Raw genomic sequence first — 72,089 nt, 5'->3', positions numbered from 1 at the left:
AAAACCACTTTAGGAATAAGTGTGAATTAAATATATTCAATTCAATTGAAATGTGAATTGAACATGTGTGTGTGTGTGTGTGTGTGTGTGTGTGTGTGTGTGTGTGTGTGTGTGTGTGTGTGTGTGTGTGTGTGTGTGTGTGTGTGATTTTAAAGTCTAAAATTTGATGTATTTATTTAAATGTAGAATTGTAAAATGTTTTTATTAGTAGTATTAGTATTATTATGGTGAGAGTTTTTTTTATATATGGGTGAATATCTTGTAAAAAACAAGAAACAATTAAAGGATGAATCATTTAAAAAGCGACAGTGCAGTTGAGTCTCTTTAGGATTTTGTTTATGAGTCTGCTGACATCTGGTGTAAAATATATGTATAACAGTCTCTGTTAAATAGTTTTAAATATTTAAAATCCTGTCATGAAAATAACATGACTGATGAAATACACACACACACACACACACACACACACACACACACACACACACACACACACACACACACACACACACACACACACACGTTGGGGTTTTGTGTGTCTGTGTGTGTGTAGGGTCCGCTTCATCGGAATTATCTGCACACACACACGGCACAGGTTTTATGAAAAAAGGTTAAAAAAATTATATATATATATATGAATTAATAACACACACACACACACACAATTTTATATATATATATAGTGAATTTTAACAACTCAAATGTGACATAACTATTAAGTTTAGTACATTTATTTAAAGTTGCTTATTATAATTATTGTTATTATTATAAGAAAAAAAAAAGCTTTAAGAAAATCATTAAAGCCTTGTAATAGTATTTAATTGCATTTGCTTTTTTTCATCTTAAACATTTTTAAGATTAATTTTATTTGTTTGTGCATCTAAGTGTTTATTCAGGATTGTAATGTTGCCTTTCTATCACTAGATGTCAGGATTGCAGAAGTTTACAAAAATTAGTTTTGACCAAAAATGAAAGAACAAAAACTTTTGAATCCACATCAGTAGGGGTCAGTATAAAATACAATTAGTTTCATCCCTGTTTTTCTTTATTCTTATCCAGCTCAATGTTTATAATGTTAATTAGTTCTGTCATTTCTGACATGATGTTTTAGTGGATTGTTTTACAAAGTCTAGTTTCTCACACAATGTCAGCGCGAAGGCTTTAACTCGACTGGAAAAAAATGGGTGTGAAAGAATGTCAATGCAAAAAAAAAAAAAGGATTTAGAGAAGAAAACAAACTAGCGAGTTCCTGCCATTCTGACAGTCCCCCAAGAGGAAGGAAAGGGCTCAGGAAGGAGTATGTGGGTCTTACAGAGGAACTGGTTTATTGTGGCCGAACAATTCAAAGCCTGCTTCACATTCAAATGGGCCTCAAAGAAGAGAGCAGCTTCCTTAGTTAAACCTAACATGCTGCCTACCTAGACAGCATTTAAAGGGATCATAGGTATGCCCGACATGAAGTATGTTGCAAAAAGATATCAACAATATTATGTTGCTTTCTAAGTTCCCTCGTTTTGGTAGAAAAACACAATCCCAGAATGTATTGCAATGAGTTTAGTGAGGGGGGAAAAGTCCAAAATGGCAGATTCAAAAAGTTGAGAGAAACTACCCAATATTTGTGCGCGGTATTATGTTTTGAGTTCCACATTAGCTTAGCAACATGCTAACATGCGTTATTGAATAACTGTAGCAGGCTTTAAACTCGCAAAGGATATGGACTATATACATTCAGTATGATTTTGTACATTTTAAAACGGACACTTCTAGATGCTAACTGATCATAGAAAAGCTTGTAGCCTAACTGTTAGCAGCACCTGTTGAAACTAACTATTAACTTTATTTTAAATGTCCATGGTGACATTTTCTAGCAGAATTAGCTTAATAAAATAATGTTTTAAATAATGAAAATGAATTCCTTGATATTAGAAACTGTTATTAAAGCCGTAAGGTACTAATACGCGTGATAATACGGTATCTAACACCACATTTTACACAATATACTGTAGCACAGCCTCTCACACCTTAAAAATGGCATGGCACAGTATTTCACAGGTATTTATCATCCGCTCCTACAGGAAGTGCAGTAATGAGGCAATGTTTTAAGCCAGAGGACGCTGGGACTCTAACTGCCTGAGGTTGCACCTTGTTATAAATGAGCTCAAACAGGTCCTTGCTCTTTAGTCCTTCCTGTCCACTTCGACAGCTGCTCCGGTGGGAGGACAGAGAACAGGAGAATAGGACATTTTGTCTGTCTGTCTGTCTGTCTATCCATCTATCCATCCATTAGGGCTGCCAACTCTCACTCTATTCAGTGTGAGACTTGTGCATTTGACACTGTTCTCTCACGCCACTCATTCATATTCTCACGCAGTGAGAAAAACATAGCGATGACAAGAAGAGAACACTAACAATGCGCAGACAGACAAGACAGAGCAGCTTCCTTTTGATATGAAACCTCAGCTTTCAAATTTTGTTTTATTAAGTTTTATTATGAAATTCAAACAATAAATACCGGTTTGGCTCAGAACATGGAGTGATGTATCGCTGTAGCCTCAGTTCAAGAAGCATGAGCGCACGTGAACGATAATCTCTCCCTCTTTACTACTAGTTACAGTACAAAATAAATGCATGAACATCAGAGGGTATGTTGAAAGAACTAGTACAACTTATTGAAATGTATAATGTCTCATGTAATCGCTCAAACTGTGTTTCAACAGCGAATACTGCTTGTTAATAATGTCACATAACGTTTACCTCAGAAAAGCCATTCGGTGTCCATAAACTAGTTAGCGAGAAAAATGTACCCCAGAGAGGAGCAAAAAAAGCACTATATTACATACCATTAAAAGTTAATATAACTTTATTATTATAAAAAAAGTCTTTAAATGCAATTGTATACAAATCAGTTGTTAATTCACCTTTAATAATAATGTACCAGCTGACAGGGGTCCCTGTATAGTTTACAACATTAGTTGAGAGATTTACATACTATATATCCATGTATCTATCATGTCTAACGTACACTGTAAAAAAAAAATTATATGATCAATAAGTTGACAACATGGTTTTTATATCGCTTTAACCCATCAAAATACGGTAAGTTAAGCAATTTGAAACTTTTTTATAAGTTATACAAGATTCTACTCTTTATTTTGTAGCAGTTTAATATAATTTAAGTTGCTATATATGACTTAAACATCCAAGCTGATTGTACCTAATTTAAAGGGATAGTTCACCCAAAAATGAAAATTACCCCATGATTTACTCACCCTCAAACCATCCTAGGTTTATATGACATTCTTCTTTCAGACGACCGGAGTTATATTAAAACATGTCCTGGCTCTTCCAAGCTTTATAATGGCAGTGAATGGCCGTTTATGTTTTGAAGTCCATCAAAGTGCATCCATCCATGATAAAAGTGCTTGACAGCTCTGCGGGGGTTAATAAAGGCCTTCTGAAGCGAAGCGATGCATTCGTGTAAGAAAAATATCCATATTTAAAACTTTATCGACTAAAATAACAAGCTTCCGGCTGACGGACGTACGCATCGATTTACAGCGAAAGAGTGGGAACCTTTACCATGACGTATGACACATTGGCGAACGCGGAAGCGCAGAGGATAGAGCAAAACAAAACACCAGTCACGAATTAGAAGTCTAAAATGAGAATTGTTAAAGTGAAATGTATAAAAAAATGAGCGGTTGAACGAACTTAAGTAAGGAAAACTTTTCCACGAAAATGAATTACATTTTTCCAACAAAATCTAATTTGTTTGAAATGATTTGTTGTAATCTTGTTGTATGAACTTAAATTCATTTAGTCATTCCTGCTAGATAAAGTTTTGTCAGACTGACTACATTTAATTTTTGCCCTGCCTAAAATCGGCAACATTATAATTTTAGTTAATTTGACTCTACAGTTATTTCCAATGATAGGAGCTACTAGTGTTAAGTTTAATTAAAACCACTTTTTACAGAGTAATACTGAATATTACTTATGCAGGTCTGCGAAAGAGGTTTAATGCATGTATAGAGTATACTGAGGCCCACAGCCCTAAACTAAACACAGTCGCCACTCTTCTGCATAATGGTAACCACAAAATTAAAAAACATTACAGAACGTCCTCTCAGTTTCTAACATTAGTGAATATTAAACACTAACATTAACTAACAACATCTTTCCATTTACAGAAAAACACATAAAATAACACTTTAATCCCTAAATTTACCCTCCTAATGCAGTCCCTTGCAAAGCATGCTGGGAACTACAGATCCACTGCCCAGTTAGTTGTCAACAAAAATGATTCATGTAGTTTTCACACAAATTGATTAAGTAAACTTCAGCTTTAAATATATTAGGTTGATTGAACACAATTAAATTAAGTTGTGACAAAATATTAAACAATTGTGTTACTTTTGCTTATTTTAATTAATTAAATTTAACGTTTAGTGTTGAGTTTGTTGCCCAGCCCTGTTTGTTTGAACCGAGAGAGGCGTCAAAGCTAACGCTACTCCTACATCCTACGTCATACATCGTCAAGTGTTACTCTTTTGGAGTAAGTAACTCTTTTGTGGACTTTCAGACAAGTTTTAATCAAACCAGTTGGTCTTTACCTTTTTTCCTTCTAGTTTTATTTGATGTGCAAATATGTAGAGTCTTCTGAATTGTTATTAAATTGGATTGTTTAAATGTACTAATTACATTTAATAAGACCTCTCTATTTACCAATTTAATTTAAACTTTTTTTTAATCATTATTATTAAGGGTTTTAAATGTAAAAAAAAAAAAAAAAAAAAGGATGTTATTACATGCAACATGCATTCGAATCCCAAAACTTTACCTCTGTGAACTTCATTAGCCCTATATTTCACATTTTTTCCCTCAGAATAAAGCAAACTTTTGCATATAGTGGAGGATTTTGGTTCTTACAAACATTTCAAGCAGAATATCTGAGATCTTTTCAGATGCCAAGGGGACGTAATCCTCAGGGTTAATCTAACTCCAGCTGCTCCAGAACATCTAGCGTTCTTTGTTCGCTATGGAGACCAGGACCTCCTCGGGGAGTTCCTTTGAGGTTCCTCCGAAAAACAGCGAGCAAACAGACCTACTATTTCATATTTAACTCCCTTACGACACCCTCTCACTCTCTCGAATGCTAAGCGGCCTCTTACATTAATGTGTTTTGGCGTACAAATTCGCTGTCAGCATAATCTTCTCATCTCCTTTCTGTTTTACCCACAAGAGCTCTTGCGTGAGGAACAGGTAGATGATGAGCCTCATTAACATGCAGAGAGGGTGCGTAACCGAGCAACAGGCCTGAATGGGATGTGCTGCTAATTGGTTTCTTTTCCCGTGAGGCTCATCGGTTTTGTATTCAATGATGCTGTAAGATCAACCAAGACACGATCAGCGTTCTTATACCAGATCAGGGTGATCATCTCTCTGGAACCACTGGCATATCAAATTCGATCTTTTTTTGCATCTCAATTGTTTCTACTAGCGATGTTAGTGAAGATATTTATATGTTAACCCTATAAAATAGCTGTATGTATTTGATACAGTCTTTTAGTCTCTTCTGTCCCCTATATAGTGGATTATGTCCCCTATAGTGGTTCTTCACAAAGTTAAATAAGTGTATTATTTCCAAAATCCCTGCCTACGTGTCACAATCTAAAGTAATTATAGCTACTGAATACATCTTCAAAAGTTGAATTAGATTACTGTATTAATTACACTCTCTAAAAAGCATTGCATTACTTATTAGTAATTACTTTCTAAATCCCATATCAGCCTAGGAAAGCTGAACAATATGAAATTGCTCTTTTAATTGTTTCAAAAAGACACTATATAATTGCATAAATTATTCTTGAACTGACCGAAGTATTTAAAGGGAGAAGGTTACATTACATTTTAAAATTAGACGTAAAATTTTGATGTTCAATTGGTTAATATAGAATTGTTCTATAGTCTATATGGTATTTAACGCAATTAAATCAGAAATAACTGAAATTAAATTACATGCATGTAAAAGTAATCCCTTACTTTACTTTTTTAAACTTACTTCGTAATGCATTACACCCAACACTGGTCACGATGCACGTCTTTTTACTGGGATATCTTTGCTGATTTTCATAAAGTAAAGGCAAGAATATACTTTATATTGTCACTGATGTCAAAACGAATGTCAAACGCAACTTCTGCTTACTTGCTACTACATACTAATGTTCTTGCAACCACATTTTTTTAATGACTAATTCTGTTAATGTATATTTATGATGTTAATATGATGTTAATATGAATACAAATGTAATATGTATTTATACATTTATATTTTATTTATAATATTTATTTATAACCTTATTTTCATCCTTAGTTGGAATTGAAATTAGTTTCACATCCACAAAGCAAAAATATTTGGTGAATTTCTTTATGAATAAAATCATTTCTTCAAACATTATAAACATGATGAAATACATTTTTGTTTTGATCCATAAATGACCATTAAAGCCTGATGTATCAAAGCTGGAAATATATTGTGAAACATTTTTTTTCTTCCGCATATTTTGTTTAAATGTAAAGCTGGAACTCTCCCAGAATTATTTGAGTTATGCGAAAAACTTTCATTTTAAAACTATTGACTTATTTTTTCCTATTTTAGGGATTTATAGGATCAACATCTTAGACAAAGTTGCTATGAAGTGAAACAAACGACACTACATCCGCTTGTCTTGTTTACAATCCTTTTTTCCCTCCCAGCATCTCCCAAACCATGATAATCTCGTTCTCTATCTTTCTGCATTCGCTAAGGTGAAATACAGTCCACCTGTTTTCCACAAAGCTCAGCCAAGCAGGAAACTCATGTTTTTCACAACAGATGCAAGCGCACACCAGAGACACCGTCTACCCCTCATCGCTCTGAAACTCATTATTCTGCCTTTGAAACAGATGGAATCAAGTTTGTTTGTGACATGCTGAAAGTTATAAAGCACGCCTGTACACGTTTTTATGCAATAAGGCCTTTGAAACCGTTCTGTTTAGCGAATAGAGATAAAGAGCTTTGAAATACATCATATGGAAAAGAAAGGTAAAGATGTTATTTAACATGCCCATAATTCTGTATTGACTAATCAACATTCATGATCAAAAGCTGGAACTGATTTAAATCACTCTGGTGTCTTAGCTTGCTAATTTTCCATGATTAACTTCATAATTAATTTTCTGCATGCGCAGCGCTCATTGTCTTGGCACACACCTTTAAGTCGAAACTGAATAAGAGTTTGGTTTATCATGTTTAATTGCCGATGCCAAATTGTAATGAATCAAGCCAAAAACTGCAATGAGACCCTCAGCACTAATCCGAGGCAGGGCGATTCTCAGGAAACAATGCCATTTTGTGTCCATGGACCCTATCTTACACCCGGCGCAATGCAGCGCCAAGCACGACGCGAGTGTTTTTTGCTAGTTTCAGTCCGACGCAGTTATCATTTTCACGTCCTGCGCCACGTTGTTTAAATAGCAAATGCATTTGCGTCCTGTGCGCCCATGGGCGTGCTGGTCTGAAAACGAGGTGTGATCTGGCGCGTTGCTATTTTGATGCAACAGAAATAGACTGATATTTATTTTTTTGTTATTTAAAGAGCACGTTAGTAATGTGCGCCTATAGATGGGTCCACAACGCGCGTACACTCTGCTTATTAAACACACAGGAACGCACAGCAGCACACAAACATGCCAAATATTTAAAATAAAAGGATTACAATGTAAAAGAGTATTATTGTGTACATAAAGATATGGTGGAATCCGGCTTGTCCCGTAGATGGTCTGCTTGCGCACTTTAACCTCGCGCACGAGCAGATCAGTAGACGGCTTCGGTCTTTCCACTATCAAATTCCGTCATGTAAATAGCGAATCTGCCATGGCGCGAGCGCAACTGCCATTTAAAGGGAATGGGAGATGAGACTCTGTTTGGTTTAACACACGTAAATCCCAAAACACACCCATTACTCATTAAGAGAATAGGGACAACCCTTTTAGACCCGACCATTTTTCCCATCGTTTAACTATAGCAAAAGTGGATTCGGACACGCCCTAAGTGAACTTGCCCCGTGCGCTTTAGACCATGCGCTTAGATCGTTAAAATAGGGCCCCATGTGTGCCCAAAAAAATGTATACTTATGGAAATAATATATTTGAAAATACTTAAGTGTTAAATGAATGTAATGTTCATTGCAATTAAATGAAAATTTACGGATTTACTAACAGCTTGCGCCAGCGCCCTCTTTTGGCATTAAAAAATTACGGTCAGGATTTACTAAAGACACGCAAGTCGTGGACAGTTACCCTGGTAATCCAGAGTTCTCGCGAGAGCACAAGTTGAATTTGCTCAACGAGTTACTCTGGTGTCGAATAATGATGCTCATTAAATGTGCCCCTCGATCTGAGCTGCACCAATCACATCGGGTTATCTGATATAGGCGGGCCAGAGGCGAGCTAAACAGATGACGACAGCGCTGTGACGTCGAAGTCATTAGTAAACATTGCAAGATGGCTATGGATGAACAACAGCAGTTGTTTGAAACGGCTTTGGCCGCTACAATGAACGAGTTAGACTTGGCTTTTTATCTAAAACAGGAACAGAAGACGCCGCTCGAATCGTTCCTTTGCAAGAAGAACGTTTTTGCTGTTTCTCGCGACCGGATACGGTAGAGTATAATCAGAGAATGTCTAATAAGGTTAGCTTCACTGGTAGCTGGGGTTTATTGTTGTGATTGGTCGTAGTGTTATCCAATTGCGTGCAGCGAGATTTTCAAATGCACGCTCGGTGCCGCCCCTCGAGCTGGGCGATTTTCATTAGTCGACGCCAGACCATTAATCTTTTAGATTTATGCTCCCACGCTAGTTTGCCCTGTTTAGTAAATCTGGCCCTAAATGTAATATCAAATGACACAAGAGTTAATTATAATCAAGTCGCCTATACTTTAACATACAGTATGCTTTAGTATGTTAGTCAACACATTGAAGTAAGTGTCCTTTAAAGCACAACCAAAGATTATAAAAGAAATGTAAAGTAAAACTTTTATTTTGACATTAAAAGGTGCACTTGATCATGAAGTCCACGAGGCCATACACTTATATTGTTTATAATGAATTGATTGAGGAACACTAAGGAGGTTGATGTGTAACTTTAAAAAATGAATGAGGAGGATGGTAGTGAGTGACGTCCCGGGTCACTAAAGACCCGAGGTATGGGTTTAAGGGTTAATAACGTTGCATTTTTCAAGGTTAGTATTGATAAATAGCTTGCTTTGCAAACTGTGACTACATAAAAAGTTTAGAGATGGGGTTAATTTAAGTGAATTCTTAGGTACATTTTTTGTTCAGAATCTATTTCCATGTGATCAAAGATCAAATATCACAATCTCTGTTTGAGGCACACAGGCTTCAGATCTTTGTGAAATATCATCTCTACACACAAAGTCACAAACTCTGAAGGACAGGACACTACTGTGCCATATCTCCCAACAGCATCTGACAAATCAAAGCATGTCACATCAGTCCAAAACCCATCGGGAACAAAACCCAGCATGGAATACATATTTAATCAGCTGATCTGTGAGTGGCCTAAAGGGTTGTCCCAGTGACAAACTGCAGGCACAAGAGAGCTCATTTATTTCACACAGATCGAAGGAATTGAAAGAAATATTGTTAAGTCCTTCACAGATAATTTTTTACATCATTCGGCCTGCCTTATGACCTGACCATGGGGAGTGTTTCTTTAATTAAAGCCAATGAAATGAGACTGAATTCTTTGTTGCTGCAATAGAGCGTATCAGTGACCACTCACCTTTTCAGCGACCTTGGTTCGGGATTTTCTCCATGGTTTTACACAAATTTCAATAAAGAGTTTTAAGCATTGAACTAACCAACAAGTCCTGAGACATTTGATTTGGAGCAAAAAGAACTAAAACATAAAAAAAATGAAAATAGACTGTGTTCTTGTTTTTATTTTTAATGGGAAATGAACTAATGATGTAAAAATGATGTAATCATATCAAAAAAATTGAAAGACTAAGAGTCATTGATTTTAAGTATAAAAATAAAATGTATTTTATTAAGTCAAAAGTACATATTATAGAATTTTTTTTAATAATTATAAAATATTTAAAATGCAATATTAACATTTTTGTCAAATGTATTGACAGTCAATGATTATAAGTATAAAACAATATTTTCTAAATATTTCAATTTATCAAAAAATACAAATTTATTTTTTGACAGTCAGTAAAATTATAATTATAAAAACAAACAATATATTTTATTTGTTATATTTATTTATAAAATGAATTTTGTCAAATTTATTCACTTAAATTAATTGAAAATAAGTATAAAACAATATATCATATAATTAAAAAAATGTATATTCTACATTTTATTTTATCATTAGGCTATGTATTGCCCTTAAAGCCATGACTGCAAAATACTCAGATATCACTGTAAAAAAAAAATATATATATATATAGCTGCCTTACATTTTTAAGTACAATCAACTTAAAATAAAATAAAATTGACTTAAAGAAAATTAGTTGAATCTTGTATAACATAAAAAAGTTGAAAATTGCTTAACTTATTTTGATGAGTTAAAGCAATGTAATGTTATGTTTGTCATAACTCATTGATCATATAATTTTTTGCAGAGTAGTTTGAAAGTCTGAGAAGACCAAATCAATTCAAAATGCTTCCCTGATTGGTGGATATTTCGTCACTATTACGACTGATGTAGTTTGTGCATTTAGAAATGAAACAATATTCTTTAAACTGTTAATGCTTCACAATAAGGTTCTTTTAAATGAACATGGTGACATTATGTATTTCAAGAAAAATAAAAAGATCTAAATGTCTTGTTTGTGAGATGTTTTGTAGCTGAAATGGATATTTAGATTTCTCTGCTGGCCTCAACTTGATTGCATTATTCTGAGGGGGTAAAGATAGTCTTTCTCCATCTCAAAGGGTTGTTTTCCCATGGATGAACTGATGCAGGAATCGAGGTGCATTTATTTTCATACCATTGTCACCGAGCTGTTGCATTTACGGTGTAATTATGGAAATGAGCTCTGTCGGGCCAACTCAGCGAGCACGATCTGGACACCTTGTGAAATTGGAAATGAGTTAGTGTCGCTTGCCTGCCATAGATTTAGGAGATAGGAGATAGGAGTTCAGTTACAAAAGGATGCCAAAAGGCAAGGGGAGATGCTTACGGGTTTTGTTGCACTGAAATACACTGCCCGACCAAAAAGAAAGAAAGAAAAAAACACAACAATACCATGGTGCTTGTCTAGTGATAGGCCTATTTTATTCTGTAAATAAATAAATAAATAGCAATGATGTCAGTCGAAAAAGAAAAGCATGGTTATACCATGCATCTATTGCCAAATAAGCATGGTGTATGTCCAAAAAAATTGCATTACCTACTTTTTATTAGTGTACCTTTCAGTCTAAACAAATCTTAATGGATAAAAATGAAGTTTGCACCTTTCATTATTTAGTACAACTGAATTTTCTTTTTAACTTGTAAATACGAGTTCTATCAATAATCATTTTGCAGAAGTTACTTTTTGTTTTGAACGTTGTTTAATGTTATTAAGGACTTCCACTTAAGTGACCGGTTTGATTTTCATTAAAGGGATAGTCTCTAGCTGTTCCAAACCTCTATGAGTTTCTTTGTTCTTCTGAACACAAAAGAAGATATGAGAATATGGGTATCCAAACAGTTCTGGGGCACCATTGACTTTAATAGTATTTTTCCCCCCACAATATGGAAGTCAATGGTGCCCCAGAACTGTTTGGATACCCATATTCTTCAAGCTATCTTCTTTTGTGTTCAGCAGAACAAAGAAATTCATTTTTGGGAAAACTATCCCTTTAAGTCGTAGGCTATTGTTAATGTTTGCACATTTTACTGAGGCTGGATTCATCCATTGCAAAGTTAAGCTGAAGGAGATATTGATTTATTCTTCTAACTATTATCCATCCACTGCACTCAGCAGGATGGGGAGATATTAATTAAAGGGCTTTACTTCAAGAGCAAAGTCAGTTCGAGCTCTCTCACTTTCTTTCCTATTAACTTTCCATTCCAAAACCGTTTCTTCCACCTGTCCTGCACATCATTCACCTTCACAGGTCTGTACCGTCGGAATAGGAATATGAATTAGATAGGCCTAGCTGCTCCCTCAGGAGACGTTTCTGCCGTTTTACTGCTAGATTAGCTACTAAACGAGGCTGTTTACTCACCTTTCATTGCTGCTACGAGACAAACGGGTGTTAATGACTCACAGGATGCTGGCTATTCAATTCAGAGAAAGGAGATTTAAATTCAGGCTTTGTGTGTAATGTATTTGTGTTCGCGCGCGCACGCGCGCTTTGTCCTCTAGTCTACATTATAGCCTACTGCTGACAGCTGTGTGTAGTGGTTGTTGTCATAGAGACAGCGCATTAGAAAAAGTTCAGAAAGCGATTATTGCAGCATGTAATCCCCGCAATTATCGCTTTCTGCAGCTCCTGAATTCCTATGTTTCAAATTATGAGGCAAACACACCATTTAAAGGTCGAAAAGTGCAAGTTTACCATATTAAAACAACATGCTAGACTTACTCTAAAACATGCACATTCCGTCATTTTCTTCCCAGTTAAAAAGTTTTATAAAGATACATTAAAACATAAAAATGTTTCTTTTGAAAAACATATAAAAAGGCCTTTTCTTTTTCTTTTTTTTCTTTTTTAAGTAGCGATTCATTTTGAGGAAAATGCGATTATTTTGTGAAAAGTATCGAGTGTACGGTTTGAATTAATAATTTGTAGAAATCTGCCAGAACAATTTGTACGGAGGCATCTGATGACCAAACTACATTTGGATTCGCGAACAAAAAAATCAAGTGAGCCCAGAGCGGTTTGTGTTCAGATTGAGTGTTTTTAACGAACCGTAGGCTACCATGAGATGAAATCCAACCGCACTGACCACCCCCCGAGATGGTTTCCGTTGGGTTCGCTTTAAAGGGGTCTGAGATCGTTTGGATTGTTCAATATGGGCCAAAAATCACGCGAACCACGCTCAGACCCCTGAAAAGGACCAAAAGTGTGAAAACACACCCTAATAAAAGCGGATTTATTTTACATGGAGTGGATTGCTTCATGGAGGCTGCCATTTTGAAATCACATGATCAATCAGTCCAGTAGTCAAAGGAGATTTCCAGTGCAAAATATTGCAAAAGAAAAAAAAACTAAAATGAATAAATGTAATATTTTTAATATTATTATTCATATAATATTATTAATAATAATGCAATAATATAAAATCTATATTTCAAATGATTTTGGTGCAATAAACCTTAACTAACAGGGGAGAACAATAAAATAGTTGCAAAACTGGTCCCTTTAGGTATTGCACAGCATTTAAACCAAAAAATCTAATCAGGTCCACATTATTTTGACATTCACTGAGTATTAGATTCAGCTTCTTCACAAGGCAATGAACTCTTCCCCTTTAGCCAATCAGCCTGAATCATTCCCTCATTTCCTGGCAACCATCTGGAATGTTTCCCTGCATCTCCCGCTGTGTGGCCTTGCCTCATCACAAAAAAGCTCTCAGTGTTGGCTGCCCATTGTGATGCGTAATGCATTGCTGGAACGTTTAATTAACCTAATTTTGCAATGGATGCCTGTGACAGGCAATTATGTCATCAGAATCATACATTCATTTGATCATTGGCAGCAATGCAAGCTTAATAAAAGGAGCGAATAAAAAGTGTTACGAGCCTTTTACAAACAAAACCATCATGATGGGGCTTTTGTTTTTCTTGTGTGAAAGAAAACAAGAATTTTGGTTTGTTTAGTTGAGGTTTTTCTCTTTTTTTCATTTTTGCCACTTGTTTTGCATCTGTGCTTGAATTTCAGTCTCGATCTGATGTCGATGAGAAGCGAAGGGTGTGAAATAACCTGAAAAGTGGAAGTGCTTTGGAGGTTCATCCTTTTTTGCTTCTCGAGAAGTTTTACTCCTCAGAGAGTCCTCACGCTTTGAATCCACCAACATGAAAAGACTCCATTAGATTATGAAGAAAACGGATCAAACGCCTTTTTAAAAACTTAAAGCCTAATATTTCAGTAGAAGACACCTTTAAGTCACTCCTCAATTCATTTATTCATTAAAGAAGAGCCAATTTATTCTTTCTCATAGAAGTTCAGCTTTGAGTAAATCTCACAAAAATGCCACATCACATTTAATTTCCTTGGCAATTATGACATTTTATACCTCAAATAAAAAAAATTGTAAGGTGTCCTGATGTTTTAATTGAATTGTTTTTACGTTTTTATTGTTGGAAATTATTATAATAGGCTAATTTGCATTTACAAAGAATTTGTAGGGAAATTGTCATGAAAATTGCAAAAGAAAGAAAATGGGTCTCAAAATAAGTTTTTCTTTTTAAAGAATATTTAATAATTTTTATTTACATTTTTTTAGATTTCAGATGAAAACATGGCCTGGACATGTTCTTGAGAGGTTTTGTGAGATTCACCTAAATTTTAGAACAGGAAAAACATAATAAGCCAAAGTATCTTTCAACTTGAGACAACACTTGATGTCTAACTTCAAAGAACTTGTGATGAAGATGAATGAAAGACCCATGGGAATATTTATCAATATCCTCGGTTTCTAGCCATAACAAATCTTGTCAGTGACACTTGACATGATACCTGCAGACATCGCAAAATTCGCCCCTTTCACACAGCGCTTCTGCCAGAGTGCCTTCTGTGTGAACGCAAACTCGACCCGGGATTGGTGCCAGGATCGATGCCGGGTTGGGGACCTAGTATCATTGCCGTGTTCAGTCCCGGAACGCGCGCTGTGTGAACAAAAGCCGTAAGAATGCCGTGTCGTAGTGATGACGCTGAAGCCGGGATCGTTCGCCAGCTACTGAAACGGTACGTAATGCGCAAGTTTATGATCGAATCAGAGAAAAAAATCAACCCGGTCACACTAAATGCGTCTCTATAGCTGCACGCATTGTGTTTATCGTGCAATTTATACGCCAAAATGAGTTTGTACGTGCATATGATACGCATGGGTAGGATTAGTCGTGTGGGGTGCAATAAAGTGCGTATCAAATGCACGCGAAAACTGCGAATCATATGCACGTAAAAACCCATTTTCGCGTATACATTGCACGATAAACACAGAGAAATCGCAGCTCATAAGCAAACTCAAGACGCTGCTGAGACATTACAAGTCACATCGATGTCACGTGTCTTTACGGGATTTTTACGGGTTGTGTGAAACGCACTCTCTCGCAGTGGATTCCGGATAATCACTGGCAGTGTGAAAGAACCAAAATCAAACGAACCCGGGTCAAATCCCGGGTCACTTTATCCGTGTATTTTCCGGAATCTCTGTGTGAAAGGGGCTAATGAAATCAAACACGTGAAAAGACGTAACTATTTGCTACAGGGTTGTTCTCTTAATTTGTTTCCCTTTTAGGAATTTAAAACACTGAGTAAAACATTGAGTACGTAATTGCCTGTATTTGATGGTTATTTATAAAACTGTAGTACAAAATAAAAATATTACGGGCTCATATGTTCTTTAAAATATTAAGCAAATTAACTGCCATACTTCAACTAGAAGATATTGCACCTGACATTTACACTATTCTTATAGCAATTTTTCAACCAAAAATACAATAATCTACTCACACTTTTGTTCTTCCAGTGCTATTTTCTTTTTTCCGTGGAGCACAAAAGGAGCTATTTTGACGATTTATTCTAGTCAATCTTTTATAAAAATGGGACAGAGTACTTCAAGCTTCAAAAGTGACAAAAGAACACGACAAAATATCATAAACTTACTTAATGTGACTCATGCATTATTTAAATAAATAAAAATCTCCAGAAGCCGAACAATAACTTTGTGTAAGAAACAGATTGAAATTTGAACAGGTGTTTTTGTGTCATAGCTGTTATTACATTGTTTAATTTAGCACAGCTGCAATGCTGTATCGACCACTCCGCATCCAGGACTGGATCTACCCATTTCTTCATAAAGGATACAGCATTTGCTGCTGTGATTTGATGTGTTTGCTCTGCATTTATGTCTTTATTATTCTAGTCATTGTGCTTTGCCCCCGTTAATTATGACCGTAATAAAACAATCTTGATTTTATAGTGCCCATTCAACTTTCTGCAAGCTTGTAATTAATTTAGCAATTTAAATATAGTGTTAATTGATTTTTCACAGTCAGCTCTATTGAAGTGCTTAGGGATGCAGAAAGCTGCTCGCAGACTGGGCAGAGGTCAGATACAATAACCGCAACACACACACACACTCTAAAGGGCATATTACTCTTTAAATGCATTAAAACCACAATCCTAATTATAGTGGTTGTAATATCTTAGGGGTGGATGAGATTGGATCTGTATATCACTATGTAAGCCTGTTTCTGCCTCAGAGTAAAAAAAGTTTAAATATTTAAAATAAAAATAAAAATTACAAGGTGACAGTCACAATTGTGAGAAATAAAATCGGTTGCAGTAACAAGAAATAACTTCTCAATAGTTGCAAGAACAAAATCATTTTGCAATTGTGATATATAGTCAATAACAGGAAATGAAGTCACAATTGTGTTAGTCACAATTATGAGAACAAAGTCACAATAACAGAAAATGAAGTTACAATTTTGAGATATACTACTGTCGCAATTATGAGAAATAGTCACACTAACAAAATTTTGTCGCAATTGTCAAGTCAAGTCAAGTATATTTGTATAGCGCTTTTCACAATACAGATTGAATCAAAGCAGCTTCACAGTATTAAATTAAAATAATACAACAAGGTTTGTTTCTAGTGGAATTTATTGATTGATAAAATTAAATATCCCCAAAATATTCCCAACTGAGCAAGCCAAAGGCAACAGTGGCAAGGAACCGAAAAAAATCCATCAAGTGATCTAATGGTGACCTAAAACTCCATCAGGTGACCTAATGGAGAAAAAAAAAAACCTTGGGAGAACCCAGGCTCAGTCGGGGGCCAGTTCTCCTCTGGCGTTTATGAACTAGAGACAGGATTTAACTGTAAGATTAAAAATATTATATGAATGCCTGGCTGAAGAGATGCGACTTTAATCTAGTTTTAAACTGGGAGAGCGAGTCTGAGCAACGAACAGTATCAGGAAGGCTATTCCAGAGTTTTGGAGCTAAATGTGAAAATGCTCTCCCTCCTTTGGTGGTTCTGGATATCCTAGGTATGACCAAAAGCCTTGAATTAAGTGATCTTAAAGAGCGCGATGGATTATAGGGCGATAGAAGATCCGTTAAATAGACTGGAGCTTGGCCGTTTAGGGCTTTATAAGTCAGTAGCAATACCTTGTAATTAATACGGAACTGTATAGGTAACCAATGTAGTGATTTTAAAATCGGTGTTATATGATCATATTTTCTTGATCTAGTAAGAACTCTAGCGGCGGCATTTTGGACTAACTGTAGCTTGTTTATTGAGGATGCAGGACAACCGGCTAATAAACAGGGGTGCAAACACATGTATGGTCAAAAAAGAGAGAGGTAATCGAAGCCCTCGTCCCGCGGCAAATATCCAGATACTACATTGCCACCATCCCCAACCCACCCCTATAGGCACATATAAATGAAATTTAGAAAAACTATCTTGCACTTCTTCTTCTTGCTTTACTGCTACTTCCTGAAAACAATTTCACCTGATGATTTGAATAGCTCTTTTTGTAAAGAATTAATAATTCTAGGATGATTGGGGTAATTGTGTAGGGTAGGCCTAGTGCATCTGCATAGAAACTAATAAACAAAATACAAATATAAATACAATAAAACACAAATACACGAGAAATAAAGCAGTACTTTATGTTTTTCAGGTAAATTAACTGTATTAAGTATTAATACAGTTTATCTTTAGACAAAACGTGATTAAGCTCTTTCTCTTTTGTTGTTTGATTAACTTTGGTGACACAAACAGCTGCAGGTGTATTGGGTGCTGTCCCTTTAAGACGAATGCACGTATCTAATACCGGTAATGACACGCATCCGTTTTATTTTGACTGCGTTTACGGGGAAACTCGTTGAGACGGACACTGGCTTATTTTTTCGTGCACATGTTTGTTCAAACACAAATAGATAAGAAAGAAAAGGGAATTCGGTGTTCACGAACTTCACGTGCTGTCTGCGACTGAGTGGCTCTGTGCGCCGACAGACCATCTACATTTGGATGTTAAACATAATATATATAGCCTGATACAGCAAAGACAACGTCGGCAGTATTGACGGCAAAATAGGCTACAGAATATTTCGTTCTGTAGGCCTATTGACAGGGGCAATATTTGAAAATCGATAATTAGGCCTATTTTTTAAATTGCAATTATATATGCATTTGTCAAAACCGAGAGACTTTCAAGCATCAAAATGTAATTTATTAATATGTATTTGCGCCTTCTATTTTGTCTGAAAACTTCCAACACTCTTGCGTGTCGCGTGAAAAATAGGCGTCGGTTACGGTTCTATTTCTAGCATGCGGTTTCGGCGCGGCTCGAGAAGTGTGTGTGTCACGCAGGCATTGTGCTCTAACACAAGCTCTAACCAGTTAACATGAGAGCCGACATAAAAACGGACACTCCACGCCACGCAGAGAGAAATGTGATGCAGTGGCAGATCCAGAGTGAGACAGAAACACTAGTGGTTCACGCTTGCGCACATACTGCTGGTTTGGCGCGCAGTGTTCTGATTCGCTTATTTCCTATTTACTTGTTGGTGGACGCAATCCAGAATTACTGTTGGTTAAATTATAATCAGACCCTCTCAACCCCCATCCCCCCTCCCCTCCTTAAAAAAAAACTCTTCGGATCTGCACGATTCACACAAGTCACCCAAACTGACGTGAAAAAAGCGGGAGGCGCCGAAAAGCGCGCTGTTTGCACCCCTGAATAAAGCATTACAGTAATCTAGTCTCGAGGTCATGAATGCATGAACTAACTTTTCTGCATCAGAAACTGATAGCATGTTACGTAGCTTAGCAATGTTTCTAAGGTGGAAAAAGGCTGTTTTTGTAACATATGAAATATGATTTTCAAAAGACAGGTTGCAGTCTAGTATAACACCCAGGTATTTTACTGTAGAGGATAAAGTAACAGGACATCCTACTATGTTAAAGTTGTATTGTGAGAGGTTTTGTGGGCGTTTTTTTTTAACCAATAAGTAGTACCTCTGTCTTGTCTGGATTTAATAAAAGAAAATTACGCGTCATCCAATCTTTTATATCTTTAACACACTTCAATTTGGATAATTTAGCGTTTTCATCCGGCCATGATGAAATATATATTTGAGTGTCATCAGCATAACAATGGAAACTAATTCCATGTTTCCTTATAATATTTCCAAGTGGCAGCATATATATTGAGAATAATAGAGGGCCTAACACAGATCCCTGCGGCACTCCATAGTTTACTGAAGTTATGATCGATTTTTCTCCATTTAAATAGACAAAATGGTAGCGGTCAGATAAGTATGATCTGAACCAGCTTAATGCTTGTCCTTGAACACCAGTATAATTTTGTAGTCGATCTAAGAGTATTGTGTGATCTATAGTATCGAACGCAGCACTAAGATCAAGTAAAACTAATATTGAGATACAGCCTTTGTGACAAATAGTCAAATTTATGAACCGTTTTACGACCAGTTGCAGTAACGAGAAATAAAGTCCTGATTGTGAGATAGTTGCAATATTGCAAAATGATGTTGCAATTGTGTGATATAGTAGCAATAAAAGGAAATTAGGTCATAATTGTGAGATACACTGTCGCTATTGAGATAGTCACAATAACAAAATTTTGTTGCAATTGTGACAAATAGTCAAATTTATGAACCGTTTTATGAACAGTTGCATTAACGAGAAATAAATTCCCAAATGTGTGATAGTTGCAAGAACAAAATGATGTTGCAATTGTGATATATAGTCAATAACAGGAAAAGAAGTCAGAATTGTGAGAAACAGTCGAAATAAAAGAAAATGAAGTCAGCTTTATGTCCTTAAGAAAAGTAGTCCTTATTGTGAGGTAGTTTCAATATTGCAAAAACAAACAAACACTGCAATTGTGAGATATACTGTGGAAATCATAAGAAATGGTCGCAATAAAAAGATATGAAGTCATAATCGTCAGATATAAAGTGCACTTTGAGAAAGTTGTAATATTAGTTGTAATAACTAGAAATGAAGAGGGAGCTGACAAATCTAACAACAACATTCTCTCAATTTACAGCTGCTTTATTGAATCCATGGGAACAACATGGGACAGCATGTTTAATTTGTTTTCGTGCTAAACATTTGGCTGCAACTAAGACAATGTGTGAATTATAGCTTTTCAAACAGTCACTCTCAAAGAGCTAACACAAAAACAAGTTATAAATGTGACAGAACTCTGAATCACAGATATATATATATATATATATATATATACATATATATATACATATATACATATATATATATATATATATATATATATTACATACACATTTTTTTTTCCCTACATGCTGTTACAATAAACAGCACAAAATCTCCTTGACATGTACAGGGCGTGAAATGATTATTATTCAAAACAAATAAACCAGCAAACATAAAAATGTCTAAAATTGGAAAAATTGTATATCAGGTACAAAAAATATAGAACACAAAAGAAAAAAATCATCAGTCATAAATAAAATCACGCTATGATCTATTCATTTACTCATCTGACTGCATTTGTTTCTCGACAAAAACACTGAATGAATGACTCACGATTGAAACTAAAGCAACACTGCAATTTAATACCTAGTACATGGTGCGATATCTGGTCTCTCAAAAGCGAACTTTGCAAAAGCTTGAAAGGATGAAACGCATGATCCACAGTCTGAACCTTTCCTTTTTTCCCCCACAGTCTGAACTTACCATCTCATTAACACACCATACGGTTCTTCCTCTTACGTAACCAGTTTGTGGTGTTTCATGTGTCTAGTAATACTAATCCGCCTTCCTGCTCATACTGAGCAACAGATCAAATCTGACGCAACAAATAAAGATTGTGGAATAAAAATCACAAATGTGGAAGGCTTGAGCATTTGGCGACAAATTACAGACCGGCTAGACCAAGACAAACGTGGGTAAATGTGACGTCACAAAATAGATCTTCGTTTTTAGTAACGAACCAAGATGAAATCTGCTTTTTTTCCAGAAAAAATCGTTCTTGAAAAACGTGATTGTATAAATTTCCTTTGTGCCATCCGATATAAAAAATATAGATATCGCAAAGAACAAAACTGATAAAAATGGCTTCAGAACTCTAAAAAAAATTGCTACACTTAAAACACTCCGTGTTTTGGCTTCATTGGCTTTCCGCATGCCCTTATATGGACGTGGGCGGGTACAGGACGTCCTCGCGGTTATTGGATTGAGGTAAACTCACAGCTGACGGTGAAATAGAAAAGTGTACATCCGTTAAAAGTTTAGCAGTCTTTTCGAGGTGATGTCGAAACAGAAATTCTGAGGTGTGGATTCTGCGAGGATTGTGAGGAGGTGGAGCTAAATGGCGAAGTCATCCTGAGGGGCGGGGCTAAAGGCGGAGCTTCGAAGCAATTCGAGGCAGTTGACTAGGATAAGGGTGCCGGTGAGGTGTTTCCAGCGTTTGGTGATGGGATTCTTCATCCGGTCCAGGCCCATGTGCAGTTCGTGGATGACATCGCGGTAACTGTCGCCAATCTGAGCGGCCCACGTCAACAGGAAGTCGTAGGCTGGTTTCCACATGGCCTGAAATTATGAGATAAATGTAAATGGCTATATCTTGTGATTGAACTCACAAATGTAAACTGTACTCTTCCATATTTAAAGGAGGTTTTGTGTCCTTACTTCACTATCCACCATCCCGGTTTTGTCTCTGTGTGGAGCCTCATAGGCCTCCATTTGTTGTTTGGATACATGGGCGAGTTTTTCAGCAAGTTCCCTCCAGCGAGGAGCCACTTCCACTGCCGTCGTCAGCAACACAAAGTCCATGATGAGCCGGGCCACTAAACCCTGACAATCTATTTTCAGAAGAGCCTGGGAGAGAGAGAGACAAATGAAGAAACATTATATTAAAGACATCCTATTATGTTTTTTTTGTTTGTTTTTTTTATCTTCAGTGTTTAATGTTGCTGTTTGAGCATGAAAAAGGTCTGCAAAGTTACAAAGCACAACGTCACTCCAAAGGCAGTTATTCTCTATATCAGCAACCACTGTTTCTGAACTCCTTGAAACACCTCAATTGCAGTCTTGAATTTTCTTTTGGGAACGAACATCTCACAATATTCCTCATTTAAATAATTCCCGCCCAAGACATACGCAAAAAAATAAAGGGGCAAGGCCTGGTTGAGTTGAGTTAGTTGGTTGAAACTCGCGGTTATGGTAAGGGGCGTGACATTTCTGAAACACTCTCGAAGCGGTTGACCAATCACAACACACTGGTCCAGCCGACCAATCAGAGCACACAGCCCATTTTGGAAGGAGGGGCTTCAAATAAACAGAGCGTTACTGACAGACTGGGAAGAGAGGAGCTGCAACAATGTCAAATATGTGAAAAATAATGTGTTATTTTGGACATTCAAGCATAAAAACATCTAGTAGACCTCAAAAACAATGTCAAGACTTTTTAAAAGGGCATAATAGGTCCTCTTTAATTTGATATCCCATAATCAAGATAGAACCGAAACAGGCCAAAAATATAATTTTTATGACCTTCATACAGAGTTTAAATATGTATCTGCAATTTTGCAGTCACATTTTACCCTAAAGATTTGTGTTCTTTTAATTTAATGTTTCACAAGCAACACTATTAGTCCTGCCTTCTGCACTGTAAAAAATAAAAAGTTGAGTAAACTTAAAAAAGTGAAGCAACCAGCTGCAAAGCATTTTTGAGTTTACTCAACTTCAGTGGTCGAAGTTCATCCAACTACCAGTCCAACTCAAAGAAACGAGTAAGCACAACTACAGAGGTCCTGAAGTTCAGTAAACTCAAAAAAGCTTTGCAGCTGGTTGCTTCACTTTTTTAAGTTGATTCAATTTTTAACTTTTTTAAGTTGATTCAACTTTTTTACTTTTTTAAGTTGATTCAACTTTTTCAAATATCTCACCCAGATACTTGTACAGCCTTCACATTAAGAATCCAAATGCAGGGAGTAAACCATACTGTAAATACAACACAATACAAAAGACATTGCTATCATTACAGAACTTATTTATTGACAAATATTCTGCAAAACAACACATTTTCTATTTGCATTAGGTACACATATTTTAAGGTGATGAAGTTCTATTCCACTCTTCAAGATTTATTTAAAAAAAAAAAAAACCACTATGCACAAAATTAGAGTACAAACTGGAATAAATAAATGCTCAACCTTACAATTATCCATATGGATTGCAGCTACTTGGACAATCTTTTGAAGGACTATGCAAAAAAAAATAATCAGCCTTGCGGAGCACTTTAGGTCAAGATAAATAAATGTTTTTTTTTCTAAACAAACTAAACAATTTTTTTTCTTAACCAGTTACTACTGGTGTATTTTAATGCTTTAGAATAATTAACATTGGGGCCATAAATCAAGCCAAAGAGGAGAGTAACAACTGTGGCAAAGGTCTTGCACATTATCTGGCCCAAACTGCTCTTATAGTACTACAGAGAGGCACCTTATATTTGGGTTTGAGTGGACAGTGGCAACATCATCTTCAACGATAGTTAAGGTCCTCATCTTCTCCCCTTGTGAATGTCTTCTGGCTCTGTGTCCTGCAGTAGAAAATAAATCAGCATAAAATTAGGGTCATTTTTTTATTGTATTGAATTATGTTAGACCACAGAGTGTTCCTAAAGGTCTGCTCATGTAACTTCACTTGAAAAGTAAAGGTGGTCATGTTTTTTAAGCATGTTCAAATTCAGCCATAGAGCTAAAACTGATAAACGGAAAACATTTTCCCAACTCCAAACAATGCCATATCAGCATTGATGTGATTGCCTGTGGCACTCGTCCACAGCAGAATCCACGGCCATTCTGATTTAATGCTTTTTTTAGTTTTAGTTTAGTTATTTTAGGTCACCCAAAATCGTACATGTATTAAGGCACACATTCTGTTCATCACCCAAAACTGGTCATATTGCATCAGTGAAGATTGGTTTAAATCACTAGAGTCACATGGATTACTTTCATGCTGCCTTTTCTTGTTTATATCTCCTATATTCATATTCTTTCATATTATATTAATTTTATTTACTCTGCTATTGCTACATTACTGTTTAACCTTATGATTGTGCACTGTATTGTTTTAACAGGTTAGATATCAGAGGGAATGTCTCCGGACAGTGTTGTGAAGCAGTAATTTTCCACTGTCTTTGCTTTGGTAAAATAACAACTTGTTGAATTTGTGCTATCAGATGAAGTCAAACTGATCACTGAGAAAGTTTCAACTACAATTATTTAATAAAGTAATTTTTACCATGACTTTGTCTGTTGATGATAAGTTTTGTATATCACACAAAACCTATCTCTTAACAGCATCTGGTAAATACGTGAAATATATCAGGTGTGAGTGTATATGCTGATGATCTTCTTACCAGGCAAGTCTTCAGGATGTTTCCAGACTTTTCCCTCATAAACAAAGGCAGACCTTTAAGAGTTGTAGACTTTCTTTGAGGAAAAACATTGGAGTTTCTGTGTCTGAAAGACAGAAAAACAAATACGGAACAAGTTATATACAAAGTGAAGCATGGGAATTACCTTGAAAAAGAGATGGCACCATTCAGTCTTTAACCAGAGAGATATGATCACATGCAAAATAATTACTTGATGATCAAGTAAGGATCTTCATCTCCACCACTTGCTCTGTACAACTAGATGTGTATTCATTTAACTAAGAGAAAAAGGTGCTCTTCGGATCAGTTTGTGTGATACTGTAATACTCAGCAGAGACCCTGAAAAAAAAAAAAAAAAACATTGTTGAAACAGTAAGAAACAGTAAGTAAATTCAGTTCAACTCACCTGATCTTTTAAAAAATAAAGGCCACTGTTTTAGCACATCCAAGGATCTTGTCACTGTACTGATGTTCTTTAGTCTAAAAAGGACAAATACAACAGAACAAAGATACATAATTTTATTAAACAAAACAACAAAAAAATCAGTTACAGTAGGTTAATTTAACATGTAGCAAAAATAATACAGAAAATGAATATCAAATGTGAAAAAGAATCAATGCATAGGTTTCACTGTATTTACAGCGATTTTGTCTTTTGTTAATTGATTAACATTAAGGATTTAGCCTAATATTTAAGGATACACAATATTTTTATCCTATTCACTTTAAAACATACCGCACACATACTACCCATTCTATTATTTGATATGCAAAGCTAACATACATGTTTTTAACATAACACATTAGTTTTGCATAGGCTTCTATTATTAAATTTTTCCTCTAAATTGTATTGTATTTAATTATATTGCACTACTGTAGAATGACTGAGCCTCAACCTAAGCATGTACAAATTGTAACTGAAATTTGTATACGTGACAAATAAACTTGAAATTAAATTGAACGGACTGCGGTCACTTTAAGAGCTCATGGATCTAATACTGAAACATCTAGGTTTCACCAAATTGGTTATGTTCACTTAAGACATTGCCGACTGTGTTTACTTGAATACTTTTTTTGTTTTGTTTTTTTGTTATTGACATAATTGTATGTGTCATTATTAAATCGCAATACGCCACGAAAGATAGCTGAATTCGCACTCAGATTCTGTCCGAGAGAAGCGGCTTCCTGTCTCTCAATCAGCGCAAGCACCGCATTTAAGTCTTTATTCACGACTTACTGAGCTTAACATTTTTAACATCTTTTAAACACCATGCACGTCCTTGTCCTTCTTTTTCAAGCATGTTTTCTCACTCTAACGTTAGTCTGGGTAACGTTAGCACGTTAAGTAGCAATGTGCTACGTGGATAATCTCTAACAATAGAAACTTATCGTCACCACGAAATATATCTTTTAACATAATACTATATTTTATCAACATATGTGTGCAATTTATAGCCTATTTTCATTCATAAATCTTAAAGAAAACTTACCGCAATCAGATGAAATCCAGTCCCTTCGATAGCGTGGTTGGAGGAGGAAACCCCAAGTAACGTACAGCGAGACAGACTGCGCATGCGCGATGACGGGAAGTTAAACGTTCGAACTATGAAATCAAAATATTAAGTTTTCTCAACTTAATTGTTTGTGTTCATTGGACAAAATAGTAGTGCACTTGCAGTTAAATAGTTTTTATAAGTAAACTCAACATTGCAGTAAAAAATTTGCCCACTCAACTTAAAATTTTAAACTGAGTTAACAATTTGCAAGTTGGATTTTTTACAGTGTGGTCCTGCATAAAATGTTCATTATATCTTATAATGACACCATAGACTTTCATTAGAAGTTATTAGGACATCTCTAATTTCTATATGGTGATATTTTGAGGTCTTCAAAACACGACTAGAAATCTTTCTAGAGCCATAATACACAATAATGTACTATTGACTCACATATGAGGTTATATATCATGGAATTGTCAAATTGTTTTGTTTTGTTTTTTACATTTTCCAGATTTAGCATTAATTTTATTTTATAAATAATCATATATTTTTGTTTGTGTTCTTCAAATTCAAGAGAGAAATTAAGAGATACCTTTAATTTGTTTTTTAATTTATTAAATATTCCAAAAATAGGCATTCAAATATGGTTATAATAGAAATGTATTAATATGTTTTGATATATTAGATAACAGGTATATGTATACAATACTTTTCAATAGTTTTTAGGATGGCAAGATTTTTAAATGTTTTCAAGATGTCTCTCATTTATTTGATAAAAAAAATTTATTTGTTTTCTATTTGAATATATTGTAAAATGTAATTTACTCCTGTGATCAAAGCTGAATTTTCAGCATCATTACTCCAGTCTTCAGTGAAATCATTATAATATGCTGATTTGGTACTCAAGAAACTGTTCTTATTATTATCAAAGTTGAAAACAGTTGTGCTTCCTAATAATATAAATATTGTGTGTGTGTGTGTGTGTGTGTGTGTGTGTGTGTATATATACAGACCCTTTCCAAAAAATTAGAATATCATGGAAAAGTTTATTTATTTCCATAATTCCATTCAAAACGTTAAACTTCCATAGATTATAGACTCAGGGCCCACAACTTAAACGATTTCAAGTATTTAGTTGTTTATTTGTACATAATTTGGGCTTCCAGCTCATAAAACCCACGAAAACAGGATTTCCAAAAATTAGAATATTACATGAAATCACACAGTAATTACACAGTGAAACCATGGTCATTGAACCAGGTTTTGGTTCTTTTGGCAGTGTGGGCAGGTGCAAATCCTGCTGGAAAATGAAGGAAGCATGAAGTGCTCTGAAAATGTCCTGGTAGACGGCTGCATTGACTCTGGATTTAATAAAGCACAGTGGACCAAAGTCCTATTTTCTGATGAGAGCAAAATTTGCATCTCATTTGGAAACCAAGGTCCCAGAGCCTGGAGGAAGAATGGAGAGGCACACAATCCAAGATGCTTGAAGTCCAGTGTGAAGTTTCCACAGTCTGTGTTGGTTTGGGGAGCCATGTCATCGGCTGGTGTTGGTCCACTGTGCTGTCCACTCAACGCAGCCGTCTACCAGGACATTTTCAGAGCACTTCATGCTTCCTTCAGTAGACAAGCTTTATGGAGATGCTGACTTCATTTTCCAGCAGGATTTGCACCTGCCCACACTGCCAAAATAACCAAAACCTGGTTCAATGACCATGGTATCACTGTGTAATTACTGTGTGATTTCATGTAATATTCAAAAAAATTTGAAATCCTGTTTTCGTGGGTTTTATGAGCTGGAAGCCCAAATTATGTACAAATAAACAACTAAATACTTGAAATCGTTTAAGTTGTGGGCCCTGAATCTATAATCTATGGAAGTTTAACGTTTTGAATGGAATTATGGAAATAAACTTTTCCATGATATTCTAATTTTTTGGAAAGGGTCTGTATATATATATATATATATATATATATATATTACACACTATATAGCCTACTATATAGGCCTAAATAATATAATGTGAAACCAAATACCAAGCATATTCAAGCAAAACAGCTTAAAATAAACCACACAGCCAATAATAACAATCACACAGACACACACATATACATAGTGTGAGAGATTAGACACTCTCCATGACAGCCGTATTTTTAAATCCAATTGTGTGCGACACATTATCCTCCCAGCACACACACTATGTGATCTGGCCTCCCTTAGAAGAGGAAATTAAACTAATGCGAAGTTAAATGCGTTTTAAAACAATGCCCAGGTGTGGCAGAAGTACAACAGTGTATACAGTCACAAAGAAACAATGGATAAGGTAAGACAAAAATGCAAGGTCGGGAATTTGTACTCTTATCTGTGCAGCCCTCCACGGATGAGTGACTGAAACCTTCAGAGGACCCGACCGACCCCGTTTGCTGCCACACACACACACACACACACACACACACACCCCAATGTTTGGAAGGAGACGGGACCCCTGGGGTCCAGCAGAATGGAGTGGTAATCCCCTCTCTCTTCCATGATTGCTGCCGAAGAAGGGAAAAGAGGAAAGAAAAGCACAACTAGAGCCGGGGAATGTCAGTGAGACGATAACTTAAGATGTATACAATCATTAAAACGGCTGCACATATCCCGTCTCCCTGTTGGGTAAATAAAGTCAATGACTTCCTTTTCATTGCTTGATGGAGAGACACTGTACATGTATAAGGGAGACGAGGGAGGTGGAAACTTCCGGAACAGGGGAGTATCGCTTCAAAAGCGTGATAAAACTGTGAGGTGACTTTAGATTTATTCCCCTGCAGAGCTGAGAGTTCTTTTGTTTAAAGGATGCATTAATATTCTTTACCGACTCGATATGAAACAACTACAGAAAGCTTCGGTAAATCTAAACCTAAAGGACAGACACTTTAGTTTGAGGGACAAAAAACAAGCGAATACCTACAAAAACTTCTTTTTTTTTTTATAATAACCACAAAATAGTTAACTTCATAGTATAACTAAATTGAGATTTTTATTCAGAAATCATGTAAATATATATTTATGTTTATTGTTTATATGTATACACACTCACACAGACCTTTTATAAATATGATAATGAATATGAAAATATTGAAAATATCTATTTTATTTAAATAATTATATATATATATATATATATATATATACATATACATAATTCTATATATATATATACATACACACTGTGTATACATAATGTGAATTATGTAAAAATGGTATTATATATTAAAACGTGTAAATAAAATAGTTAATATTAATCTATATTTTATATTTTTTACAGTATTTTATATATATATATATATATATATATATATATATATATATATATATAGTTATTCATAAAACTATTCCTATAAAAATAAAGCCCTAATATTATAAAATTCTAATATACACACATTATATATGTTTATTATATAATGCGGAAAAAAAACATTCCACTGCAAGTGTATGCGTTTTTATATATATGCACACATACATAAACACGCACACTTTTTTTTAATTTAGAATAGATGGAGACTCATATAAGAGATTCACATCTTGTAGTTATATGCGTGTATATATATATATTGCTTTGACAGTATCTGACACCACAGGATGCAAATGGCCTTTTATATGAATGCGGTAATGCTTTTCTGAAAAAGCAATTTCCATCTATTTTCCCCCATCTTCTCTCCATCTTTCTTTCTCGGTTTCTCTTTTTGCACACTTTAATTGATTGCGAGCCGATCCACGACTGATCTTCCAGACAAACGCCCTCGCTGTGCTCCTGGCCAGAGAGAAGATTCTCGTTTTGGATCTATTGAAAGCACTCAAGAGGTCTGCTGATTCCTGACATTTGGGATGAGATGGCAAAATGTCACAGTCATTAGAGGGAAAAATACGTTCAGCTGAGCAGCCAGGGTAATTTTCTTTCTTGCCAAATGGCCCTGTAATTTATTATTTTTGGAAGGCTCAACTCGCGTATATGTTCACAAGAAATGCACAGAGTTGCATTACTGCTCCTAACAACACCTCCAGCTAACCTTTAATGAATGACTGATGAGTCTTTCAGCTAATAACTTGAAAAGATCTCAAATTTCCAGTTGCATTTGCATAATCTCTACAACATATTATTTTTATTTAATATATATTTAATATTTAATTTTATCAATCAATAAATTCCTCTAGAAACAAACCTTGTATTATTTTAATTTAATACTGTGAAGCTGCTTTGATACAATCTGTATTGTGAAAAGCGCTATACAAATATACTTGACTTGACTTGACTTGACATATATAGTAAACCTTTCTAAAAACAGATCGCTTCAGAAGTAAGAACCGATTCCTAAGAGTCATTGGTTGGGACATCGTCTCCACAGAACAGTCCTATACAGTATAGTTTAGTACGGTACGCAATTTTTGTCGTTTTTGTTGTCAGAAGTTGTGAATGGTACCTTAATTCCGAACTGTACCGTACCACTTTTTTGGGACTCTTCCGTTGGGGTACCTAGCACAGTAGTCCGGTACTAAGGGTGGAGCTAGACTCACTGCAGAACATTAGTGGTTTGCAGTCACGTGATTGTGATGACGCGCAAAATTCAGATGGAGGGCAGGAAGTGAAGAGCGGAATGGACGAGATGGCGGAAAGTCCGTACTGGACTACTTTTGACGCTATTACAAGAGAAATATACAACAAAAAATCGAAACATATGTTGGACGTGATCCTTACGTTATGAAGAGGAGCGATTTTTCAACTGAATTGAAAGATTTTGCCTGTAACGTTACGAGTTTGTCTTCAGTTACAGGGGTAACTTACAAACTCAAAGAAAAGAAGAAACAATTACTTTGACTTTACAAAGTTCAGAAACTGGTATGTTACACAAACATAGCCACATAAGTTAATTCACCTTTGACAAAGTGAACACTGCACACACAGACATTTTCCGACGTAGGTTTGCAAGCCATTTTTTTCCGGCGTTTTTCGGTCAATTTCTTGCCTTTTTCCCCCTTATGAACAACAACTTTTGGTACTCGATTAAAAACTCCTCGTGGTTTCATCGATTTGAGCAACCATAAACGACGCAAAACATAGGCATTTTGAGTTTGTTATAGTGGTTCTAAATGTAGCAAATCACTTCCTGCCCTCCATCTGCATTTCGCGCCATGGCAACGCAGTGAGGTGACGTCATATGCAAACAAGCTATTGGTTGAGAATCGTCACTTGCGCGTACTCTACAAGGGGAACGAAAACACAAGAGGCGCCATTTTTTAATACAGTTAAAACACAATACCGTTTCTTCTTGTGACAAACAGCCACATGTCGAGAAGAAAGAACAAGATCTGCTGTATGTCCTCCATTGTTGTTGTTTCCTGTGTCACTTTCTTCTTTGCGCAAGAATGACATTGAACACTACTTTCCCGCATACACCACGCCTATCAAGTAAGGGTACTGTTGATGGTGAAAACAAGCCGGATCAGGGTTTAACATCCCGAATTGTACTGTACTGTACTGTCCTGTATCGCTTTGTGGAAATGAGCCATAAAATTAGCAATTTACAGTCATTAGTTTGGGAATCCAACTACAGTTGTGGTGCTGTATGTTATTGATTCGGTAAAAAAAGGATCTTGTTCATAAGAATCATTTGTACACCAATTGTGCTGTCAAACAGTTGAACCACATGGGACCGTTTCTGGATCTGAACAGTAATGTGAAGGACTGTAGGTGGTATACATTACCTTACCCTTGTCAAAGAACAATTGGACAGAATTCCCACTATGAATGAGTCTCCAATTGTTCTTTACTCCAAGTCAGAAAGAAATGGATGGCTCTTAAATGGATGGTTTATTTATTGTTTGAATGTGTCAGTCCAGGGTCGATCATCTATTTCCAGAGATGGTTTGGTGAACTGGCACTCTCTGTATAGACTTGTATTTATGTATTCACTTCCTGAGCTTTTCGAAATGAACTCTATACACAATGGGAACAATGTTGTTTTACTAACAAGACTATAAAGAGTATCCACTAACAGAGTACTCAGGCCCAAAAGTAAACAAAAAGCATAATTGATTGGATGTTTTGGTTTAAAGACTTGGGAAAACCGAACATGCAAATTCAATTAGATGTCTGCTAAAGCATAAACGGCTCCCTATCCGTCTTTCTGATTAAAATCTGACTTGAAAATGCAGAGCCTGAATTACAACATCACCTCGCTAGAATACATATCCAGATTCCAGACTCACAGGAATGTAAAGTCCCTACTGGAGTGCGGTTGGAATGTAACAAGAGCATTACAGATGCATCCAATTGGACCTGAATACCTCCTGAATTACCTGGTTAATAAGAAAATGATGAAACGTGAAGGAATGGGACCACAGGCATGATCAGAATTCTTGTGCCTATCCATTACAAAGGAATGTTCCGGAATTAGAGCACGGAACATTCCTTAGGCCAGCAGGCCACCTGTTCGGAATGCGACTGTTTTAATGTGATTAAAATGGATGATGCTGTTTGGAATTGAGCAAATATCAGAACTCTAAGCAAACTTATGCATCTGAATAAACTGCCTTGTTGCCACTACCACAACGTTATCGAAGTCAAACAAAATATCAGAGTGCAGATGCCAAGCTCATTAAGAAGCTTCAATGTACAAACAGGAAGATGATTGGATTTGGGGAGGTGTAGTTATATAGGCAAATATCTGAGGTTAAATTCAAAGGTTTGTCAATACAAAGAGAACACTTTTTTTTATGCTTTTTCGAATATTATTACCTTTCATGTAGTGTGTGATATAGCTCTTTGTGAATGTAAAAGGTCTGCAAAGTTTTAAAGATCAAAGTTCACGACTGAATGGTTAGTTGATGAATTTATGTTGCTGATGTGGAGTTAACTATCTTCAAGTCTTTGATTAGCATATTGTCATGATAATCTATCAAATCGCTCGTGTGGGAACTGTTGTAAGATGCCTACAGAGTGACATGCTATTGCATTTGTCTTACATACTGTATTGCATGTGAAAAGACGGATGCGACAGCTTGAGCAGACTCACAAATGTGCTCTACTGCAACAACTCTTCCTCTTCTCAACATGGACTCCTCTTCTCTTCTCTTCCTCTTAAATTTTAGGGTTAGTGATGTCACTGATATTGATATATAGTAGTGTAACACTGATGTTGTGCACAAACATGCTGGAACGCTACAATGCTCTACACCACATGCAAAGTAAAAGTATGCTAGCATGAGATTCCATACATATTTAGCCATGTTTGCTAACTCTAACTCACTTTAAAAAGCTCAAAGACTGGGCTGGACCTCTCACAGACTTGCATTGTCAGATATACAGATATAAAAATCTCCGGTTTAGCTATATGAATGAAAACACTGCAACAACAGCTGAAGTAGCCTTCAGTTTTATAATGCAGCAAACTGGTCTTCAGGGACTCGGACCTAAAAGTGGGATTGAAACCAATTTCAGGTTTTACAGGAAAGTTCCAATCACTAAAAAAACCCATTAATGGTGTCGAATAGTGGCTGAACGGTTGACTATAAGAGACATGCTCTCAAATGGGATTGCCGAGCCACTCGTCCTCGGCACAATTTCGTCCACTTTCTTTGGAGGCAACCTGACGGGAATGATGGACAGATGAAATTGACCTGTGAGCTTAGGAACGGTGGCATCTCGTTTTCTACAGTTTAGATGCCTGCTGTGGCATCCTGCGTTTCAGGAGTTTAGAAAGAGATGGGAAGCAAAAAAGATGGAAAGAAAAGAAACAACGGGGGATGGGGGGAGACAAGCCGATGAGTGGGAGGAAGACGAAAGATTTTCTTTCTTTGTTGTAAAACTGAATAAAATGAACCCACCAAGGATTTTCTATCTCTCTAGTGACAAGAATAATGAGCAGAGTTTTATTTTCTAGTTGAAAGGCTTTTTGCCTGTGCGGGAGAATGTTTAATATCAGATTTGTTCTGCATTCTGGCCAACATATCACAGGAATAGCTCACTCAAAAATGACAATTCATCACTTACTCACCCTCATGTCTTTCTATATGACTTTCTTTCTTTTGTGGAATATGCAATGAAAAAGTGAACGAGGAACACGGCGCTCAAGCATGATTTTCAAAGCAAGAATAGCAAAAGTCTATGACCATATTGAAAATATTCATTTACACCAGCAAATAATTTAAGATTTTCATTATGCCAGATTTGTAATGAACACATCTGGATTGGAAAATTTTAAAAATACAAAACAGAATAAAATTAACAAGTGATCTTAGAGTTTTGGATTGTATTCACTATATACATTTCCATTACTTCCATTACTACCAGAACTTTTTTCAGGTCCAGAAAAACTACACCTTAAAATATTTTTGTGATAATATATTATTCTTTATACTTTAACTTTATAATATAACTATATCATATTTTTTATCAATCTTTCCATTTTTAATCTATGTTTCATTTTACTTTCGGGTCCAGCGGACTGCCTACCATTAAGTTTAATTTTAGAGAATGGTGGGATGATATCTCAAGCACTTAATTACCAAGTGATTCATGACGGCATCCACCATGCCATGGAAAACGAATCATAGCTGCTGGATTTATCTTGACCTCCCTTGGCATCCTCCCATTACATGGTTTCCCACATCATCAGATAGATTACACCTGCCAAGATCAACCATTGGCACCACACGACACAGATCTGACAGATCGTACTGAGAGCCGTGAGGTAAAGGTGGTTTGTAGTCTGCAGGGTTAAGGAAATAAATGTATGGCAAATGTCTGCTGTCAGAACTCACTGTGCAGAGGGAAAGAGTAACTCAAGGAAATGAATGACCTCTGTCGACAAGACCATTGTCTTGCTGTAAGTTGTAAGACGTTATTTATCAGGTAAGGTCTTGATAACACAGTGATATATTTTAGCAATAATTCCAACTGATTTCGAATCGTTCATGCAGAAGTGCAGTTAGCATAAGTCAAAGTCTTGGAATGCGGTTCTGAAAAGGTTACTGTGATGAATGCTAATTGGACTTTCTAACACATATGAGGCATTTAAAAATATGAACAGCAAACCACTCGAGCAAGTGTGTATGTATAAAGCAAAACCAAGCCAATTGCCTTTAAGATATATTTGTTCTTTTCTTGTTGCTTGTTGCTAACGCAAGGCGCTAATGATCAAATAATGCTAGAAATGTATAATACATTTTATATAGGTATACACACGTATTTATACACATTTATAGCATGAGTTGAGCATCAGCATTTAGCTCAAATCTAACAAAACTTCAGTGTTAACATATTTATATTTAACACTTATATTACTAGCTAAATTTCCTTCATTTTTATTATTTCTTAACATTTAAGTTTTTATATATATATAAAATATATATATTACAAACATCTGTCCATGCATGCATTTATCATTTAGAATCCACAATCTTGCATACTATTTTCAACAAGTAGTATGCAAATTAGAATGCGAGTAGGTAGGTGAGAGCGAGTGCAAAGTTTCAGCTTTTCCCTTTGAAACTCAATAGAGCTAAATGATACTGCTGAATACAGCAACAGGCACATAATGCGTCAATATACTACTTCCACTCACAATAATGACTGTAAAATGAGTTTTGTGGTTATGGTCGAACAGCCACAGAAAAATAATCTAATTTTGGCTATGCTACCAGAGGGCAGGGAGAGGTGAAGGTCATGTTTCACATTGATTTCTAAAGAAGCATGTAAAATGTGTCCCACCACACCATGGCTATTTGAGAAAAATGTCAGGGCTCAGCCAGTCCTCAGGCACAAGCTGTTGGAAATCTCTTATAAATGCATTATTTAACCCTTAGGGGCAGAGATGGCCAGTTTAAACCAGACAGACAAAACTGTCAGCTTTCTGTCAGCAAATTGAGATAAAATACGCTATGTAGAAACAGCTAGATGTAACAGATCTCTCCAGACTTATCCAAGAGCTAAAAAAATTAAACAATTAAACAAATATAAATATGCTATCTTACAACACTTTGGCTATTGTGACTACAGTGACATTTACACAAAGATGCTGCACCAAGCCCAAAGCAGGTGGCTGTCTGTGAGGTGGCGATAACCCCAGTTTTGCCCACTCCAAATATTTAAACCAAGCACATTTAAAATGGCTCAGTTTAGCTTGATTTCTTTACTAGCCTGATGGCCTTGGAGTGCCCCCGCAGCTATTTGGTTTTATTTTAGGAGTGTTTAGATATGGCTAAGGCAACTGCCAAGCTCTTTCAGTCTTTGGAAGCTTCCAGAAGGCCTAGCCAACCACCTAGCATACAAGCTTTGAAAACTCACCACTGAGTAAAGGTGGAAAAGCTGCCATTTGACTCGATAAAACTTGGCTTAATAGAAAAAGTCATATATTTATGTATTTAGGCTAAGCACATTTGTGTGTGTGGAATGCTAACTGTAAGTTAGGATACTGAGGCAGCATACAGAACTGTTAAATCACAATACCGACGGGTATTAGCTTGAAAGAATTATAAATTGCTATGCTAAGCTTAATAGCTGGCCTGTCAGACTTAACGCTGAGCAAAATTTCTTCCATCTCATTGTTTGCACAGCTCAAAATGTCACCAGGCTCAGAAGCATTGGGCGTAATTACCAAACTCAAAAAGACAAATCACTAAATAATAGCAAGAGCGAGGCAAGGAAAGGCCGTGCGTCCATCAGGGACAAAAGGCTGCAATTTCAAAATCGATTCACTACCACAAAAGACAATCGGCTAGCCTCTGACGTCAGGCCTTGGGAATAATAGCCTCATCTCCACTTGATAAATGTGTCAGCACTAGAAGCATGGCAGGAAAACAATGATGAAGCTCCTTCTCAGCCAGCAGAAACACTATGAAAGAGACGCTAATGATTGTTGAGGTATAACAGGCGCTTACAGTCCACTCAAGTCCTGAATAATTTAACTTTAACAAAAGCTCTGTCTGTTGTGGAGGAAAAGATAAAATGAAGATTCCAGCCAGGGATATATCACTTTATCTCTATTTGGACCTTCAAAAATAACTAGAAATTTAGCTAAACTTGCATTAGTATCTTTTATCCAAGATAAGATGTTAAAGCTAGTATTTTGCTAAAGATAAGACTGGACTTACTACATCTGTTCTCTCTTTTGCTGTCCAGTCTGAAAAGGTGAAAACACATCTTTCTCAATGCACCATCTCCTTAGATCTGCAAGACCCAAGCTGACAAAAGTGGGGTGCTAACATGTTTACTTATAAATGGGATATTGGTCAGTGGTAGTAGAAATTATGTAAGGTAGAAATGGCAACAACAACAAAAGAAAATTATACTGTGCTGTGCTGTTCTGACAATAACTCAACCACACTAGTGTTGACAGTAACACAATAGTGTAAAAAAGGCAGTAACTAACAAACAACTAAAGGAGTAGTTCACCCAAAAATCACCCACTGATGTTTTTCCAATCTAGTACAACTTTTTTTCTTTTCAACATAATGAAAGTGAATGAGGTCTGGGGCTGTCAAGCTCTAACATTTTTTTTAAAAAGTTCCATGAACATATCATTAAAGTGTTCCATATGACTTTTGTAAGTCTTCTCAATACATAAAAATAACTTCGTGTGAGGACCAGATAAAAATTTAAGTTCATTTTAAGAACCTTTAAGAAAGCCATAAAGGTTTTTAACAACATGAGCAAAAGTGGTGAGCAAAAGAAGACAATTTTCTTTTTTAGATTAACTAATCTTTTAAGGACACCAAAGAGTTTATATTTCTGGACATTATGGGGATTTAACCATGGTAGTTTGTACTGTACATTACAAACCCTGGACATCCTGTTCCCAGTGATAAAAAACTAATACAAGAGCGATCTTTCTTTCAGTCAGAATGTGAGTGAGCCAAGAAGGGATCCGGCTGCTGTACTTGCAGGTTTCCACAGCTGTACAGATAAGAAAGGCAGCACAGAGCAGCTAAGTGCACTCTCATCAGAATTAGCCCCAAGCATTAATAAGAGAAAAGGCAGATAAGCAGAACTGCATAAAAACAGGTTTAAATCAAGTATTTCGTGGCCAAATTTCCAATAGTTCCCCATTTAGAACAGGGCTTCTACTGTATTCAAAAAGCAAACACAACCAAAATAGTTTGAAAACTATGCAGTTTGGATAAACCAACACACACATAGGCTTACCATCATCAGTTCCTTCTGAAAAGATTTCTTCTCTTTGGTCTCCATGTTGAGGCAATCTTCCTTTAGTTTCTCCAGCACTGAGGCAACCCTCTCTGGTTCACTATCCAGATCTGCTCTGCAAAAATACGTCAAAGGAAGATTCACATAGCCCAGAGCATCAGCAAATGCTCGCCAGTTTCCCAGATTTTCCATAAGTATTGTCCTCACAGAGGCGTAAATGTAAGTGAGAAACTTGCAGGGCTTCAGGATTTGTTCCATCAACATTGTGGTGGTTAGGTCTGGCCCACAAAAGTATATAGGCTTAACCTTTCCCAAGACAAGCACATTTTTTACATGTACAAGCCCAATCTTTCCCTGATAGTATCCAATGTACCACTCTTTGGTCCATAGTTGTCCTTTGAGTTTGATCTTCTCCTCACTGAGTAGGGCGATAATATCCCCTTTTTTATATTCCAGCAAGTACTGATTCTTGGTCTGCCTGATAACTGTTTTGATCAGTTTGCCAAATTTCAAGTTGGTAATGCAGCGCTCTTGAAACTGTGGGTATTTGGTGGTGATGGCCAGAGGAGACAAAATAATTTTATCAACTTCCTTTTTCTTTAGGAACCGTCTCTGGCCGTTGTTCCGTATCCCAGTTTTAGGGGGCGGCTGTGGTGTCTGAACGCAAAATTGTGCAAGGATGCAATCCTGATCATCTTTTACCTGGACACGTAACGTGAAGTCGGAAATCTCATCTGCGTTCCGAGACGTAATCATGTAGATGAGCCGGCTCACCTTGCCTAGTTTGATCTGAAACCCACGAACAACCCTAGCCTGATCATTTGCCTTGACCTCATAGTTTGACATGTTAGAGTACATACCTATCAGCAAGTCCTGAGGTCTGCCAAGGACAAACTGGTGTTTTCCCCACAGTTGTAGTGAAACAGGAGGGGCAGACTTTGCTTGCTTCCCAACCTCACTGACCAGTAGAGTCTTGGGGGCGCAGTCATGGCCAAAAATGGCCACCACAGTCTTAAAAGATGGATGAATGTGTTTGGGCCCGTAGAGGCCCAATGTAACTTTCTTCATCATATGATCCCAAACAGATGAATTGAAGGAAACATGTTGGGTCTGGACAACAACGGCTACATACATGCAGGGCTCCAAGTTGTCCAGCTGAACCTGAATCGTATCCCCATAAATGTATGCTTGTGGAACAGGAGAATATGGACCCTCTTTACAGTCACTTCTTACACACAAAACCTCAGCCATTGGACTTTCTGTCCTAGTCGTGACGGATACCTTCATCTCTAAGGTAATGAATGATTTTATCTCCATGTTACTCAGTTTGATTTCAACCACTGGACTGACAGTCGAGAATCTGTCATTGTTCAGCTCCAATGGAGGATCCAGTAGAGCCTTCATAGAGATTTGCTGAGTGTCTCCCACTGCAACATGGCCTTCGGGAACATGAATACTGATATGTGTATCTGGGAGCTGGACTGCCCCTCCACAGCTGTCCAACTTGCAGACAATGTTAGTCTCTACTGGTTGTGTTTGACCCCAGCCTGGGTTCTGCCCAAGGGACTCAAGGTCATGGCAAGAGCGTGCCAATTTTCGATGGTTTAGCCATGCTGTCCTAAAGTCCTCTCTGTTCTGAAACTGCTCCGGTGAGGGAGCTTTAAGCCCTGTAAAAAACCCTGATGAAGGCAATGGAGGATTCGACTGAGCTTGTAAGATTGATAACTCTGATAAACTGTAAGATCTCTTGCTCCGAAAAAAGGGATTGTCCTTGCGAAGCATCTGCAAGGCATCAAGATCAGCGCTGGTGGATGTTCCATCAAAAACACTATTGCTGTACCCTTTTGTGTTGCTGGTGGTGGAGATGGGGTCTGAAGGCAAGTCAAAGAAAAGCAAATCCATGCTGTTGCATTGGTTCGTCTTCTCATTGCTGTTCTGATCGAGGACATCATCCATGGACCCATTTAGGAATGGGTTGGTTGAGGAGAGCATGGAGAAGGGGTTGTTGTTGTCATAAGGCATGGAGGGCTTCAGCGACATTCCAGTCCACTCCCCCAGCAGGTCCAGCTCTTTTGCTCCCTCCTCCGAGCAGTCCCCAAGATTGTCAATCATCCCGCTGTCACTTAGAGATGAGTTCCTGTAGTTGATCGGTTGGACATACGTCGAAGGAATGTATCCCATTTCTCGGTTGTTGTGGGCGTACCACCATTCCCCACCAGATGTGTCCAACACATAGAGATGATCACCTTTGGAGAACTTTAGAGTGGTAAAACTGGATGGACAGTAATCCTTTATGGCGACCACTTCCCGTGCAGTCCCAAATGACGTTGAGGAGGCCAAACGCAAGGCACTGGGAGAAGGCACTGTAAAGATAAACATATTAATAAGAATTACTGATTTGCAATGTACATGGCACAACCATATTAGATGTCCCTTTTATTTATTTGCAGTGCAATAAACTGACCTTTGACATCTATGAGAGTCGTCTCAGTCAGTCCCTCATCAAGGTCAATAAGAGTGCCCTCTGATTTACATCTAGGGAGCACATTGTTGTTGTTGGTTACTCTGATCCTGTGGGCGGCCATCTTGCATTGGTTAAGCTATTTTACCATTGCTCCAATCCTGACAATCACACACTGGCAGTTTTCCATTATTTTCCTGCTGTGAAAACAAAAAGGACAGGGACAATCTTGATTAGCTTTGTGTGGCAGGACAAACACTTGATGCACTGAGAATAATGAGACATGCTGCAATCAGATTATTGGATCATTAAGGCAAGACAATCTTCTGAGAGATTGTACCCAGAGATTAGTGTGGTATAGCTAAAGGGACAAACTGGGACGAGATGTAACTCAAAATGTACTGCATGAGATTAAAAGATCTTTAAAGTTGATTACTTTTAATCTATCTTGGAAGGGGTTAAAGCATTGTTGTCTAGCATGACAACAATGATTGTGTGATCTCTGTGATGAAAACTTGAGTCAGAAACCGTTAGTTCAGAACTCAAACAAAAGATCCTGGTAGAATTTTTTTAATGCTCTTTGCTAATTTTTTTGCTCCTTTCATAACATTCAGTCCTGTCACATCATGGTTTAATTGATGGTATATCTATTGCCAAGGGATGACAAAGGAGGTGGTACCTGCAGATGAACAATCAATAAAACAGCCATAACAAGGTGCTGCCACCGCCAGATATGACAATATGCGTTTAATCTTTGACCTTCATTTGACTTCAACTATTTTTTTTTTTACCTCTCAGAAAATGTCTTAGTGATGTCTCACTGCTAAAAGAGCTTAAAGCCAGCATGAAATCAAATTGTATCAAATTTGCTTAATGCACATTCCTGGTATTATTGTGTACGTCTTTTATTCAAATTGAATGCCTTGCTGCATTTCAGAGACAACATTTATTTTCAGCTAATGTAACTAATCCCTTTTTTACTGTTTTTTTTTTTTTTTTTTTTCTTGAATATTATTTTTCATTTGTGAATATTACGGAATAGAGATGTAAAAAGAATTTCAGAAAAATATACTATAATTTATTTCAGCATAAAAAGGCACTTATTGTAGCTTTTAAAGATGCATAAGGCTTTATGGAACAATATTATTGCACATTTACCACACTACCTATAACAATGTAATAAAATCACTTAAAGATATGCCATTTACATCAATAAACAACCACAATGTAAAAAACCTGATTTCGGGATGAAACAGTCTTTTATCACTGGTAGAGCGTTTGATTTGCCAGGTTCAGAAAGAAAGATATCAAAGCATATCAAAGGACACCTTGAACTAAAAATCACATGCATATGGTGCAGCAGGGGTTCCATCAATTAAACAGACTAAAACACCGCTGGGTGATGACACTGAATAAATATCACCCTAAAAGTGAATACATTACTTTTTGTGTCAGCATGGTTCCATAAAAAAAAAAAAAAAAAAGCACAGACTTTTTGCAAACTCCTATAGTGCTAAATCAAATGATTATTATTTGCAGTTTGTTGTGGATTAGAGGAGCTATTTTTCCTGTTATGATATGCTCTCTTAAGATCAGCAACAGTTTGGCTTTGGGGGTGGAGGAAACAGACTCAATTTCCATGCATGATTGCCTCAACTTCTGTCTGAGATGATGAGCGCTATTAATCTGCTCTTGACGTGACAGACATGCTAAACAACACAGAGATGTAAAACAAGCTATAATTAGTTGGTCTAAATAATCACAGAAGCATGAAAAGAATATCAAACAAGACCAAAGGGCCAAGTAACTCCAAGTAGCTGATAATAATGTAATTTCTACACAAAAGTTAACCTCAGAAAGTAATAAATGAGGTTGAAATTACATGAGGGTGCCTCTGTACTACGTCTACTTTTATGAATGCACAATTTTGTGGTGGAAAATGCTTTAGAAATACTTTCAGAAGGCTCTTGGAAGGAACTTTCATGTCTGTTACTTAAAAGCTTAATGAACCCTTCAAAAGAAGGACAGCATATCTGACATGTATGTTTTAAAAGCCTTTCACACAAAAGACTAGTGGAAGGATTCATACCCTTTTAAATGTCCATTTCTTTATCTACATAAGATGCTGAAGTAGGTCAGCAATACCACTTGTCTTTCATTCCCTCCAGTCCAACCCTAAAAAAAAATCTCCCCCTTGCTTTTATTTTATTCATAATTCAGGCCATCAGAAGTTGATGGAGAAAGTGCATTCCTGGATGACATGAAATTGTAAAAAATTATGGCACTGACCTCCACCAACTCTATCAGAGCAGGAGAAATGCTTCAAGGTCTATGGTTCTTCTAATACAAATAAAGTTTATTAGAAACCTAGTGGTCTGACATGGATGTAATCATGGTTACTGATAACAGCACCTGGGGCACTTCAATGACTGAAGACTAGTGTCTCCTTCCTATAATCCCTCTATCCTCCTACCCTCCCGTGTCTATTTTCGCAGACTCTGGTGATAACTTTTTTGTAGGGATAATTTCGGCCGCCAAAAATTATTAAAAGTGGCAGTTTTGGTTTTTGGTTGAAAGAGAAAAATGGCTAAAATATGAGCCGAAAATATATGCCGCCTGCAGTGTTCAGCGCTCAGGTTTCACTCTTGCTCTAACCATTATCGTGAAATTTCTATGTAGCAGTAGACTTGTTTCTGTTTGCAATAGTCCTACTGTACTGTGACATGGTGTGGCTATGCTGGGCAACGCTGGTAAAAACCCTCTCGTTCACTGATCCGCTTCCCGCTCACATGCTCTGAAAATAATAGCATTGTAGGACAAAGAATTTTCAAACCTACTTTTTTGCCCACGAAATTTCACTGAAATGCGCTAATATGATCAGATTTTGAAAAATGTGTTTGTGTAGCAAGAAACATTTGCAATTGCGCAACTTGTTGGTTATGAAAAGGCAAATTTGTTGTCAAAAAATGACTTTGGTTCCATTAACAATTAAAAACATGCTAATTTTTCCGCCATCACGGATGGAATGGCGCTGTGTAATACAAAACAACACTCAATACTTCCTCAAAAGTACTACAAGAACCATTAATGGAACTGAAATCGAAAAACTAAATCTTGCAATTCCCCAGTAGTCACAACCCCATCAAATTCAGCCAAAGAGACATTTGTAACCATCCGTCTAAAGCATGAAACACTTGTAAACCCCGACTCTCGGGTGTCCCATAAGACAAGAGAACACTTATCTCAGATGCAGCACGTAACTCACAGAAGATGAGTCGAAAGCACTTCAAGCTGGAGGCCAGGGAATTTAGATGCTCTTAGATACATTGTTAGCTCTGCAGAAACCTCATGGGTTTAATTCAAGCACTTCTTAATTATCGCCCTTCAGACAGCTTCATACAGATAAAACAGTGTTTGGCTGAATTCATTAATTCATTTAAACAGAGCGGCATTATCCTTCCACCTCGCATTAAAACACCTGTCATTTCAACTGAATTATTATAATTACATTTCCAATACGTGACATTGGGGCAGTAACTGAGATAACGTGGCACATTACAGCCTGTGGTTATTACATTTTAGAATTTTTTTCTATTGATGATAGGGAGGAATTTTATTTTACTTTGACAAGCTAATTGGGTGAATAAGACAAGTGGCATTTCTGCCGATTGCTCATCACTTGGTAAATATGACCACCTCGTAGCAGAGGACAAAGCAATTTCTCCCTCCACTGCCCCGCCAGTCCATACTTCACCACTGACTCTAAAACAAAGGGTTTACTCAGGTAAAGTGCAGAGGGGTGTGGGTGGAAGATAATATTTCAAAGTTCCCATAAGAGGCTAATTTCAGGAGTCCATTAAATGACAGACTTCATTTATTATCTCTACGTGAATAGGTCATTCTACCTGACAAGGATCAGCTAACGCAAATGGGTCTGACATTACAAACCTCTTTATCAAAAATATTCCTCAGTACAAACTGGATCATTCTGACTAGGGATCTAGGGACTAAGGAAGTAAACAGACAACAGCCCACTACTTATTTTGTAAAGTACACACACACACACACACACATCTAAATGTTATATAAAATGTTTTAAAAATACATTAAAAAAATATTCATTTTAAAATGTACATACGCATTTATAAATATTGCATACATAAAAAAAAAAAAATAAAAAAATTAAGTGTGTAATATTAGATACACAGTATTGGGGAAAGTTACTTTTAAAAGTAATGCATTGCAATATTGCGTTACTTTCTAAAAAGTAACTAATTGTGTAAGTTACTTTTTGTGGAAAGTAATGCGTTAACACTTTTGCGTTACTTTTTCTCATCTTGGCTGGGCTTGTTTGTTTGTTTTATAATAGCTATAAAAAAAATTAAAAAAGGTTCTATTTTCCACAAATGTAAAGGCCCTTTCACAACAAAAATGTAAAATGAAGACATCTCAAGCAGTAGGAAGTGCAAATTCACACCTGTACAATAGAGGGCGCAGCTCAAACAAATCTTTCAGCTGTGCTGTCATTCTGGATTGGAGAAGAAAAAGATGCAAAAGAAGCCAAATTCAAACTTGTGCCACAAGCACATCATAGCTGGGTCATTGTGCTGAAGCATGTGCACTCATTTTAGTTCTGGTCTACCAAATGTCAAAGGAGAACACATCATTTTGTTGTTCCAATTACACTCGGAATTTTATTTGCATACATGAATAAACAAAAAGAAAGAATTCAAGGCTAGTAAACTGTGTGTTCCCAAATGTATCGCTCCAAAGAGAGAAGAAATCGATGCCAAGTTTCATTCCTGTTGGGAGGTCTGGATTAGCAGAGGCTTAAACAAAGTCCTCTGTAAATGAACTGTGTTGTTTTGCATCAGGTCGGGCCGTCTCTCAAGAAACGCTCTACATATCAATGAAGACTTTTCCCTAGCATTGCTCACCCCTATCCATCTTCACAAACACCACCAAACACTCCGAAAGACATATAAACCTCAGTGCATTCACCATAAGCCAGTGAAAATTTACCTCGGGAGGCACGCCGACTGACAACAAGAGTTACAGGGGCATTTAGGGGATTACAAGGACTGAATTTGTGCTGAGTCCCCATTAATTATGAAACACAATGCAACACTCTTGTGCTTGTGGAAACTGATGACGATTGTGCTTTTTTAGGTTTGTTCTATTCCTGAGGGATCCGCAAGGTATAGATCGCAATGCTACAGAAGTCATGCTTTCAGCCACTAAGAATCTGATTCAGGAGATTTGCTAATTATTATTGCACTGCTGTCAGTAGATATTTCAACAATCATTTGGTTAAAAATGTAGGTATGTTCATCATTTTAGTGTCAATGTTAGGTGCAAAATATACTCTGAATGCTAAATTTCTAGCTACGCAAGTGCACATTTCATGCTTCATAGTCAGAAATGTCTCAGACTGTAATTCTTGTGTATTGCCACAAAGGGTGCTATAGCGAGCATTAGCATTTATTGTCTTCTTCTATAGTCAGTTTATCTTTCAGGTCAACTACTGTCACGGCAGGGCAACAGTTAGAAAAGAATACAATGAAGAAAGCTAGCCAGAATCCCATTATATTGCAAGCTAACCGATTAAGCTAACGCTAAGAGCTAAAGCATAGCAGGCTAATTCATCCCTGACTCAACAACAACTTGAACAAAATCTAGTCAACATGAATGTTGTTGGGCAACTAGTCGACTAGTCAACCATCACGACCTTTCCAGAACACACAACAAGATCATACATTGGCGTACTTTGTAGAGTATTTGTATAGTTTCTATATAGTTCTAGTAATTGGACACAATACCCCCCTACAGGATGTTATTCCAGCGCCTCAGCAAGAGCATAATCATTTATTTTCTGAGTTTAGCGCACACATGTGTTTGGGAGAGAGTGGAGTCCTTGGTGGGAGGAGAAACCCTGCAGAGACTAACTGGAGCAAAACCATGGAGTCAAACCTAATTATTATACACACACACACACTTCTCTGGAGAGCGGTTCTGACAGGAAGCCAGCATCCCTGCACATTTATCATTTAACATGTGCATGGTGCAATGGAATCATATTTTACATTACACACCAAACGTGGCCTGAAATTAAGTGAAACCTGAAGCGAAAGTCTGTGTATTTTCTCACGAGTGTCTGTTTGGCTACTGGGGTGGTGCAGTCTTCACATCAGAGGTCTTGCATCATCACATGGTTTCATGACGCAACCACAATTTGTGATAAGAAAATATCAGGTGTCTAATGCAATGAAAAAGTGCCAAAATCCTTTCTCATTTTTTAGATTTTGTTTTTATAGTGTCTTTGTATGTCTATGAAATGTTATGAGATCTAAGCGTTACTTAAATACTTATTTACATAATTATATATTAAGTATAAAACATTTGTTCATATTTTATAATTGTTTTTAATATAATTTAGTTACCGTATAAAAGCATTAAATAAGTATTTAGCTAAATTATTTATTAATATATATATATATTTAAATATTTATTTAATATACTTATTTTCTATATTAAATAATTAAAATTAATTCAAGCCTGGAAGGCCAAACTCAAAACCACGCAGCACCAGGAACAAGAAGTGACAAAGGTAATGAATTGACCATCTGTCATTCCAGATTTGCCATTTAGAAATCCACATCGGTCAACCACAAATTTGGATATTTAAACACTCTAGGGTGTATCAGGGTGTGTTTGGTAAGAAATTGAAAAACAAATTGTGTTTTCAGTCTAGCATTATTGACACTCAAGCTGACACTTCATTCTCTCAGTCATTCAGACAGAATCAAACACCCGATTGGCCAAACTCCAGAACAGCAAGGGCCAATCAGATTCCTCGTCTCAGATATCAGACCGCCAGCATCTCAAATGCATCATGTAGCGTACGGCGCGTCTGCATTTCAGTTGCAGAGTCTTTCTCATATGCCAATACTTCCCTGAAGGCCCTTTTGGCTAGAAACCAAATGGAAGCACAAAGGATAATGACTAGATCTTTCGATTTAAAGAAAATCATTCAGAAATTGACTAAGGAATTTCTACATCTCTGACTGTTTGCTGTGACTTTATCTATGAAACACTTCATTAAATGGGACTTAAACATGTACTTAGTCTGGTAAGACATTCAAAAGCTTTCATCAACTAAATGAACTATTATCAAAGCACAAAGTTGGAAGTGACTTTTTAATATAATTTAAACAGGATTAAGGGTGAATATCTCAAAAACAACAACTTTGTTTACGGTAACAGGAAGTGGCCGAACTATGACAGGAAGTGCTCTGGAGAGACTGACATAGTAAAGGAGAAACAGCAAGAGAGGAAAAGAGAAAAAGAAAGAGAGGAAATGCTTGGCTGATGAGTAGCTCGCGTCCCTCCCCGTCTCCTACTCCTCCTCCTGCTGTGTGTATCTGAAGCCCTCCAGCTGGAAATGGGCTGCCACAGAGTGGAATTTAATATCATTCCTCAGCTGATAGAACATAAACAGCACAAAAATCTCACTTATAACCCTGAGCTTCCTCTGGGCCAAATATAGGATGCAGAAACGCCAAAGAGCGCAGACAAATTACAGATGGAGAGCAGCACATGTCCGTCTGCTGAATCGTCTACAGTGAAGATGCTCCTATTTTACATATAACGAACACATAAAAACAGCAAATCTCACTAAAACATGTCTCTCTCACACTTCATAATATTTCATATATATATATATATACACACACACAGTTTATAACTTTTAATATAATATCTTTTAAAATAAAAGATATTAATATTTAATATAATAATTGAATATAACATAATTTAATAAAGAATAGGCAATTTATTCTTTCATTGCTTTTGCATTATTTTCATTATAGTTAAGCATGTTTTTACACAAATGCAAAATAAAATATATATATTTGTATTCTCATTACCATAAAATGTCCAGACATTTTAGTTTTTTTGCAACCTCATTACTCTCAAAGGAGATTGTCATTAATTTTTTATTTAATAATCAGTTTAATTTAAAGGCAATCCATATTTCATGATTTAAAATCACAACTAAATTAGAAATAAATGAGATTTTCTTTCTGAACCTACACTGTGAAAAAAGTTGCTGCCTTCCATTTTTAAGTACAATCAACTTGGATGTTTAAGTCATTTCAACTTAAATTACATTAAATTGACTTAAAAAAAATGAGTTGAATCTTGTATATCTTACAATAAAGTTGAAAATTGAACTTATTTTGATGAGTTAAAGCAATGTGAACACATGTTGTCATAACTTCTTGATCATATTATTTTTTACAGTGTATGGTAATGAGAATTTTGGAGAAAATGTGTTTAATTGTCATGAACAATGTTACGTTGCAATAAATAAATAAAAAGACAAAATTTTTCTTTATTTTGATTTTAGGCTTAAAATATGAGCAGTTCTCGCCACGTTTCATGCTTCTACTTGAGCAAAATGAACAAAGATTGCTAGTTTATATATAAACACATCTGCGGCCGATGAATCATCAGGAATCAGAAAGTTAGACAACAGGCTTGACTAAGAACCTCAGACCGTTGAGCGTCTCATGAGTCCTGAAAACAAACCGCCCAGGTCTTGGTCATGATCCCAGCTAAAGACACCCACTGATACCATAAACAATACACTCCCTCATCCCGACACGCAGAAAAAGCAAAAGAGAGTATATAATTCTAGGTTATTCTGAGTAATACTTACCCTTAGCTGAACTGAAACTAGTGGCTTTCTTTAAACATAGCATCATTACGCAGACCGTCTATAATAGTCGCATTCGTATTGGAAGAGCAGCCAAAGGCTACGGGAATGGAAAGGCCATTTGAATGGGAGTTGGAGCACAGCGTTTCTAGACCAGGCCTGCTTGCCTCAGGATAAACGCTGTAAAGGCCACAATGTACTTACAATGTAATCTCTCCTGATGGCCAACTCTGAAACATTAAATCCTCGTAAAACGATCTGCCATTTTATTCCCTGTCTTTCACAGTCTACTGCCATCTGACTCGAGGGGGATTTTAACACTGCTGTTCTAAGCTGGACTAACATGGCTTTATGTACAGTGGACACGACACAAATAATAGAAAGAGTGTTTTCTGGCTGATAGGCATTTCTGTGAAAGGAATGTTTCAGCTTTGATCCAAGTTAAGCTGTATGGACAACATCTGTGGCATGTTGTTGTTTATTTGATTTATTATACTATTTATTTTTAGTTATTTTACAGGTTAGATAGGTATTTTTTTATGTAGTTTTGGCATTTTTAGTGGTGATTCTTAAATGAGTGAATCAGTGTGCTGTTCTTAAAGTTGCCTTAGGGTGTGTTCACACTTGTCAGGTTTGGTTTGATTCAAACAAACTCTGTTGCGATTGCTCTGTTAGCGCGGTTCATTTGAATAAGTGTGAACACTGCCATCTGAACCCTGGTGAACACCAAACCTCTGGGCCAAAGACATGTAGACATGAAAAACAGGACACGATGTCAAGATTTTTCTCGTCAAAGTCGTGACGTTTCCCATTACAGTTTGATACAGGTGTCAAAAACGCCGTCTCCTCACAGCAGATCTTGGTTTGTGTGTGACGGAGGGATTCCTGCCGCTGTTTTGACTCCTTTACACACCTCAAGCCCTTCACGAGTTCTCAGCTCCATCACATGTATGCACATACAAAGAGCGCATTTAGCCCAGCACACAGCATTGTTTTGGATGTTCTACAAGTTCCGTCGTATCTTTAGGTTCGGTGTTAAAAATGACAGTGAGAACGTTAGAGATGAGGGGGAAAAAAGTATAATTTAGTTTTTTGGTCCAGACCAAAAAAACAAAGAGAACCGAACTACAAGTGTGAACACACCCTTAAAAGTTACATTTTTACCATTAAAGGTCCTTTAAAGGCCATTAAATGTATTGCTTTTACATGTGTTCACACTTGGCAGGTTTGGTTAAATTAAAACGAACTCTGGTGCGATTGCTCTGTTAGTGCGATTCATTTCAATGAGTGTGAACGCTGCCAGTCAAACCTTGGTGCGTACCAAAGGTGACCCGAGACCCCTGAAAAGTGTTGCCGACTATTTTCAATGGAAAGTAGCTCAAACCTAGCCTGGTTCTACCAGACTCTCGCACATTTCATTTGTACAGAGAGTCTGGCCTCTCTCCATTGACAAGCGTTAACTTCCTTGTAGGCGGGAACTCTGTTGAAGTTTAAAACTAGTGGATCTGACCAGAGTCACTCTGGATCTGCCATAACCAATTGCTAACGTTTGGTCGTGACGTATGTCAACTCAAACTAGCGCACGATCTCAACGTCATCGTTCTCAGCCACTCCCTCTGTTCGCTGATTGGACCGGTTAAAAATTGATCGGGGAAAACCAAAGAATACACCACAATCCCAGACGGAGTTACTGAAGGAAAATGAAATTGAGCGGAAGTACGTAGGAGGGCGGAGCCAGGCTAGTTCAAACCTGCTAAATGGCGCTAGATGACGTAATGTGCCAATTATCTAATTTTAATATAATATAGCCGAATGTCCAATCATTTACATTTACATTTTTCTGTTGGACAACGGAACGAGTATGAGACACTGACTGACTACATGCTACATGCAACATCCAAAAAGTATCTAGATTTGTCGCTAGTCGCTCGATCCGCTTACAAACGGACTCTGGTGCGATTCGACTGAAATATGAACGCAACACGGACCAAAGACATCTAAACGAACCAAAAACAGGACGTGATGTCACAGGATGCGACCCTAAAAAGGACCGACTGCTCAAGCACAACTGATTTTTTTCTCATCATAGGAGCTACGTTGCCCATCACAGTTCGGTACAGGTGTCGCAAACACAGTCTCCTTGCAGCAGATCTTCGTTTGTGTGTGTGACGGAGAAATTCCTGGGGCTGTTTTGATAAGCTCTTCATGGGGTCTCAGCTGGTCAAAATTCTTGTTTGTTTTATATCTTTAGGCTCGGTCTTAAAAATGACAGTGTGAACGCTAAGCGAACTAGGACTAAATTTATCATTTTCTTTTTCGTTCCAGACCAAAAAAACCAAGAGAACCGAACTACAAGTGTGAACACACTTGTAGTTCGCTTCGCTTGGTTCGTTTGGTAACATTTGTTTTGTAACAAATGTTGTAACCTATAGTGCGTAGTAAATTATCCACATGACATGGTTACCGTTAATGATTGTATTTTGAACAGAATGGCGCAGCATATATTTGCCTCTGTTATTCTCCCCACCAATGCATGACTTGGAGAAACCGCAAACATGGCTCTTTGGACCATACACCCAGACCATTACAATGTGTCAACTTAAAAACGGTCCAACTGGTCTTTGAACACAAAAAAATGTCTTACGCAAACATATCCAATCAGGGTCAGGTGACTCTGAAAAGAGAAAATAAACAGGGCTTCCTTAAAGGGATAGTTCACCAAAACTATGGAAGACAATGGCTGCAGTCAACTGTCTGGTTACTAACATTCTTCAAAATATCTTCTTTTGTGTTCAGCAGAAGAAAGAAACTCATACAGGTTTGGAACAACATGAGGGTGAGTAAATGATGACAGATTAAAAATTTTGGGTGAACTATTCCTTTAAGAATGATTAGTCGAATAGTGTTTCAGTCAATCCACCTACTAAAATACATAGTTTTTCACATCCCTGGTCAATTAAATGAGTAAATACTGGCTAATCAGTTTGTAAAATACAAATATATTTAATTTACGTTACAATAACGCACTTCCACTGATGATCTATAACGCAAGGTAGGTCTATTGCTGACATTCAAACACAGAAATGTAAAACTTGTAGAACAAAATCTGTTGTTTGTGCTGACAAGTTCCTTAAATCTATCTTTTCTAGACCCATACTTTGGAACATACAAGGTTAGTAAGTTATGTTAATCACATTAGTTTCACGTTAACACTTTTAATGGTTTAAAACTCATGACTTTACTTGTCATATTGAAGCCAAGCTGTAGCTCCATTGTAAGTGTGTTACTGTAAAAGCCAAATTATAAGTTCTGCAGTTATTGACAACTGGTTGTCGACACATTTAACTTGTATAGAATCTGGAACATTCATTGAAGGAAAGTCTCTTATATCATGATTTCAAGATGATTTTTGAATCAACAAACGTGGTTTCACTGCAAGCAAGCTTGTAAAAAAAAGTTACTGTTATATTCTAAAATTCAAAAAGATTTCATACGAATATAGAATATAACTGTTATTCAAAATACACAAGCACATACAAACACAACCATACTGATCTAAAGTAGCAGCCATTTGTTCTGCGAGCCATGAATATTTAATACACCACCTAACTTGACAATAAATTGTTAATATAACAGGGGGAAGCTGAGGTCTTGTAGGAAAACGAGGCTGAGTTATGCCAGAGGTCAATCCTGTTCCATTCAAAGTCTGAAAGGAATGTGGGAAGGGGAGGGAGGAAGAGGAGAGAGGGGATCGGCGGCTGGGAATGGGGGGGGGGGGGGGGGGGGGGTGTATAGGATGTCCTCCTCACCATTAGAAATGACCACCGGGGTGGTCGTGACTATCAAACACTGATAACCACGGTAACAAATAACCAACTGTAAAACAAGAACAAGTCGTTCCTAATGAAACTGTACTATTGTAACCACAGTTTCACTTAAAATTAGACACTGTTACCAAATTCATACCATATTCATTATTTTTTTGTTACTTTGGTATTTTGGAATAAACTGGTGTTTTATACTGGTTTTAAATCGGTTTGGCCATTGCACGAAATGTCAAGAAATCACTATAGTTATTCAAAAAATAAAGACATTTTACTGGCAGACATAGGCTATATCTCAAATGAAGGGCTAACATTACAACAATAATTGATGGTTCACAAAGGGAATTCTGGGAATATCAATTATAAGACAGTTTAAGCTTTTTAATCGCCTACTACTTAGTACAAGTACACTAGCTGAAATATGCACAAATTAAGTATACACACACACAAGTAAATGAGTTCATTCAAATAATATATCCATAATTTTTAGTTCTAAAAACCTTTTTATATGTAATGTATATAGAGTCCGTGTTGCCTTATTAATATACCCCATTTAAGTTTATGCCTTAAAAATTTGAATACACCTGATATGTGTGCATCATTGTAACTTCAGGCTTGTAAAAGCAGCTGAAATGTTACAAGAAACGCTAGTTCTACTTAAACACTGAGAGCTGACACAAACATTTCGGAGGTTTGGAAACATAATCCGAATCATTTCAAAAGCAGTCAGAAGGATCAACAGCACAAAAGCGCACAGATGGCATAAACTCACCTCTGCATTCCTGTTATGTTTATCCAAAGCAGCGCGCAGTTGTAGTGTTGAGTTGGTCACTTTGTGCTCCTTTGTGGTTCTTGGGCAAAAGCTTCTCGCATCGCATCTGGGCGGGGCTGGAGCGCCGGTGATGTCACAGAAAGGGGCGGGGAATATGAGACGACTGGGCGGAGACTGGAATCCTGTGGTGGTTCGCCATCTGTCACCATGGCCCCTCAAGGAAAATCACTTTTCCCCTGGCGTCTCGAGTTTGCTTGATCAATTATTAATTTTATTTGAGTGATGATGCGGATTATATTCATTCTACACCCTGCATCGAGCTTTCCATCTCCATACTTATACTCCCAAGAACAGACTAAAAATATTCTGTAACTTTGATACATATGTACTTACCAGAGTAATAACAGTAAATTATGCATAATTACATGCAACTAACCCTCAACCAAATCTTAACCCTAACCCTATAGTACTTTTTCTTTTTTACCTATAGTATGTTATTAATTAATATTATTCAGTACTTAAATGTATAATTACATTGTAACAATGGCACCTTCAAATAAAGTGTAACCAAATATTATATTAATTTCTAACATAACATAATAATATAATGTATAATTAATGATTTTTGTATTTATTTAAAAGTAGGCTACATAAAAATGTAATTAACAAAGACTTACCTGTTCAATGATGAACATGTTTTCAACATGTAAAAATGGTAGTTTGGCATGTTTTCTTCCAAATAATCAGAAAAGGTGAAGCTGCTTAAAGCATTATAAATGTTATTTTTCTCCACCAAGTCAGTGTGGTTCTATAAAGTGGTCAAAAGCTTTCTGGGTAGTATTCAGTAATTCTGGACAGGGCCTAGCTAGAGGGGTGAAAGGTGGTGATGATTCTCGGGGCCCCTGCGATTTCAACCAAAGGGCGACAAATTGGAACGCGATTTCAATCGAGCCAAACAAGTGCGATTGAGATGAACAGGACTGCAAAAAAATTAATTTTAGGTAGTATAGAGCTCCTTGGGTATAACCAACATGACTAACAGGAAGTGATCTCACAAAAAAAAAAGACTTTGAACACAATTAACACACCCTAAAATCTGATTGAGGTTGATTCAGTGAACCGGCTCAACCGGTTACCCACTTATAATAACGATTCGTTCAAAAATCAAACATCACTAGTAAGTTCACAGTATTCATAAAAGAGTAGGCAAAAAGTAGGCTATATATATGTAGTTGGTTGAAAACCCACCAAGAAGAAAAGAGCTACACAGAAACAGCCCTCAGCTTAAAGTTTGAAGTTCCAGAAAGCTACAAAAACCTTTATAAATATCCACAAAAAAATGCGTGGGGGTCTGTGGGGTGACGCTCAAGGGGCCGGTGCAATAATATGATAGCAGTCTCGAGGAGGGAGCGAGAGCCGTTGCTATCTTTGAGACTGCAACAAAGAGACTCCTCTTCACCGCGAGCATCATGCCCCGCGTTCTCTGGGGGTTGTGAGGGCTTGTTGTCTGTTTTGTGAGAGAGGGAGAAAAAATGCATTGAAAGGCAAAACAGAGAAAGAAAGAGATGAAAAACATATGAAAAGCCACATGATATAAGCTTTTCACAGTGCTAAAAAAAAAAAAAAAAAAAACTTTTTCTGGCATAAAAGCAGCAAATGAACGAAATACAACCATTAGACGGTGATGTACTCTGTTCAGACAAATTGGATCAAACAGTTGAGTTGCATGTTGATTTGACAGACACCAGTTGTTATGCGCATGAAGCCATACACAGTTCATTAGTCTCTGACACGGGCTGCGTCCGAAACCACATGCTCACTGAGTAGGTACTTAGGCTACGTTCACACTGCAGGCTGAAACGACCCAATTACGATTTTTTTGCCCCTATGCGACCTGTATCTGATCTTTTCATGACAGTCTGAACGACACAGATCCGATCTTTTCAAATGCGACCCAGGCAACTTGGGTATGTGGTCCAAATCCGATACGTATCCGATCTTTTGAAATGCGACTTCAGTCTGAACGGCCAGGTCGCATATCCGACCCGCACGTCATTGATACGCGACAAACGTCATAATTCTGCGTTGAAGTAGGCGGGAATGAGAAGATGAACAACCTGGTTCTGGTCATTCGGAAGTTAAGGCCTCATTATACTTCTGCGTCAGACCTACGCCGGAGCCTATACGCCGTAGGCAACGTGTTGGTTTTAATTTATACTTCTGTGTCGTTGTCCGCGTTGACGCGTACCTAGGGAGCGTGTGAAACCCCGAGGGAGGGGTTCTGGCAGACCAATCACAGCGCTTGTGTCTGCGTAGAATTGACGCGTTGTTACATTTTTGGAGAGGTGCACGTCAGGGTACGCCGTAGGGTACGCGCGCTACACACAGCCTACGACGTAGCTACGGCGGCAGTTCGACGCAGAAGCATAAAACAGGCTTTACTGATGAATTCTGTATTAGTGAAGCCACTCACATCAGTATCCCACCACTCCTGGCTGCGACTCCGCACCCACACGTTTCTCTGTACCGACGTTGCTACCACTGCTCCGCAAAACGCCATGGCCAAAAACCTTGCTCTCCTCCTTTTTTTTTATTTTCTTCTTAAAACTAGAAGATTGTAATTGTGCTGGCTCCGTTGGGAAAATAACTTTAATATCGCTAAACGAGCTCCACTGTTGACATCCATGTTTAGCTACTTCCGCAAACACCAAGTGACGTCGTTGACCGTTGAGTACTCTTCTGCATATGCGGGTCACTTCTGGGTCATTTCACGTTCATGTTCACACAGGAGATCACAAAAGGTCGCATTTAATTGGAAATGTGAACGGCCTTGCAAAAAAAACGAATAAAAAAAAAAAACGGAATTGAGCATTAAGCCCTGCAGTGTGAACGCAGTTGCTTACTTAACGAGCGCGGTAGGTACTATACAGCCTGATCTCGTTAAGTATGAATGCAATCCGTATATCATCCTCCATGTTGACGTTATCATGTGACGGACGACGTTATCACAGGCCAACAACTTAAAAGATTTGAGTGACAGGTTTAAAGGTGCTCTAAGCGATGTCACACGTTTTTTAGGCCGAAATATTTTTTGCCACATACAGCAAACATCTCCTCACTATCCGCTAGCTGCCTGTCCCCTGAACACACTGTAAAACACTGTCTCTGTAGACAGCCCAGGCTCCACAAACGGCAACAAAAACAAACTGGCCCAGCCTGGACCACGAAACATAACAAACAGTGTTCCAGCCAGTAACCGACAAGAATGATTTGGGGGTTGGGTTTGGGGGGTTAGTGCGCGTGCACATGAAGGGGGTTGTGTGGGGAGTGGAGGAGAGAGAAGCATGAAGAGGGAAGTTAGCTAGAGGAGAGATGTCCTAGACAACGGCAACGACTAACATTAGAATTATATTCTCTTGAATTTTGATATGGCCGACACACGACCAAAGAGACGACGTTCCGATGAACAAATAGCAAAGAAGAGGGAAAAGGAGAAGGAACGCACAAAGTCCCGAATTCATGACTGTTTCAGGAAGCACGGAAGGGAGGGGGAGGGGACGGGATGAGGAGGAGGGAGGGTCGAGCTAGCCTTCATTTTGTTTGACAATACTTCGAACGTCAACAAGAAGTGACGTCACCCAACATCGCTTAGATCACCTTTAACTCATCTATCTGTAATATCTATTGATGAAACTTACTCATTGTGGTCTTGTTGAAGAAACAGCTGCCCATTTATTTTGTGATAGTAGTATAACCAATAAATGATGGGTTGATTTAAGTTCTTATATTTTTAACCCACAGTTTTATCCTTAAAGATATTATTTTTATTACGAAACCTCAAATCGTCATCTCTTGAATGTGTTAATTTCTTCATTTTATATGCAAAAATGTTCACCCACAAGCAAACGTCGCTTAAATCTCCATTGTTTTCCTCTTTTTCTTGTTGAATTTAAACCTCGTTTTATCCCTCAGGCTTATAAATAGCAAACAAAAAATGCATTTTCTTTATGTATTATGATGAATTATTCAAAGATATTTAACCTTGTCATTGTGCTTTTTCCCCGTGTGTATAATCTTATATTATGATGTACACAAACCTTGTTTTTTTGTCATTATTTAACATTTTGCCATGGTATCTTTCCCTGATCTTTATGTAACTATAAGTTCTGCAATAACAAAATGATATGAGCGACAGGTGCACTAACATCAGTAACTCGACAGCCCTACCTAGAACAGTTTTCCTCAGCGTTTGTGATGTCAGTACAAAGGAGACGGGCAGCTGTGCGAAGATCTCGACTTTGGAGAAAACTTGATTTTATTCTGGGAAAATTCAAGCATCACTCCTTAAAAATTAAGATTACCCCAAAATTGAATTGCATTGCTAGCCCGCCCCAACACTTATGCACAATAATAATGATAAATGCTGACCAATACTTAATTATATTACTTTTTTTTTTTTTTTTACTGAAACATATATTTTAGTAAAACAAGCTAAATGTAATTTGTTTTGTCATATGACATGGCTATGCATGAATACACACTAGATAAATGCAGTGAACACATCTCAATTTTCAGTCAAGCAATGAATTAATGCATTAATTAATGAAATTTATTATATTTTATTTAATGACAACAATAAGAAGAATGAATAAAGGAGTAAAAGATTGAAAAAAGTAACCATCACAATAAATAAATACATATACACAAGTCAATAACACATGAAACAAAGCTTTATTCAAACTTATTGTTCTAGAAATTACATATTTACAGGTGGTGAACCCACCTACTGCCATCTCAACACAGCGGTTCTCATTCTGCGGCTTTATTCTGGTGAATCAGCTGACCACCGTTCCCACCTTCACCTGTCATTGCCGTCCATCATGTCCCTCATTGCTGCATCCTTGCGCTGTGCTTCACAATCTGAGGCAATAAGGGCCGGTGGAGTGATGGAGGGTCTCATCCATGGCACCATTTCCAGGATTCAGCTCTGTGCTCCTCATCCTCAGCGCTCACACCAGTCTGCAAAGATTTCACATCCTACAAACATATTACAAAAGCAGTCATTTTAACAGCACAGTGTCATTTGATTTCTGTATTAGAAGCAACAAAATTATTTTACTTTATATTTTTATTTCAGGAAATCATCTAAAAGCAGACTCAAACGTGCAAAAACACACGGCCGTTCAGGTTTAAAGGTTTAAAGGTGGTGCTGAATTAGCATACAGCCGTGCAAGCAGAGAGCTCATTATTTGAGAAGTTCCCCGTGTGTGTGTCCTTTTGTAGACATTTGTACGGTCTCCACACAGCCCTGTTTACACTTATTCAGAATTTTAGCCTGAGGTGCATGCCAAATATGTTTGTATAATACCTTACGCATAAGCAAATGTCAACTCCATAATTCAGACATGGAATAAACATGTAGTAATGGCTGCATCTTATATTCAGGGATATAATCACACATAAACAAACAATTATGGTAGGATTTTGAATATATATATTTTTTTTTTACCATAGTACATGTCCAAAAACATAGTATTACCACGATTTATGTCCACAACACTTGGCTCACAAACTCACAAGTCATCTTCGATCTGTTTACTTTGGTCTTAAAGGGACAGTTCACCCAAAAATGACTGTTTTGTCATGTATGACCTGTATGACATGGAAGCTTGTTTCCGCCACAGAATAAAAAATAAAAAAGGTAATTGCGACTTTTTATCTTACAATTCTGACTTTTTTCTCACAATTGCGAGTTTACATCTCACAACTCTGACTTTGCCGGACATAAAGTCGCAATTGCGACTTATAAAGTCAAAATTGTGTGATATAAAGTCGTAATTGCATGTTATAAAGTCAGAATTGTGAGATATAAACTCGCAATTGCGAGAAATTGTGAGATAAAAAGTCGCAATTTTCTTTTAAAATGTTTTATTCTGTGGCGGAAACATGCTTCCATAGTATAACTTTATTGTGTGGAACACAAAAGAAGATATTTCGAACAACAGTTTTATCCATATAATACAAGTCAATGTTGTTCAAAAATACAACATTGGACCCCATTGGCGTTCACTGTGAATAAATGACAGAAATTTGAATGAACTATCCGTTTAAATGAATATTTCTGGGTTTACTACAAGCTACTCATATCAGACAGTAGTGATGTAGTACTCGAGTCCGGTCTCGGACTCGAGTCCGGTCTCGAGACCGATTTCTGCTTTCTCGGACTCGACTCGGACTTGTTCCTTCAAAGACTCGGTCTTGACTCGGACTCGACCCTTCAAAGACTCGGTCTTGACTCGGACTCGGCATAGGCGGTCTCGTCCCCATCACTAGTCCACTAGAATACATACCACTAGAAAATTTCATTTGCTCTGCATGTCCTAACTATGATTAAAAAAGTCAGGGTGGGCTTAACATGTTGATGACAGAGCAGCACTGTTGAAGCAGTTTAGAAAAATAGGCAGAAGATGATGCATGTGGTAGGGATTTTTTTAATGATAGTAAAAGCGTAGTCCATGTTAAGACGTTAAGACTGCTCCTCTAAACAATTCCCAATCTAGCTTAGTCTGTAGGCCTAACTGTTGATTATTAACTGGGGTGATATTAAATCATGAATATGAAAACTGACATGTTTTTATGGTCTTGGTCTCGACTCCTAAAGACTCGGTCTCGACTCGGACTTGCTTCCTCAAAGACTCGGTCTTGACTCGGACTCGACTGAATTTGAAAACCAACGGACTCGGTCTCGACTCGGACTCGACCCTTCAAAGACTTGGTCTTGACTCGGACTCGGCATAGGCGGTCTCGTCCCCATCACTAAGTAGTGCGTTGCATTGTTAGCATAGCAACATGCTAGTGTTTCACACATGGCTACTTAAATGACAAAATCTGCCTAGAACAATAGTCCTGGAGCTTAAGGATGTTTTAGACAACTTTACAGCTCAAATAATGCACAACTTGTACAATTTTATATGTTAAAGAGTGTTTAAACAAAAATGCTATCAGCACATTTCTGACTTCCATTGTAAGTGAATTAATGTAAACATGATGGTTTGTTTTTGAAACTGAGGGAGGAGCTGAAATGGTTTTCTGTGGTTACTGACAGCTTGTCACATCTTGTATTTAACCCAGTACGTTCCTTTAAAAGTATGTGCTGTGTCTCTGTAAACCAGCGAGAACGATTCAGGCTGTTTCTGTTATTATCTGCATGTATCATCACACAGAGGGTATTTGTGCAGGCTGCAGTAGTTTTCACTGCCCGCACTGCATTCTCAGGCATTGACTCAGAGGTTTTTCTGTCTGGGAACTGAACTATGGGAAACACACAGGGGTATTCAAGCGGCCACATCCTTATCTGGACTTCTGTTTGAGCTCCAATGTCATGCGGTGACGCTGGGTAGCATGTTGTCACACCTGGCTGCAAAATAAACACACCAAAAAAAACATGAGAATTTTGAAAGTAGTAAAGGCATTTGAGAATAAAAGTATCGCAGTTTGACTCTCGGGAGATCACATAACATTCAGACCAGTTAGTGGCGGTTTCTGCGTAAGTGTCGAGCTGGAAATGTGTCCGCAGCCAGTGTAATCTGTAAAACATGTCACAGTGGGCAGCTCTTCTCAAGGGTTTGGACAATTTCCAACGTTCTGTTAACATTAAAAGCCAAGCGCAACAGCGCACACACAATGATGCAAGGCCTTGTAATAAACAATTTAAACAGAACCAGTGCTGCTTAGCAAGGGTGTGTGCTTCAAAAAACATGTGTGTGGCATGGCACACATGGAGAACAGTGTCACGTCTGGGCACAATTAAAAAGAAGAAAGAGAATGAAAGATGGCTTTACTGTATAGAGTATCACAACTCTGACTGAATCCAAAATGGCTGCTCAGCGCATCAACCACAGTGAAACAATAGTAATATATTGTTTATTACACTTGTGTCTCCAACTCTGTGGTACACACAGTAACCACTATCTGTGGACATGATACTGTGGAAAATACCCTTTTTTTTATGTGTTTGTATTCCAAAAGAGCAATTACAACAAAGGTTTTCTCATCAAATACATAGCATTCAGAAATACATCACATTACAGAAGTAAAATGAGTTTTGATACCTTATTTCGGCCAAAATGCAAGTCAGAATTTCAATCATCCTTCATGAATGAGAAGTAATCCCAGAACGCATTGCATGATCAATGAAAAATATTTCAACCATGACAAACTTCAATCTAACTCAATATGTTACACATTTATATGCTTGTTAGTATCACCAACCTGTTCTTATGAGAAAAATTTAGCTATTTTACCAGTTGCCAATTCTTCGAGGTAGTGATACGTACGGATATGTGATTTTTTAAGAAAAAAGTAAGTACGAAGGTCCATCCGTAAACCTACCTGTCAGTAAGGCATGATGAGATCATATGAACACTTACAAATGAGATCGTACAAATTCATATGACTTAATTCACCAAAATGTAAATTCTGCGTTATCTTAGCAACATGTTAACGTCTAGCACTGGTGAATTGAGTCTGTGGGAGCTGACTTATAGAGTTTGAGCGCATCCAAAGTTCTAAATCTGTAACTTATGGGGTTCCATTTCAGATAGGACGTTGTTTGGCAGTATAGCTTATTAAGGTTTTAAAAAGAGCTGAAGCCTCAGACTCTGAATGCTTAGAGTAAAAAGTGCCTAATAGTATTAAAAAAACAAACAATTGCACAGGGTTGAAATGCATTGTGCAAGCTGGGGAATGAACATGCTGATTTATTCGATTGCCCTCAGTGCCATTTCATTTCCCTTTGTCAGAGAGGCACACACACTTCTGATAGATATGAGCCTCCATTTCAGCGGCCATGACTTCAGATATAGCGTCTGGAAAATGGCCTAATCCCTGCAGCCAACGTCTTAGGTTTTAGCTTTTAAATTTAGTTGCCTTCTTGAGAGCAATTAGCCAACCAGAATGTAATTGATTTCCATGAAATGTGATGTTGGACTTGACACATTTGAAAAAAAGAATAATAATAAAAAAAATCTATCTCTGGTTATCAGATTTTTTACTTTAGATCCGTGGACCTCAAGCTGGGAAACTGCGTGAAAATATTGATGGCTTAGTGTCGTCCTTTTGCATTCGTGATATGCGCTGACATTTTGAAAGCCTCCTGGCAGCTGTGAACTCTCAGTGGAAGCAAGGTTATAGTGAAGCGAAATGAATTGCCTTTCCGCATTGCTCATTCTCCTTCAGGGTGTACACTAACACATAAGCATAACTGTCAATGTTATTGTTGTAGATGGATCATCAGGCCAGTATGCAGGTACACACAATGATGTTCTTGATTTTAAGGTACTTTCTTTACCTTCAAGGAGTCCTATTATTATTATTTTTGCCTCTTTAGCTTGCTGTTTGAGCATGAAAAAGGTCTGCAAAGTTACAAAGCACAAAGTCACTCCAAAGGCGGTAATTCTCTATATGAGTAAACATTGTTTCTGAACTCCCTGAAACACCTCGATTGTAGTCTTGAGTTTTCTTTTTGGAATGTACGCGTCACAATATTCCTCATTTAAATAATTCCCTCCCAAGCCATACACAAAAAAGGAGGCAAGGCCTGTTTGAGTATAGTTAGTAGTGTGTTGAAACTCATGGTTATGGTAAGGGGCGTGACATTTCCCAAACATGCTCAACATTGTCAATCACAACACTGGTCCAGCCGACCAATCAGAGCACATTGCGCTTTTCAGAAGGAGGAGCTTCATAGAGACTGGCACTAAACATAGCGTTACTTACAGAATGTGAAGATAGGTGCAACAACGTAAATTATGTGAAAAATTATGTTTTTTTTTAAACAATCAAGCAAGAAAACCTATTCTAGACCTCAAAACAAAATCAAGACTTTGAAAAAGGGCATAAAAGGTCCAATTTTACCATCCAAATAATAAACAGCACTTTTAAGACTAGCCTAGCCTAGCCTAGGAGTGATTTGCTTCAACTACTGTAAGAAGTTGGCACAACCACATGCAGTTCTTTGGTGCATAAAAAGACCGCTTCATCAGCCTAAAACAGTGGCAACAAAGCTGCTCTAAACATGTGGAGCCTGAGCCTCTTGTTCAATCTGTTGGCTAATTAGCGATTGAGTCGCTATCCGCCCAGGGACGTTCAAAAGACCATTGACTGCCATGGCAACGTGAATATGTCATGATACTGGGCCTTTGTCTCTTTGCTAAAGCATCAGTGAGACTGTCTCAATCTTAATTAGACACAGGGATGACTCAGATGCAACTTTAGATAGAGTTTAAGCCCTACGTGCACATACAACTTGCTAAAAATAGCTAAACATTTCACAGCTATTTCCCAACACATGCTCCAAGCTAATTTTCTACTCCCACCTTTTGATGAGATGTAAAACCGCATTAAAAATAAGTGGACTCTACTGTATGAGTGGTCTCAGATCTGGTTAGATTAGCATAATGCTAGCTGATTAGCCTGCTGGTTTAGCTACCACTACTACAAAAGTGTAACTAGAAATGCTATAGAAAATATCAATGTGAAATATTTTTTTGAACATGCTTGTTTAGCTTGAGTAGAAACGGCAAGCTAATTTACGAGCATCTCCCATCACATGTCTCTCAGACACAACGTTTTAAAGAGACAGTAAAGCTGATCTCAGATCAATGACCGGAATGACTCGTTGAAAGATTAGAGACTGGAGATGGCAACAATTACTGGATGACAAAAGCTCTTCCGATCACCGCATTGTGTGTGTGGCCCAGATGATTTCCACATGCTGAGAGCATCTGCTGGTCATTAGATAGTGAAGTACTTACAGATCTTTGCTGTAAAAACATAAATGGAGAGTTAAGTGTGTTAAAAAAAAAAGTGTATTGTAGAAATGTTAAAAGCCAAAAGTCACTGGAAGAAGTTCAAAACTTCAGCAGTTGGACCCAGGGGTTCAAATTTCATTGGTTTTCTTTGGTAGATGCCAGGGCTTAATTTGAGCCGGAACACGCGGGAACATGTTCCGTCACCTCCGACGTTGGATCCGGAACCTTTTTTATTGGATCCGGCACCTCCTGTGTCACTATGGAAAATTAATTTTAACCACTTCATTAAGTTTTGTTTTGTAGAAAACCTTTCTTTAAAGTGAATTTCGTTTTGTATAAATTGTATCTTAATTTTAATCAATTTTTCATTAACCAATTGCCTTGATTTAATGAATGAGAAGCAAATATAGCAGACAATATAATCATGGAGGCGCCCGCGCGGTCACTTGCATTGCACGTTAACTGGAGCACATCTCATCCTAACTTAACGAAACTCAGTGTATGCCTCACACACACTGTAAAAAAAAAACCCGTAAAAAAACGGTAATTTTCTGGCAGCTGGGGCGCCAGAAAATTCCTGTTAAAAAACGGAAAAATACTGTAAAAAAATGGTCTTTCTTCCCGTTGTTTTTACGGAAAAAAACTGTATATTTAACATTGGATTTCGGTAATATGATACAATGTTAATTTACCATCCTATTGAAGTATTAATATCTGTTTTTTACATTGATAACCACCAATCACAGCAGTGATGAGAGTCACATGATCAATCAAAGCTCAATTTAAGCAGTTCTTCCACAAGAGAGTTAATACTAATATATAGAAGCTGCACAGTGTCATTCACACAAACATTAAACACCATCATGGTAACACATGAAATTTTAAAAATGCAATAAACATTAATTTAACAACATTAAATGTAACATAAACCCCTAATGTACATAACTGATTAGAAAAAACGAAGAAAACTATGAAGAAACAAACATAGTTATTTCAACAAAAATACCTCAAATGTGAAGTGTCACAGGGAATTGTGGGAATGTCAATTTACGGTTTTTCACTGTAAATGATACAATGAGTTGTTTTTTCACTTTCAAAAACTGTAAATTTAACGGTATGTTACAGTAAAATTACATTAAATGTACCGTTAGATCTATCACAGTTATTTACCGTATATAGTACGGAAACTTTCTGTTAACCAATTAACAGTTTTTCACTGTAGCATTTTTACAGTCTTTTACCGTTAAAATTACGATAATTTTTTACAGTGCAGACATGAGAAATACATCAAATATACAAAGCTTGAAATGTCTTTAAACGAAATAATTCAAAACGAAAAAAGAAAAAGGCTACTCTGATTATGTAATCCATTATGTGCATTTCTCTCTATAGGCGCGTTCACTATAGATGGCGATCGTCAACTTCATCTTTGCAGTCGACACTGTCAGAAAACACTAGTTTATTAATAAAAATCAATGCACGCGTCACCGGATTTACAAATGCACATCTTGCTTGTTGCACGCACACATATTAAGTCAAAATAACGAGATATTATGTTGAAATAACATTATTAATAATACTAGCCTACATCTTTTAGAATATTTGATTGAATGCTGAATGTTGCGCTTGTTCAATTTAATAAAATGAAAACTTTAATTGTGATCATTAAAATAATTGAATATTAAATATTTAGTTTTGTGCAGCTCCCCCTGTCAATGATCTAGCACCCCCTCAGCACATGCGTTAAAAATTATCTGGCACCGCCCCTGCAGAGAAGCTACGTAGGCAGTGTAATTTTTTTTTTTTCGTTACCTCCAACCCCCGTTTTGAGTCGCCGGATCTTAGTATCATTGATTTACTATTATAGTTAATATTTAATTTATAATAGGTAATTTGTAAATTAATAATATTTCATTTGTTAATATTTTAATAATATATTGTGCTTGCTATAGGCTGTTGCGGTGCAGTTGCTAAGGTATGGTTGCGGGGTGGTTACTACGGTGTTGCTATGCGGTTGCTAGGGCATTCTGGGGGGTTTCTAAGGTGTTTCTATTTGGTTGCTGGGTACTCAGGTAGTTGCTATGCGGTTGCTAAGGTACTTAGGGTGGTTGCTAAATTGTTGCTAGGGTACTCAGAGTGGTTGCTAGGCTGTTACGTATTATCACACTGCTAGCATGTTTCAGATAGATACCATGCTAGGTGATAGGTAACATTAATAACCCTGCCTGCTAGCTGTAGGTAACACTGCTACAACAAAAATAAACGAAAACTATTTTCAAATAGGCATTACAAATAGCTATCTTTTGGGGTCCATCCAAGCCGCATACTTCCAGTTCGTAATTTCCCATTGAGATAAATGTGAATGCTAACAGTTAGCTTTTCCAGGAGATATTAGAAATCATTAGCAGAAGCTATTAAGACTCTTGAATTCTTATTAAATGGCCCCTGCTGGCCGGTTCTCTCTATTAGCAAATAGTGAGCCATTCAGTATAGTTGACAAATTTTGTTTACCAAAGCATCATTACACGCTGTTTATTAATGGTTTCTCGCAACAGACTATTTATACTCAGCCGGCACGCAGAGAAGAAAATAAAAATATAATCGAAATATAATTTGCGCTATAATCGAAGAATCACTCAAGCATTTGGTAGCTTGTTTAATGCAGTCTTTTAATATTAAAGAACAACATTTATTCGCAGCGAGATATATTCACACTTACTGGAGTTTATCTGGTCCATTTCACAAGCCCCGGTATACACGCCAGGCAAAGCAGTCTATCTTTCTCTCTCTCCCTGGACCGTTTTATCAGCTGTTTGATGGAGTGAAGCGGCCTGAAAGCACAGCTCAGAGCTAGAAGGACCCTTCAGAAATCACTGCTCATATGCAGGAGAGGAGAGAGAGAGAAAGACAGAGAGACACAGAGACAAAGCATTCCATCCTGTCAGGTTGCCACAGTAACATCCATAATCCATGACAATGTGACCTGATAAAACAGGCCTTACTGACAGATCTGGCAGACAAACGTAAGACGCTTGTATCTCTTTTTCCACCGAGAGATGAAAGGTCTTTTCTCTGCATGACACTGTTGGTTTATGACACTGAGGCCCTACAGCAAATAAACAAACAAACAAAATAAAAATATATCTATCTGTCTGTCTGTCTGTCCCTCCGTCTATAATGTAACAAAATATTTGCATGATTTGGTATCACAATATTTTTTCTTTTGTCAAATAACCTTAGATCATTTATGTGGTTCAGATAACATATTATTTTGAGTTTCTGTTGTTTAAACCAATCTCTTTCATTGTATTAACAAATATATATATATATTTCAATGAACTTAACTTAAAATCTATCTATCTATCTATCTATCTATCTATCTATCTATCTATCTATCTATCTATCTATCTATCTATCTATCTATCTATCAGGTGTGAGGGGTGGTGACAGGAGCGAGGACTCAAGTGATGGGCTTTATTTTTATAATAAAAGTAAAACAAAATACAAACAAAAACTACCCCGAAGGGGAAAACATGACTTTACTTGACTTGACTTGATATACAAGGAGAACACACAAGGGTAACATACCATGTAGAAATGACAACAAACCAGCACAGGACTGCAAACACAGGGAGAATAAATAGGGAAAGCAGGTAACAAGGGAGGACAGGTGGGGCAAATTAATCAATAATCAGGTAACAAGGTGGGTGGGGTTAGACAATAGACAGGAGAGCACATGGCACAAGGAAACGTGACAAGCCATTTGCTCACACCAAACATGACAAAAACACATGGCTAGTAAAACAAATCACAAGCCATGTGCTTACACAAAACGAGACAGGCAGCCAATGAGAACACTCATAAGCCACGTGTTCACACAAAAAATGACAACATGAAAGCACACAGCTAGTGTAAAACACAAGCTGTGTGCTACACAGCACAAGACAAAACATGAAAGCATGCGGCCGATGTAAACACTGCGTGCTACACAGGACACAACAACACACGCAAACGGAAGAGCGTACGGCTTGAGTGAACTCGAAACCGCACGCTCACGAGACAGAGCGCACGAGAACGAGCGAAAGCCCATTCCGTGCGCTCACAACAGAAAACAAACACACGGAGCATGGATGTCTGAATCCCGACACAGAACCGAAACCAAACTAGACCGACGTGCCGGGATCCAAACACCATGCCCCGGACATGTAACAAGGCATGTTAGACAAGGGAGTGCACGGCTCGAGCACGCTCGTAACCCCCCCCCCCCCCCCCCCCCCCAAAGGGACGCCATCTGGACCAAGGATGGAAGGGAGGGTTACGCCAAGGAGGCTCAGGCAGTTCTGGATTCCTGGCAGGAGTCCAGGGCGGAACCGGAGGGACGGATCAGGGAGACTCTGGCGTGTCTGGATTCCCGGCTGAGAGCGAGGCCGGAGGGATGGCCCAGGGGGGCTCCGGCGTGTCTGGATTCCCAGCTGAGGGCGAGGGCGGAACCAGAGGGACAGACCAGGGAGACTCCAGCGTGTCTGTAATCCCAGCTGTGGGCCAGGGCGGAACCGGAGGGACAGACCAGGGAGACTCCAGCGTGTCTGTATTCCCGCCTGAGGGCCAGGGCGAGGCCGGAGGGACAGCCCAGGGCGGCTCCGGCGTGTCTGTAATCCCAGCTGTGGGCCAGGGCGGAGCCGGGGGAATGGACCAGGCGGATTCCGGCGGGTCTGGAGTCCTGGCAGAGGGCCAGGGCGGTGTCGGAGGGACGGACCAGGCCAGCTCCGGCGGTTCTCGATTCCTGGCTGAGGGCCCGGGTGATGCAGTGAGCAAGGACGGAGCCGACAGGACAAGACATTTGGGTGTCTCTGGGACAGCCTCAGCAGGCTGCTCTGGGTCGACACACGGAGCACACACGGAGCATGGATGTCTGAATCCCGACACAGAACCAAAACCAAACTAGACCGACGTACCGGGATCCAAGCATCATGCCCCGCACATGTAACAAGGCACATAGACAAGTGAATGCATGGCTCGAGCATGCTCGTAACCGCGCACTCAAACAAGACGAGACAAAACCGGGAGTGTCAGAGCTCTGTCACAAAACCAAGAATTGAACTAGACAGAAGTGACAGAACCCTGACACTATCTATCTATCTATCTATCTATCTATCTATCTATCTATCTATCTATCTAAAAATAAAATAATGACTTATACCATAACAAATGGCCAATAGAATAAATACATATAATTAATTTATAATAAAACAATTGTATTTATTTTATATTAAATTATTGCAGTTAGTACTTAGTATCAAATAATAAGTTATAATATGAAAAAAATAAATAATAATATAAGTAAATAAGATATAAAAAAAAAATATTTAAAAAATAATTATATAAATTTAAAAATCACCATTTTTGGCTACATACTAGGCTATATATCGGTTAAAATGTTACTTTAAACTGTTCTTTTTATAACATACAATATACTCTGGTGAGATAATGATATTTTTGCTGTATGTGCAAGTGAGCTTCCAAACAAAGACAATCCAGACATCTGGTGCAGTTACATCACACTCATTGTGATTAAAATAGAAAGATAATCTCTCTCTCTCTCTGTGTGTGTGTGTGTGTGTGTGTGTGTGTGTGTGTGTGTGTGTGTGTGTGTGTGTGTGTGTGTGTGTGTGTGTGAATAAAGATGAAAGGCTAATCATATGAAGTTATGGTGCACTTTCCCGGCGTTTCGACACAGACGGGAAGTGACACGCTGACATGCCTCGCAGTGATACATCTTCCTCTCAGACATAACAGGGTTTATACCCATATCACTTCATTATGTGGATGGATTTATGACAAGTGGCCAATATTAAATCTCAGTACAGTAATTATGATGAAGTCAGCTATCTGCCTTACATTTTGTCTCGCAAGGCAAATTTCCTTCATTGTGGCTTTGGAAACTCATCAAGCATTTGGACAGATTCCAAAAGGTGTAAAGTATTCTGTATGTGCATATTTAAATATACATATTTAAATATATACATATATATATTTAAATATACACACACTTTTATAAGTATTATTACACTATTATAAGTATTATTACAATACTTTGATTACATTTATTATATTATTTTGATTATTATATTTTCATTTAGATGATCTATATTGTTTTTATTACATATTATTAATAATTATTCACATTTAATTAGTAATTTCAAATTTTATTTTAATTAATTTTAACTTCTTCATCAAATTAAATCCTGTCCGGACACTGTATTGTGGAGTAAGTTTTTACATCGGCTGATAATAATGCAAACCTTTCTTTATTTCTTTCTCTTTTTTCTTTCTGAAACTGGGAACAGTAATTAAAAACGATGAGATGAATAACAATAAACAAACCCCAAAATAAATAAATAAAAATCCAAAACCTCATCTACCCTCTGAACAATTATTTAAAGAATATTTTTCCCTACAGAATTAATTCCAAATTCCATTTTCTGTGATCAAAAGTCCTTTCTGCTAGGCTATCCTTCTGTTTAAACATGTTCTGCTGTTAAATAATAAATTACAGTTATGTTTTGATAGTTTCCAAGGTTAAAATTAAGTATCGAGTTAATAAAGGATTACGCATTCTTGAACCGTTTCCACATTTGCTATTAGAACAAGAATGATAATTCATTCATTGTGAGAGGAAACATGCCTGAACATGTCCTCTTCGCTGTGGAAACTGAGTATTTAAATGGATAGTTCACTCAAAAATGAAGATTCTTCATCATTTATTCCTATTATTAGGAATAATATACAAAAAGTCCATAAAAAAGACAATAGTGTCCACTAATGTTTTGGTTATATGCTAAATTCAGAGTAGCATGCTAGACTAGGTCTTCTGTGCATTTCCTATACTGTAGCTTCTGCATTTGACAAAATTCACAAACTATTTTGTAACAGTAGTAGTATGCTAGCTTTCTTTTCCAAGCAGATGTTTATGCTAGCTCTTATTTTTCTTTTTAACAACTGATTTGCATTAACCTCTCCGCTAAAGTGGTGCAGAAATTGCAACGGTTTTAAACATAGGCTACTTCTCAAAAGTACAATGCATTTCTTTAGGTGTAAAATGCTTTTTAAGCATACAAATATACGGTTCTCCTTT

The 72,089-nt window shown here is 37.3% G+C and overlaps 1 protein-coding gene and 1 long non-coding RNA gene across 5 annotated transcripts; both read right to left on the bottom strand.

The window, feature by feature from the left end:
* Positions 1-20,389: 20,389 nt before the first annotated feature.
* Positions 20,390-54,240, bottom strand: sh3bp4a (SH3-domain binding protein 4a). 2 transcript variants are annotated; one of them, XM_084415636.1, is made up of 5 exons: positions 54,144-54,240; positions 40,835-41,031; positions 38,371-40,733; positions 21,938-22,126; positions 20,390-21,838 (listed from the first exon to the last, which is right to left on the bottom strand). In XM_084415636.1, exons 2-5 carry the CDS (start codon positions 40,953-40,955, stop codon positions 21,614-21,616), a joined length of 2,898 nt encoding a protein of 965 aa, XP_084271762.1. In that variant the 5' UTR covers positions 40,956-41,031; positions 54,144-54,240; the 3' UTR covers positions 20,390-21,613. The 2 variants fall into 2 exon arrangements, with proteins under 2 accessions (XP_084271762.1, XP_084271763.1); XM_084415637.1 differs by having other exon boundaries at positions 40,835-41,028; positions 54,144-54,214.
* Positions 22,929-26,841, bottom strand: LOC311294651. Of its 3 annotated transcripts, XR_014628099.1 has the most exons (4): positions 26,180-26,462; positions 25,096-25,169; positions 24,672-25,028; positions 22,929-23,849 (listed from the first exon to the last, which is right to left on the bottom strand). It is a non-coding gene; the product is annotated as an uncharacterized lncRNA (long non-coding RNA). The 3 variants fall into 3 exon arrangements; XR_014628097.1 differs by having other exon boundaries at positions 25,096-26,841; XR_014628098.1 differs by having other exon boundaries at positions 24,672-25,169.
* Positions 54,241-72,089: the final 17,849 nt, after the last annotated feature.

The sequence above is a fragment of the Rutilus rutilus genome (assembly GCF_951802725.1).
Source record: "Rutilus rutilus genome assembly, chromosome: 8".
Classification (NCBI taxonomy): Eukaryota; Metazoa; Chordata; class Actinopteri; order Cypriniformes; family Leuciscidae; genus Rutilus; species Rutilus rutilus.
The sequence above is the reverse complement of the archived record's forward strand: the minus strand, read 5'-3'. Positions and strand labels throughout refer to the sequence as shown.

What these genes read in the sequence shown, in the direction of transcription:
- sh3bp4a (XM_084415636.1), bottom strand. Translation starts at nt 40,955, where the DNA reads ATGGCCGCCCACAGGATCAGAGTAACCAACAACAACAATGTGCTCCCT. An exon ending in GACTCTCATAGATGTCAAAG is followed by an intron (nt 40,734 to 40,834) that starts GTCAGTTTATTG and finishes TTATCTTTACAG; the next exon opens with TGCCTTCTCCCAGTGCCTTG. An exon ending in TTCAGAAGGAACTGATGATG is followed by an intron (nt 22,127 to 38,370) that starts GTAAGCCTATGT and finishes TCTCTCTCCCAG; the next exon opens with GCTCTTCTGAAAATAGATTG.